This window comes from Mytilus galloprovincialis, chromosome 3 (genome assembly GCF_965363235.1).
Source record: "Mytilus galloprovincialis chromosome 3, xbMytGall1.hap1.1, whole genome shotgun sequence".
NCBI lineage: Eukaryota > Metazoa > Mollusca > Bivalvia > Mytilida > Mytilidae > Mytilus > Mytilus galloprovincialis.
In genome coordinates, this window is record NC_134840.1 from 11,391,203 (window position 1) to 11,463,291 (window position 72,089).

At 31.9% G+C, this 72,089-nt stretch overlaps 1 protein-coding gene and 2 long non-coding RNA genes across 4 annotated transcripts in view; 2 read left to right on the forward strand and 1 right to left on the reverse strand.

The window, feature by feature from the left end:
• Window positions 1–16,205: 16,205 nt before the first annotated feature.
• Window positions 16,206–23,274, reverse strand: LOC143067179 (uncharacterized). Of its 2 annotated transcripts, none has more exons than XR_012975871.1 (4): window positions 23,080–23,274; window positions 21,103–21,463; window positions 17,999–18,172; window positions 16,206–17,256 (listed from the first exon to the last, which is right to left on the reverse strand). It is a non-coding gene; the product is annotated as an uncharacterized LOC143067179 (long non-coding RNA). The 2 variants fall into 2 exon arrangements; XR_012975870.1 differs by having other exon boundaries at window positions 23,084–23,272.
• Window positions 23,275–36,978: 13,704 nt separating this feature from the next.
• On the forward strand, window positions 36,979–39,878 carry LOC143066314 (uncharacterized). The gene is made up of 2 exons (XR_012975546.1): window positions 36,979–37,588; window positions 39,323–39,878. It is a non-coding gene; the product is annotated as an uncharacterized LOC143066314 (long non-coding RNA).
• A 16,476-nt stretch (window positions 39,879–56,354) lies between these two features.
• The window catches only part of LOC143069871 (atrial natriuretic peptide receptor 3-like), a 22,928-nt gene continuing 7,193 nt past the window's right edge, over window positions 56,355–72,089 (forward strand). The window contains exons 1-3 of the mRNA XM_076244676.1: window positions 56,355–56,683; window positions 60,043–60,399; window positions 62,363–62,526. Coding sequence (XP_076100791.1) covers window positions 56,395–56,683; window positions 60,043–60,399; window positions 62,363–62,526 — 810 coding nt within the window. The 5' untranslated portion in view covers window positions 56,355–56,394. The remainder of the gene's footprint in view (window positions 56,684–60,042; window positions 60,400–62,362; window positions 62,527–72,089) is intronic.

Below are 72,089 nucleotides of genomic sequence, written 5' to 3' on the forward strand. Positions count from 1 at the left end.
GTCAAATTTGTACGTCTGAATTCTATCAAAACTATTCAGCATTTGACATTTGACTGTTAACTTTGACTGACTTCTTTACTTATTTGAGTAAAATTAAAATATAATGGTCCATTGATTGATTGATTGTTGGTGTAAAACATCACTTTCAGATCTATTTTCTCAGAAAAGAGTAACACGTTAATATACGCAATGTTTTATCTTTAAACATATTCAGATGTTACGGCAACGCTGCATGATATCTTATGCTAACATACTTCAATATTTCTACATATGATTAATTTGTATACGTCTACCCTAAAATTTAAAGACAAAATATTCGTTCTACTATTGCCAAAGAGCCTCAATTATTTCATCTTCTGTTTAAAGTGTATAGGTCCATTACAAATTGATAATCATTGCAATTCTTGTTTAAGTTTTTGTCATATTCATATTAATATGCGTATTCTAATTTTTGAAGACAAATCATATTCGTTGCCTCAGGCAAATAAGATGATATTAATGTTCTTGCGAAGAACTATATCGGGCTTGAAACGTACAATTTTTGTAAACTGTCCATTATTTTGTTCTTTTCATACACCATTAAAAATCACTCTCGTTACAAACAACTAAAAGATCGCCATTTGGTGAAAGCGTGAAGAATTAACTGAGCAATGGTTTGGGTTAACCGCTAATATTCTGATGATCAAAGAAATGACAAATATATTCATATTGACATCGGGTTAGCTGAATGCATTTACCCATTTGGTGTGAAAAAATAACATCTTTTCCGTTTTAACGTCAATGCGACTGATTTACGGCAGATATCGTGCAGCGTTAGAAATTGACATGGCAATGAGCAAGTATCAGTTACATCGTTTTTATTTTCTATGAGTGTAATATTTGTAAAATAATTATATGGGATTTAATTATTTGACAAATTGGGAATTTTCGGTTCTTTTAAGAAACATATCATATTCTACTGGAAAGCTGAAAACACAGTTTTGAATAAAATAAAGCAATGTTTGTCGCATACAAACGACAACTGTTATATTTTACGAATAAGAAAAAAATGAGTTAAGAATTAAAACAATTACATGTTAAAGACAAATCAATGTGATGTTAAGAATACACTACAAACTCTTCAAGACTTTGTACAAAGAAGAAATAGGTTTTTATAAATTGTTTTGAAACATCTGGAATTAAACAAAAAACTTTAAACCACGAAAGATAATTTATAGTTATTTTTTTAATTGTGGTCTTTCCTTCCCTGGAATAGACCTTTTTAATACTTCAGACTACGAACTAAATTCGAGAGAAATACGTCAACTATTAGAAGAAAACAACGGAACAAAAGCAACACTGATCTAAAACGAAATCAAACGCCAATACACATGCAATGCACAGTAATTTCCATATAAGAAACAAATGTCGGGTTTAGCCAGAATTTATTGTTAGGCAAACCTCCCGCTTATATGACAATGTTAATAAATAAAATTGTAACAATGAAAATACTGCAAAATGTTCATTCTAATTATTGAATTATAAGGAATATATGTCTTTATCAATTATGATTAATATAAAAATAAAGAGATGTTGTACGATAACCAATTAGACTAAAAAACACAAATGGGAAATATTTCGGTATTAGTATGACCTTTATTAACAACATTGAGAAAATATATATCACAATATTATCTCTACGTAATGCACACATAATTATAATCATTATAATGTCATTTTATGATGGGTATCTTTTCCCTCTTTTTTCTTATTTCAATTCTACTACATGTATGTTAAGAAGATTCCCTGTGTTTTAATACCTTTCATGAATGAATTAGACAGCAACATTTAATTAATGGTAATTTTATCGGAGAACGGCATGTCGGATGTTCAACAATAAAACGCAGAAACATTATTAATGATGGAGAATTTAACGTGTCCATTTGATTAACTGACTCTTTTAACTAGCAATAACCTTTTGTACCGATCAAGTATTGTTTGGCAATGTTTCGAAAAACATCCCGCTATGAAATTTTGTCAGTTTATTTTGTTTGTCTAAATTGTTTAATCTGCTCAGGAACAAGCAAAATGCTCCCTACTGGGACTAATCGACTCAAAGAGGATTTCTTTACTCTTGAAACAGAAAAGGTTTTATGTTGTTGAGTTGAAAGGTCAGCTTAACATCGCTACTATCCATCTGCGGTTTTATATTGGTATGATTCTTTATTTGAATACAATTTATTGGTTTATTTAAATTCATCTAAGTGTGTCCAGTATTCTGAAAGGTTCAAGAAAGAAAACTCCAACACATGAATTAAATCAAATCCAATCAATTTCAAATCAAATTTAACGCAAGGTATTAAAAAAAAATTAAAATAACATTAAACGTTAGTTAAAGGTGTAGTTGTGTTTTACTTACTTTTAATTGAAAACACAAAGTTTGCTCCAATTACAATAACCAGACAATGATTTAATTAAAATTATTAAATAAATGTAAATATTTTTACATTTCGCATGTTTATGTTTTTGAAAAAAGTAAAGCTCTAACTCGCCTGGAAGATGTTGATACTCCAGAGTCACTGACCGTACAGAAGAATATTAAAAACCCACAAGTCGAAGAGTACTGGCAATGCTATTTGATCTCTGATGAAGTTGACTCGTTTGTAATAATACTGCATCTTCATGTTACTTATTTTTCATAAATTGTTAATTTAATTTTAAAACAGCACATTTGTAATACTTAATTTTCACTTTCAGACAGCATATTATGCTTTAATTTCTATTTAAGGATATACATTTGGTACCTTCGTTTTAATTTAAAGCAGCAAAATCATTATTCTTTATTTAAACGTATGGCTTACTTATACGCAGCATTCTAATTTAAGGCAGTATATTCATTATGATTTATTCTAACCTAAATCAACACATTCGATATTGATTCTAATTTAAAGCAGCACATTTAGTATGTGCTTAATTTAACAGCACATACACTAGTCATTTAAAAAAAATTGAATCAATTTGATTTTAGACAGCAAATTCGGTATGCTTTATTTTCAATATTCTAAATTTCTAATTTAATGCAGTTTATTCGGTATACTTCACTATAATTCAATGTTAAAAAATCAGAACGCTTTTTTTTAAATGCGACATTATAATCTAAGATCTAACATTCGATAGGCTTCACTTTGCTATCGAGTAGCACTTTCGTTATTATATATTTCAATTTATTTAAGTCAGCACATTTGGTATACCTAACTTTCATGTCAAACACCAGATTAGGTGTTTATGCAATATTTTTATTGAATGCAGCGCATCCGATGTGACTCATTATGAATTAAGCCAGCAAATTCAGTATGCTTCATTTTAATTTAAGGCAGGACATTCGGTGTACTTCATGTTTATCTATATCAGCACCTTCAGTATAGTGATTTTTAAATTATGGCAACATTTCGATATGTTTCATTTTCATTTAATACAGCACAGTTGATAGCTTCATCTTTATTTAAGATGGCACAAGTTGTATGCTTCACTTTAATTTATGGTAGCAAATTCGGGAAGTTTCATCTTTATTTAAGGCATTACAATTGGTATGCTGCATCTTAATTCATGGCAGCATATTTGGAATGCTCTATTTAAATTTCATATCCATAGTTTTTCTCATTTGTTATAATTTGTCTGATATTTATATATTGGGCTTGTTACTCCAGTTCTTTATTTTTTAATTGACATAAAATTTATCAAATCAATTTTAGAATAACAATAATTATAAATAATTTGTTTATCCTGAATTTACTTCCATCTGCATGCACATCAACTCTAATATACTTATTTGTCTGTTTGTCTTATTCTTTTTTTATCCATGGTGTTGTCAGTTTATTTTCGATCTATGAGTTTGACTGTCCCTTTGGTATCTTTTGCCCCTCTTATACACCAATCTGACTTTAACTATTAACAATATATCTTATTCAATATATACTTATTTGTCTGTTTGTCTTATCCTTTTTTAGCCATGGTGTTGTCAGTTTATTTTCGATCTATGAGTTTGACTGTCCCTCTGGTATCTTTAGCCCCTCTTATACACCAATCTGACTTTAACTATTAACAATATATCTTATTCAATATATATTATAACTCACTCTGTTGAACACACAGTGTTAATTCGAGGTTTTTCTGCTATTTCTATTGAGGGAGTTACATGTATATTTAACCTTTAAACACAACAGCTCATAAAAATTAGAGGATAATTTCACTGTCAAAATAGAATGATGTCATTTTAGATGACCACAATTGACTATGTCAACATCCTCATAAATACTGTTTCAATCCACAAACATATTTCTTAAAATAATAATACAACAACTAATACCAATTTGAATTTTGATGAGTTTCTCGAAGTTTGAAGAAAGTAATACATCTGAAATATGATTGGTTTGTTTTTATCTTACTCCAGAGATTCTGGAAGTGTCAGTCAGTTGTTTTATATTCATTGCTTTTCACGTGACTTGTAAAAATAAAGCACATCCTTAACCCCAAATCGCGCTTTGGACATCTGTTATATGTGAAAATATTGGAATCATATCATTGGTCGATGTTTAAATGAAGCTATTCAAGACGTGATTACAAAAAAGTAAAACTTACATATTTGTTGAGGACAGTTGGTTTCAAAGCAACTGTACATGAGTTTGCAAGTGACTTTTTTGTCATTAAGTATTCTGAAGATTTACCCAGAAAAGCGCGTCAAAACAACAAATTCAACAGTTGAAGCATTCTTTCAATGTTACGGGTATATATCACACTGATCTTCTCTTTATGAATTAGTCAGATAATTCATTTTTTTGTCAAACAAAAACCTTTCAAGTAATGAAGTAGGTCCGGTAAGGGCCGATTTTGCCTCAAATTTCAGGTTTATCTGACGAAAGATTTTGGATGCTTTTTAAACACTTAAAAAGTGTCTATTTCAGTTGGTTCTATTAGTTTATGTGAAATATTTTAACTGATTTACTTATTAAAAACGCTCTTATTCAAGCTTAAATATGAAAAATCTATCAAATATGCCAAAAAAATTTCACTTTTCAGATGGTTTTTGTCATAAATGAAAGTGGCCGCATCCGTGTTCATCGTCAACCTTTATATATGTTATGTATTATCATCAAATACAACTTATATTTCAATATTAAGAATGAACACAAATGTGGCCACATTCGATTAAGACGGAAACCGTCTACAATTTAACTAAAATGCTAAAATTGTGAAGATTTTAGTAATTTAGCATGACCTAATGATGCTAGTACCCTATATATGTGCATTGTATTGTTAAAAACAGCCCATATCTATGTAGCAGAAGCATTCTACTTTCCAATTAATAACTAAAAGTTTACATTTTAACAATTTTGTAAAACTGCTGTATTTTGGGGCCATAAAAGGGTCTTACTGGACCTACTCCTTTAAACATAAAAACAAAAAGTCCATAAAATTCAGATCAGCAATCATGTATACGTTGCAATGCTTAAAAAAAGAATAATTTTTAAATAGTGCATGTTTGATTTGTTTCAAATATGGTTTTCACAAGAAGGTAACCAACAAAAATTAACGAAACTGTATGAAAATAATAATAGCAAAAATACCGAACTCAAAGGAAAATTCAAAACTCAAAGTCTTTTAACAAATGACAGAATCCAAATCCGAAACACATTAAACACCTTTATTGTCAGTTATCTCCCGTGTAGTCATCTTTCTGATAAGTTTGATTTGTTTCATTATCAACGATGTAGACATATCATTGATCAGTTTATTTGGTAACATTATCAACGATGTAGACATATCATTGATCAGTTTATTTGGTAACATTATCAACGAGGTAGACATATCATTGATCAGTTTATTTGGTAACATTATCAACGATGTAGACATATCATTGATCAGTTTATTTGGTAACATTATCAACGATGTAGACATATCATTGATCAGTTTATTTGGTAACATTATCAACGAGGTAGACATATCATTGATCAGTTTATTTGGTAACATTATCAACGATGTAGACATATCATTGATCAGTTTATTTGGTAACATTATCAACGAGGTAGTAGTCAACACTTCGGTGTTGACATGAGTATCAATAATGTGGTCATTTTTATAAATTTCCTGTTTCCCAAACTTTAAAATTTTGAAAAAACTAAGGATTTTCTTATTCCAGGCATAGATTACCTTAGCCGTATTTGGCACAACTTTTTGGAATTTTGGATCCTCAATGCTCTTCAACTTTGTACTTGTTTGGCTTTATAAATATTTTGATATGAGCGTCACTGATGAGTCTTATGTAGACGAAACGCGCGTCTGGCGTACAAAATTATAATCCTGGTACCTTTGATAACTATAGACATATCTATGATCAGTTTAGTTTGTAACAGTATCAACGAGGTAGACATATATATGATCAGTTTAGTTTGTAACAGTATCTCCGGTGTTGACATCGTTCTGATCCCGTTAGTTTGTAATAATATCTTCTTTGTAAAATTATGTATGTAAAGTTTGGTTTCTCACAGTATCTAAAGTGTAGACATACGTTTAATTTGTGACAGTATTTCCGGTGTAAAGATATTCATTATAAGTTGGTTTGTTACGGTATTCGATGTAGACATCCCTATTTTATGTTAGGTTTATCATCCCTCTGGTCAGTTAGATTTGTTATGTTATGTACGTTGTAGAACTATCTCTGGTCAGTTAGATTTGTTATTTTATGTACGTTGTAGAACTATCTCTGGTCAGTTAGATTTGTTACTGTTACTACAGTGTAGACATTTCTCTGTTCAGTTTAGTTTGTTACATAATCTACGGTGATAACATATATCTTATTCGATGGATTTCTACAACATCAACGGTTTGTATTATATCTGCTCAGTTTCGTTTGTTACAGTACCTCCGGCATCTCTATGATCACTTCTAATGTATAACAGTATCGACGATGTAGACTTATCTGACCTGTTTGGATTGATCAATTATCTTCTGTGAAGACATTTTACTGACCAATTTGTTTTTTTTCAGTATCTGCTGCGTAGACATATCTCAGAAAAACAAACACTGTCATACCATATTTAAAACAAACACTGTCATACCATATTTTGTGTGATATATCAATCTGTGTAAGTTATTCTGCTGTTATTCCGTATCAACTTCACAAATAATACAGGATGGTCTTGATGTATAGATTCTGCGTACTGACGTTGTTTATCATCTTAACAACATTTCATTTGTCTTTGTTCTATTATCAATATTACTTTTACTGTTGGGCTGTTTTCTGTGATATCCATTTAACGTGTCTTGGTACTTATACATCCCGTCAATGTTTTTGTATTATCTTTCATTTTTGCTGGTGTGTTTTGAATATGCGACTTTGTGTGTTTCGTTGGTTCTTATAACTTAAATCTGTACTTTAAAAAATCCTGTCAGTATGTTTTTGTTCTATTACATGTCATTATGTTATATTTCTATCATAAATTAGAAAAAAACGTGGAACCACAAACGTCAAAATTACTTTTGGACAATTTTAAATCAAAGTCTATTTCTAAAATTAATTCTTACATACTTTTGATTTTTTAACCCTGTATGCTAACATTGCCCATGTGAAATTTTAGAGTTGTTTGCACAAACATTGAACGACAAAAATATGAGACGTATAAATTTTCTGACGTTAGACACACGAAATTGTTCCTTTTAAAATTGTAAGACGATGACTGCTGTACCCATATTTTGACTATTTTATTTCTTATGTCTGTTTAGTTCACGCATCATTGTAAATATAACAGAATTAGATGAGACTGTCGTACAAAGTGAGAGGTTTAGCGCTTTAAAACCAGGTTTTAACCAACCATTTTCTACATTTGAAAATGCCTGTACCAAGTCAGGAATATGACAGTTGTTGTCCATTCGTTTTTGATGTGTTTTATCATTTGTTTTTGCCATGTGATTAGGGACTTTCAGATTTGATTTTCCTCTGAGTTAAGTATTTTTGTGATTTTACTTTTTACACTGCTGTAAATGTTAGTTAAGGTGCGTGTTTGACACCTCCGCCTTTTGTATGCGGCCGTTGTAAGTCAGGGGTATGTAATTCAGTGAATGTCGCTTGATGCTGTATATAATATTTTGATTGGTTTATTGTTTTGTACAAATACCATGCCGTTATTTTTCTCGTTATGATTGTTTTAAATGCCGGGTTGTGATTAGATTGCTGATGGGTTTTGCTCATTGTTGAAAGTTGTACAGTGATTTAAATTTATAGCTTTACGTCGTTTGTTGACTGAACGGAGGTTGTCTGATTTGCTATCATATTAAATTCTTTTACCATGTTTATACCTCTTGTTAAGTTATGTGTTGCATTCCTTGGCGTTTATCCCCATTTGTTGGCATTCATCCTGCATTTGTATTATTTTGTAGTCGTAACATTTCAACTTCTAACAGTCTTGAATTGAACTACACTGATGAGTCGTATGCAGACTAAACGCTCGTATGGTGTACCTCAATTATTAGCCTTGTACCGTTGATGAGTTTTGTTTTCTTTAAAACAAAAACAGAGTTCCTTCGTAAGTATATGCAAAGTTGGTAAACGTGACGAAACATCATTTCGATTTTTGAAAAATAACTCGAAAAGGGTAAGACTGCATCTAAATGTTTACGTCAATGCTGTTATAATATAAACACGGTGAACCCTCTTCTAAAGAGTAAAAAGCAAATGGTTTTAAATATCTTAAGTAAAATTCGAGGTTTCAAGTTTGAAGTAAATTTGTATTCAATGAATTCAATTGCTTTTTAATGTAATATGTAAAATATACCAAAACTAAATTTCTAATACGAAACATCTCGCCTTTGATGTAGACCGGAATACAATAGGGAGAGTAATTTGATATTTTGTAATCATGTGTTATCCGTTCTGATAAATCACGATTGACGAACTTGTATCCGTGCATCCGAAGACTTTTGACCTATCAAAATGATACCCTTATTGAAATTTAGGATATCATGAACAAATTTTATGGATGTTTAAATTCCCAGATGTGAATTTGTGAACATTGAAAAACACAGGTTTTGTTTTGCAATGAAAATAAATTAAAGGAATGCAAATTTATCCTACCATAACACAGGTGCAAACTCTTCTAATAAATTATTTTGCGATATCATTGTATGTATATGTAACACATATCGTAAAGGTTTTATAGAAATTGAAAAGTTTAGCATGCTATGAAATACTAATTAATGATTCAAATTCAGCGAGGAACTTTTTTTTCAGACTTGTTTGGACTAACATTTATATATATCTTTAATCATGTTGCGTATCATTTTTTACCGTAGGGTCCTTCATACAATAGGTCTCTGTGATTTATTTCATTAAGATGACAAAAAGATTCTCAAACTAACACAATTAAATCAGAGAAAAGATATGTTAAAAGCGCTAAGATGTAGCGATATAAAAAAAAAAGTACATTGGGTTTATTTTTATATTATATATATTCACTGATAAAGGATATCAGTTATCCGAAATATTTAATATTTGTTCATGATTTAACTATTATTCGGTGATTTTCTTTTTAGTGATGGTGTAACCTTTTACACTTGCTTAGTATTCATCATATTTTGTAGTGTACTGTATATATTTATATGAGCCATCGCCTCGTATGAAGAATATAGAGTTGTAACGCAGTTCATGATATATTTTAAAGATGACAGAATACATTGCAGATTAGCTAAATTACCTGTTTTCAAGATTCTAAGATACAGTCATATAAATTTAGCTAATCTGCGATCAATTCCATCTTCATGCCTTTTTAAAAGAGGGGCGAAAGATACCAGAGGGATAGTCAAACTTATTAAGGTAGATTCATTGTATACCGCAATCTTGGATTGTTCAATCACAGTACAAAATCGATCTAGTTATTTGACCAAATCTGCAAATTTGGAGACAGATTTGCAATTTAATAGTTAGACTGTTTATCTATATAAAAAACTTGGTGATTTATTGTTATATACAAAATATTTAAACAAATATTTTTTTTTTGTGTTTTTAGAATATTTTTTTCAAATGAGCCACTTAAGGGGAGATAACTCTTTTAGTTATACTGGACTAATAAGGAAATATTGTATTTTTACTTGTAGCAGGAAAACAAGTTCGGTGACACCATTTTTTCTTTTTATTTTCTTAATACATACAATTAAACCTATGTTGTCACAATTTGTTTCAAAATTCTATCTCATATATTTTTTTTTATGCACACACATGTGTTTTTTCATGAACAATCTAACCAAATTTAGGCCATTTATTTACGACTTATTGCTTGAAAAAAGCACGGTGACCCATACTTTTTATTATGTTTTGGAAAAAGCATAGTAAAATCTTCATTTCGGCAAATTATAAGAAAATTCTGTCTCAAAAAGTTTATACTTGTGATCTACCTTAAATCATGTACTGTGTTACAACTCTAGATCGACTGATAACAAAACTTTTGCGACAGAAGAGATAATTTCAGCTCCCCATCCTGCATACGGTGTATATATCTCCCAATTGACACGGTATTCTCGTGTTTGCGTTTCCTATCATGATTTTCTTGATAGAGGGTTGTCGCTCACAAGGAAGCTATTAAATCAAGAGTTCCAAATTGTGAAGTTGAAATCATCTCTTTGTAAATTTTACGGACGCCATCACGAGTTGGTTGGATCTGCTTACCCTTCCGGGTCACATGCGATCCCCTCTAGTTTTTGATGGGTTTCGTGTTGTTTATTCTTTAGTTTTCTATGTTGTGTCATGTGTACTATTGTTTGTCTGTTTGTCCTTTTCATGTTTAGCCATGGCGTTGTCAGTTTAATTTCGATATATGAGTTTATCTGGTATCTTTCGTCCCTATTTTATCACAATTTCCTTGGTAGAGGGTTACTGCTTACAAAAAACTATCAAACTAAGAGTTCTGAGACGGAAAATTGATTCATCGTTTCGAAAATTTTACGGACGCCAACACCAGTTGGTTGACTGCTATGGAATAACTTTTTCACATGTTTCAATTGTCGTTACAACTATCAAGCCCCCTTTAATTCGAAAATGACCCATCGAATTAGAATTATCACCGATTTTATACTTACAAGATCAACAGGACAGGTGTCAGATATGGAGAAGGATTTGCTTACCCTTCTTGAGCACATGAGATCTACCCAGTTTTCAGTTGTTATTCAGTCATTATTTTTCTATTGTATTGTTAACTTTTGTTAGTCTTTTTGTCGTTTTATTTCATGGAATTGTCAGTTTTCTATGTCTGAATATTCATGTAGTATCTTTGGCTTCTCTGTTATAGCATTATAAAGAACAGAACCAATTGAAAAAATTAAAACCTTAAATGGTAACAACTCAAAACAATCCAGTATTTGTCATCAAAAGACGAAATGAAGCTCCAACTAATACGCAACTTATATAGAAATTCATTTAAAATTTGGCGTATAAATATTTGCGTACATCAATAATCGGTAACTTGGTTTTCATACTTATGTATCAATCGATTTCGCGCCTTTTCTAGATCTCTTGTCGAGAAAAACTCACTTATCAGATCGACACGTATTTTTTGCATTCATGAAATGTAATTAAATTGAGCTATCTTTTTTTCTGATAGAACATTTTGTATTCGTAGATTGCCTACCATATACTCGGAGATTAGGAGACCACAATATACAGAATGGTCACAATTTATTATTTAACTGATGAGTGCAATTTCTTATCCCACATTGCTTTTTGTTTTATTTTTGCAATATTAAGACAATCTTTATTTTCGTATAAGCATAGCGGATGAGAACATTACGAATGTTATGTTCTCTGAAATTATTAATTGGTATTCAACTTCATTTTTAATATATATATAGTCGAGTTTCTTTTTCTTTTGAATGAAAATTCTTAGACAGTACATTTTTTTCAAAATTATATTTTGATATGTTTTGTAGCAATTGATTTTTTTAATGATTTTTTTTGAAATTGGACGCATTTCATATCAATCATATAATACTTATACTGTATATACCTAAGGTAAGATTTACTCCCTCGCTTTGATAATCGTGTTAATATAAAAAAAAATCCGGTTATCTACGATGAATTTAAATACTACCCGTTAACCTAACCGTACATTTCACAATGAAAGGGACGTAATTCATATTGTGAAAGGCGAAAACGATCTAAAATAAATTGAGTTACGCATCTTGAATTTGAAGACAGACCATAAAAACTTTTCTAACAAAGCTACTGAAATATTGCAAACTGCAGATGAAAGGAAAAACATTTATATAATCTATTCTTTAAGATCAGTTTTCTTTGGAAATTACCTGATTATTAAGTTTCAAGATTGTTGTTATAACTTACAAAAATTCAGGCATTTTCTGTAGCCTTTTTTCATTATTCTTCAATGGCCGATGTATAAGTTGTGCAACCATCGTCATTATAACCCATTTTTCTTATCGAGAAAGTATCGCCGTCTACTGTTTACGTCCACCATCTGGTATTATCCTCGAATATATGGAGAAGATGCAGCTGTGGTATCCTTTAGTTAAAGTTCAATGGGATAAAAGCGACTAACAGAGTCACCAAATTTTGAACTATTTAGGGAAAAAACATCATCTTTATGGTGGCACATGAATATCTAAGTTAATAATAGCTGCTTTTTCTTGGTAAGTTTTTTGTTGTCTCAAACCATTTTAAAAGGAATAAGTTGGTTGCCAGTAAATGCTTATTACCAAAAAGTTAAATCACAAAAATACTGAACTCCGAGGAAATTTCAAAATGGAAAGTCCCTAATCAAATTGCAAAATCAAAATATTAAAACACATCAAACAAATGGACAACAACTATCATATTCCTGACTTGGTACAGGCATTTTCAAAGGTAGAAAATGGTGGATTGAACCTGGGTTTATAGCGATACACCTCTCACTTGTGTAACAGTTGTATCAAATGTCAAAAATATGTTGACAATAATAAAGCATCTTGATAGTATTAGCTAAGAGAGACGAACGTTTTGTTTGATTTAACATAATAAACGTCTCTTCCTCAAACAACCTAGTTGTACCAGTGTTGTAATTCTTTGTTATGATGGAGTAACTCCTTTAGTCTGTTTAGAAAGAAGAATATGAGCGTTTAAGATAGAAAGTCAATGATTGTACTTTTCAACGAGGAGAGGATATTGGATTGCATGTAAAGAAGAGATCTATAGAAATTGTATAATTCACGGCTGATTTAAACCTCTTTGAGAGTTGGCAGTATATTCAAATATGATCATAACGACTCTAGGGGGATTGTTTCAGTTACCTTAAAGTCTGGTTTGGATTGATGATTTTTAAAATATCAGTTAATTATTTAGAATAGATTTTTCTGAGCATTTTGCTGATCAGCAATATAATGTTCTAGTAGTTGTATGTTCATTTATGTAATTTGGATTTGTAAAATGAAAAAACAACCATCCAGTTATTCCAAAATGAACACAAAGCAAACCTTTAATTTTTCAAATTTCCTCTGCAATGAGTGTTGCAGTATTTGTTGAATTTACATGTGAATTGAGCATCAGTTGTTTCTTTTACATAGTTGTCTTGATAAAAACGTCAAAACAAATATTTTAGAATGCTACTTATCGTTGCAGTGTTGAATTTCCAATTGAATTTTAAATAAGTTGTTTCTTTTACATATTTTGATAAATACGTCGAAAAAAATATTTTAGACTGCTATATATATACCGTCACGTCATACGTCGTACAATGTTTACACCTAGAGATGTCTATTATTTTATTCTTGAATTTTAGCTTAAATTCAACCCTGTGCTAGACGATGGGCGCTTCTGATTTCAACAAAACACGTTATGCATTTAACAATGTTTTATTATTTAATGTTTTTCAAGCTTGTTCATTAGCCTTTTCTCGCATGCACCGCCTGATAAACATTTCAGACAGAGTTTACAATGTAATTACGACAAGATTTCCAATTGATTCTAGATAGGAGACTATATAAAGTTAGACATTTCTCCAGGTATATGTTATCCACCATTTTCTACATAAGAAAACGGCTGTACCAAGTCACGAATATGACCATTGTTATCCATTCGTTTGATGTGTTTGAGCTTTTGATTTTGCCATTTGATAAGAAACTTTCCGTTTTCGATTTTCCTCGGTGTTCAGTATTTTTGTGATTTTACTTTTTTTTACTTTTTTTTGTTTTATAAAAGATGGTTTTAAAAGTGAATCATATATAATACATTAAGTTGTCTTTCTTTGTCCAGAAAGCTCTTTAACACATAAAGATTGTAGCGTCAAAATGGATGAACAGATTTACCCTATATCACTAGTTAATTGTATAAAGAACCGTTTGTTTCCTTTCAGTAAGTACTACTTTTTTTATGATTAGGTTTTGCTCAAATCAGGAATGAGAAAGTTGTTTTCCATTCGTTTGATTTGTTTGAGTATTTGATTTTTTCATTTGATAAGGGACTTTCCAATTTGTATTTTCCTTTCAGTTCGGTATGTTTATTATTTTACCTTTACTTGTGCATTTGGTTTTTGTCGTCTAAAAGGATAACATAATAGAGGTAATTGATTTCTTGGAAGTGTTTGTCATATAATTTTTTTTAACTAATTAGTAACTTTGAATGAAAAAAATAAATTCGTTAATAAATTCGATGTTGAACTTGCAGCAAATATTTTGTATTCTTCCAAGATAAAAGACCTTCTTTATTTGCTAATTTGAACCTGATAGAAGAATAAAACCTATTATCTATACAAGGCGTTCAATGCACTTTTCCTATTGGCAGATTCCAATTCTTTCAGACTTGTAACAATCAAACAATGAGCTATGTGTAATCTGCTAACATATAGCACAAGTGATTCAGACGACTTTCTCATTAAGACGATTTAACTTGGCAATTCATACTCTTAACTCTTGACTCAAAACAACTGTAGCAGTGTTAACAAGTAGAAATTCTGAATTTTACAATGATGACAAATGTTTGATATCTAAAGTGTTTAAGGGCATACGATACAGTTTTGATCCCGTATTTACATTTTGATAAAAATTTCCATATAGACTATTTTTTTACCTAATTAAATCAAATATGTATTAAAAAATATACCTTCATGTGCTACTTTTTGAGTAAAATGAGGTCGACATTTTGTATATTTGCTCAAAATTCGGATTTGTGGCCGTATTTTCCTTTTCGAAAGAAAGACATAACTTTTTTGTTTTAAAAGATAAACACAAATTGTTTTTTTGTTAAATAATCTGTAATTTCTGTATTTTATAAGTATCCTAAAAGTTTATACATTTTTATTCAGAAATAACTCATATTTATCAAATGGTCATGAATGTAGAAAAGAACATTTAATTTATTTTTTGTTGTATATTTATCAAATTAAAATAAATTGCACTATTTACGTGTTCATGAAAATTGGCACACATAATCTTCTAACGTAATCAAACCAAATGGCATTTTAAAAAAGACGGGTCCATGAACTCGTTTTCAATTTAAATAAGTTTGAATGATAAAAATCAGTCGAAAACTGAATCTTTTCCCGATAGGTCATAGTTTGACGTCGCGAAAATAACAATTTACGTTAGCAACGTCATTACCTCCACTGTAACTGTATCGTATGCCCTTAAATATGCATCTTGAATTCCAGCTACATTTGCATATTATTGAATTCAAAAGTCGTTTATGTTACCTGTCAAGAATTTTCTGTTATACGGTTGCTTGATACGTCAAATTTCGGAACCAAATGTTCTTAATACTAAAAAGTAAAATAACATAAACACCAAACTACGAAGAATATTCAAAACGTAAAGTCCCATATCGAATGTCCAAATTGAAACCTCAAACATATCAAACGAATGGATAACCACCAATCCTGACTTGGAATATTCATTTTCCTAGGTAGAAAATAATGGATAAAATCTTGTTTTATAGCTAGCTGAACCTCTTACTTGTATGATAGACGCATAAAATTCTATTATTTTCACATGATATGTGAACAAAAACAAACAGACATAAAAGGAAAAAAAAAATACATGTCCTATCTTCATCATATGGAGTGTACGGTTGTTCATAAGTCATAAATCGATTTAGAGAAAACTAATCCGGGTTACAAACTAAAACCGAGGGAAACACATCAACTATAATTGGAAAACAACGGAACAACAGAAACACTGAATTGCAAAAACAAACACCAACATGCACACAAAAGGACTATTTAATAACACACACAATATTCCTTACTTGGTACAGGACATTTAAAAGAAAAAGGGTGGGTTGGACCTGGTTTAATGGGTGGCCAAACCTCCCGCTTATATGGCAATATTAAAAAAACAACAGCGCTAAAATGATAACACTGCGTGACAGTACAGTACTAACAAATACAAGAACACTCAACACAGAGAAATACATACATGAATAATATAATATTACATTACTAAATGTTCTCGCAGAATAACAACAAACATATTCCATGCATTAACAACAGCACAAACTTCGCGTCACACGAATGAATCAACGCCACACAAAGTGACGTATATATTACCACAGGTTATCTTGAAATTCATACAATTATATGGAACGGATTCCACCAATTCACAATTATTTTCACAATACTAGTCCAAATAATTATGATGAATATTACGATCTTGAAAGGCTATTCTAAACTAATGCTATGACGACGTCATAATCATTTGGACTAACACATTACTTACAAGTGTTAAAATAATATAGCTCACAATCTCCTGTTATAAACATTTAAGATCAAAAGCAGACTTTACATGCAAGATGCATCTATTCATATATTGATTCTATCTCGTTGTTTACATGCTATATCTTTGCATGTCAGTGAAAAGCTAAGAGACATTTCACAAATTTTAATTAACCGTTATAGCTCTCAGCACTTTGAATTATGCTGGAGAATTCATTGCACGCTTGTTCACAAACATCACATCTGTTTTCTGTATTCCTTGATTAACATATTGATGAATAGCAACATAACCTCTTTTATCCATGTAGCTAAATATGCTCTGCAATTCAGGTAATATATCTATGGCAAACTCCACAGTTATTACCCGTATAAAAAACTTTTCATGTGCGACCGATCTTAAAATGTCCATCTCCTTGCCGCTTACATCAATATTCAGAAGATCTATTTCATTTTTGTTTAATGCATATAAAATAGTGTCCATCCAAAAACAAGGTATCTTCTTATTTTTTGAAAACCACATTTCTGATTCGTTTTTATTTGTCTGAAATTAAAAAAAAATAAATATTATAACTTGCTTTCTGGATTATGCAAAAGTCTTTTGTCATACATTTTTGGTTGCTATGAGATTATCTCGAGACAGATTTTGGAACACTGTTTGCAATAATCTATGCATTATAATTTCTTATATCAAAATATTTTAAAATCAAAACATAACTAAATAATGTTTTGCTATATAAAAACTTCATCATCCTGTCGATACTGTTGACTTATTTAGCATTACACATTATGTTTTCAGACTGTATATAACGTCTTTACACTGAATCCGTTGGATATGTACTGATTGCTACTTTAGTCTGGGAGACAATGATTTAGTTTTTGTTGTTGTAATTGGCTTTGAAAAATGGAATCAGGCTTGAAGAGGTAGGGATTGGCATATTGTGCAGACACTTGTCTGTAGTTGAAGACCTCTAAATATATTTTTGTTGTTGATTATGTAGCAAGGCAGGTCATCGTTGATACATGTCAAACATTTCCATATAACCATAATGATCCTAGGTCTGGTTTTAAAAGAACATTCATCGTGAAGCCAACCTGAAAAAGTCATCTTTGACCGAAACTGACCTTTTATCAATGCAATACAAAAAATCAAATCACTTAACAATATATGTGAGACTTGAAAATTTCGTAACTGGAAGCTACTTAAGGTGAAAAAATATTTAACATTTTTAAATTTGAATAAAAAAGTACAGCACAGTATTTAATTATAACAAATAAAAACATACCTTTACACATGCATTCATTGCTAATGATTGCCTGTGTTTCTGTTTAATTGTGTCATATTTGGAAGGATTAGGTTCAACTAATAAACCTGTCCAGTTCCGCCATCTTTCAAAGAAAAGAGTTACGGAATCTTGTTCCCCGTCATTTGCTCCAATATCTATATATGTACCGTTGGTCTGCAAGTTAAAAAAATAATTGTTTGGTGGCCGTACAATATATCTGTAATTTTTTGGGACAATCTGTTCACGTGTATATGTTCCGGACCATATGAGTATTTGGACCATACGCGTATGGTCATGACCATATGCGTATACTCATATGGTCCGACCATACGCGTATGGTCCGACCGTACGCGTATGGTCGGACCATATGAGTATAATACTCGTTTGGTTATTAACGGGTCGGACCATATGAGTATTTGGACCATATAGGTATTTTTTTCAAATTACATTATACACGTTTCAATAATACAAAAACTTTTTCTAAAAACAACAGCGATGATTACATGACAATATATTAATTTTATAATACAAATAATACGTAAAAATTAAATATTGATGCCATAGTTAGTTTTCATCGCTAGTTACATTCTTGCATGTTGGCTTAGGTGACATTCACTTCCACACGGCATCATAGCTTTTTTGCATTTGCAAGAATTTTGTGCACGATCCTTTTAATTTACACCTTTTGCTTGCGAGTGAAAAGCTACCCTTTTTGCAGCTGCGTACAGTTATACTGAGGTCTACTTTTTTCAAGGAGCTCTAGATCTCAAATATCGTAAAATGACTACAATACACCATATTTACAAGACAACTTAAATAAACTGTGTTACTTTTCAGTGACTTCTTGTGTAACAGTTCATAAAGAAATTTTTGAAATTTATTTTTTTTAGTCGACATATTGCCATTTACTCGTAATAACAAATCGGTAATGACCATCGGTAATGACCATTGGTATAAAATGTGTTTACTATAAATTTGACAATTAAGTAAAATTAAGTATGTGAAACTTCTTATTTTTATTTAGATTATCTTTTTATTATAATATAATAATAAAATTACCTATATGATAGCGTCTTTTTAATGAACGGTCATACCATATATATGAAGAGTTTAGAAGTATTAAAAGTAAACTGTAACAGTGTTAACTACCCCGACCATACGCGTACGGTCGGACCATACGCGTATGGTCGGACCATATGAGTATATACCCATATGGTCATGACCATACGCGTATGGTCCAAATACTCATATGGTCCGGAACATATATATGTATTGCTCTTATTCTATGGACATTTATCCCTTTCCGAACCCATTGTATAAAAAAAATTAATCAACGTGTGGTTACCGGTGATCACAAAAGATCATTGGATGATTTTAAGGGTCATGACCTTTTTAGCCAACTCGATGAATCAAAATATGCTATAACAGGGTTAAGTTCAATATCGTAGTAGCTACGTAGCTGCTATCAATATTTATGTAACAACTAGTATATAGCTACACGTTCAATAGTGAAAATCTACGTAGCACTACGTAGCTGCTACGATATTGAACGCAGCCCAGGTGTTAATGAGGGGGGTCGTTAATGAAATTGACAACTTCGTGCAATGTGAAAGGCACTCGAAGGGGATTTTCGGTTAACAAAAACAAGAAAATATATTTTTTAATCATTAGAGAAACATATTCTTACATAGTTACTCGTTGATTATCGGATTTATCCAATAGTTAAATTATAAATTTTAAAGTCCTCGCCGAGGCTCGGACTTTAAAATTGATAATTTAACTATCTCGATTGGAAAAATCCGAAAATCAACTCGTATCAATGTAAGAATCTATATGTATTCTTATGATCCTAAAAATAACACGTCTATACTACGATGTGTACTTTACACGGAACATAATCACAAGTGTTGAATGTGTTTGGATTTAAAGTAAAACAAAATAAATACAAGTGAAAGTGCGAGCTACTGCTCACTGATGATACCCCCGCCGCAAGTGGATAATTTTAATAGTGTAAAAATATGCAAGTGTTCGGTAAACAGAAAAACATAAAAATGTGACGAAAATTTTCAACTTGGCTATCATTTGTGAAAAAATCATACCAGTGTTCGGTAAACAGGAAGTTGTCGAGTGATGAATCTGAAAACGCATCACACGGTGTAGCAGATCTATATAAACCCTGAAACTAAATTTCAGAAATCCTTGTATTTTAGTTCCTGAGAAAAATGTGACGAAAATTTTCAACTTGGCTATCATGTGTAAAATCATACAAGTATTCGGTAAACAGGAAGTTGTCGAGTGATGAATCTGAAAACGCATCACACGGTATAGCAGACTTATATAAACCCGGAAACCAAATTTCAGAAATCCTTGTATTGTAGTTCCTGAGAAAATTGTGACGAAAAATATTCATTGGACGGACGGACTGACGGACGGACGGACGGACTGATGGATGGGATGGACAGACAGAAGTAAAACAGTATACCCCCTTTTTTTAAAGCGGGGGTAAATAAGAAAATAAGTGTGACTTAATATATTTTACAGTTTATCATTCTTAGTTTTCCAGTTTATATTTGAGGTTGTTTCACACAAAACAGAAACAACAACATATATAACAGCTGTCAGTATGTCCTACCCTTAAAGACTATAATAGAGCCTTTGGAGTTTCATTTTATGTAGGGTATACTTTCTCTTTGAAAAAAGTAAAATTATAAAAATATCTAACTCTTGGGAAAATTCAAAATGGAAAGTCCGTTTTCAAATGGCAAAATCAAAAGATCAAACACATCAAACGAATGGATAAATTGAAAGGGGCGAAAGATACCGGAGGAACAGTAAAACTCATAAAAATAAACTGACAACGCCATGGCTACAAATGAAAAAGACAAACAGACAAATAATAGTACACAAGAAACAACTCAGAAAACTAAAGACTGAGCAACACGAACCCCACCAAAAACTGCATGATATCTCAGATGCGCCGGAGGGGTGAGTTTCTGTGTCTGTTGTTCTATTTTCCGATCGAAATACCTAGCAAGCTGGATAAGTATTCATTTAACAATCTCAAACAAGTACATAGTAAAGTATTTTCAAATTATTTACATTACCTTTTGGTGCAAAAAATGATCAATTTGTTTACTTTGTTCCCGTGTTGGATGTTCTTTCCATGGTGTGGTCAAGTTGTAAGGATCATTTTTAAAATGATCAATGAAGTTTTTACGGACATAATTTATAAGCTCTTGATCCGTTGCATCTCTGTAGTAAAGGTGCGACCTGAAACCATCTTGTCTCTGGAGAAAACTGTTATGAGTATCTGTCATAATGGTCGCTTGATATGACATTAGTACTGTTGGTCGCATAGCAACAAATAATTGTGATAGGAATAAAACCACCAATACCAAACAAATCCATCTACCATACGGTCCTCGTTTCTGTAGACAAAGTATTGCCATTCTATGTTGATATCCGCTTTAATATACACATTATGGTAATAAATTCAGTAAAGAATAATACGCAATTTATAAACATTTTATATCTTTTATTCGTTGAAGTTACAATTCATTATTTTCAAATTTAGCTTGAGGGGCGTACTTCTGTTTAATACCGTTCTAATATATTTATAATGGTCATTATTCTGTGTACTATACCTTCACTACTTCAAGCTTGTAATAGATATAGGTGTCTATAACGTTACACACAGAAACACAATAACTACATGTATGGTGAGTCAACAGCACTGACAGTACCGGGCTAGTATTAGCCTGGATAGGTATTGAAATATATTCTTTCTGAAGTGATATAATTCATGATATTCGTCTGTTCACATATTTCTATGTAAACCTCATGTTTCACCATTGTTGTGACAGAGGGTGACTTTGTCGCGTTTGTCTTTTTTTCTGTATACCATTGTAATCACAAAGGTTATCGGAATAACTTGTAAGCTTGTTCTTCGCTAAACGTGTACTACGGGAGACAATGAGCTCGAAAGTGTCTCATAACTGTTTTGTTTTTGACAAATGTTACATCTCTTTAAAAACATGCGTAGAGTAATTCAACTTCTTAGAGATTGGAAAATCAACAGAAATGTATTTAGAAAACTGAACTAAAAGAAAAATTACAAATGTAACGGCATTTTAATATAATTCAAGAAAAATAAATGCACGACCTCCTGGTGCAAAATGTGTTCTGTAATATTTGGTATGACAAATATACAAACAGTTAAAGGCTTTTCTTTCTATTGTCTTCTAAACAAGGTAAATGTCATGGTATTTTATTGTGAGATTAAACCATATTATACAGCAATGATATTTCCTTAAAACAAGATTATAAATTTAGGAATTGGTTAAAACAAATATAAATTTGGACTTCTTCAAGTACAGATTCTAGAATGTGCTCGACATTAGTGACTCAGCACGAGTTCTTTTCAGTTTGGAATTTCAAGGTTGTTTATGACGTTTTGTATGCATACAAAAAACGCTAGTACACCATAAAAAACAAATGTGTAATCTGTTTGAAATTTCATAACAAAAATATTAAAGTCTGTAGATTTTCTACAAAAATCTTGGTTTTATATGCCACAAATCCCCTTGTTTTAAACAATAAATAATATATAATAAAGCTTTGCACGAAGTTTCACCATGGATATGTACAAGATGGCCCATCTCTATTATTCATCTTATTTGGTTTTTTGGATACTTTTGCAGTTTGAAAATTTCGTATTTCACACGACTACAGAAGGAGTCATAAACCTCAACCAATGACCAACATCAATAGAGAAACCAGAACGAAGGGAAGCAGGTAGGCCGGTTTGAAAATTGTCCAAATTTTGACAGAGTTTGCAAGATATTTCTCTCCCCTGTCTTAACCCAAAGTATAGTATCCTGGTCTAATGAATAGCCTATATTTATACATTTAAATTGATAAGTTGTCGTCTCGTAACATGCTTAGGTTGCATATTGTTATACACAATAGCCAAAACGTGCAGTATAATAAGCCATTCATCTGTTTACATGTACAAGTATTCATTTCTATGTATCATTATGCTAGTGAAATATGGATATAAGAAATATATAATAAGTACGTACTTACATTTGAATGTGTCTTCACAGCTTTAAATTTGAATGAACTGTATTTATAAACCCGTGAAATGTCATCTTATTCAGTTCAATTCATACTGGGATAGATTATGATCTGTTCCTATCATCCGTGTAAAGAAATCTCGCTCTGCTTATTGCGTGTTAAATATCTGTACTTTATTATATTCTTTTCTTATTCATCTTTTTAAATAGTCGCGTCAAACAGGAAGAAGTTAAATACATTTTCTCAATTATAATCACTATTCACACGTAACACATCTTTTGTGATCATTTAAATTCGTAATTATTTGGTTCGCGCGCAATTGCAATTAACGTCTGAATGTTTAGTCTATTTACTTATTATGAAAATTTCGATATTTTAAATTTCTTTTTTGTTCTCAGTCAGGATTCTACTTCGTCAAAATTATCTCCACATTACGCCAGTTCATTTTCACAATCGTAGAAATGGAAGCCATTGTAGGGATGACGCGCTGCCAATTTTGCTCTTGAAAACCGATAAATTTATCCACATAGCATCATGACGATCCTCAGTGGCGGATTCAGAACTTTTCCTTAAGGGGGGGAGGCACTGACTGACCTAAGGGGGGGCCCGCTCCAGTCATGCTTCAATGATTCCCTATATAATCAACCAAATTTTTCCCACGAAAGGAGGGGCCCGGGCCCCCCAGGGCTCCCCCCTGATTTCAGTTGTATTTTAAAAGACAAATGTATATACTAGCTAATAAGCATCAGTTAATGATCTTGTCTGCATTGATTCAACTTAAAACTATTGTCTGATCGGTTGTCAGGTGGAATTTTCGAAAATTCTTAAACATTTAAAAAATTCTAATTAAATATTTCGTGGGAGGGCAGACTAAACATTTTCAGTGGTTGAAGATAAAAAAAACTAGGTATCAAACACAAAAATTTTATTTTTTTCTCGAAGATATGCATTTTCATCATCCAACTTAAAAGACTGTCGTCAAGTACTTTTAGTATTAAAAATAGCTATTCGAACACACCTACTCTTTTTTTGTGATTCATTAGATAGGTATTTCACTTGACCCATATATTTCATCTTTTCGTACTGTGATTCTTTTATGTTATTAAGTCAACCTGTAGCTTTGATATATAAAAATGATAGAATCTGAAGCGAGATGATATATCAAATACTCTTGCTTTGTACGTTTTAAAGGCAAAATACACACTTCAAACACGCCCTAACATAATGAGGTGCACACCATTTTCTTTTTTCGATACAATTGTTACCTTTTTTTTGGAATTCTTTCTTGAGTCACAAAATGGAAGGAGCGGGGCAGACACGAAAATTACTGAACTAATAGATTGATATGTTCTCCGTCCGTGGTAATTTAAAAAAAAAATCGGAGGTTATGCATTTTCTACATCCAACTTGATAGATACCCATGTCGTCGACTTGATATCTAATTGTTCTGCATTACTATGTTATAGATAAATTGAAAACTTAATGCACATGGTGTTTTTAAAATAAAACACTTCATAATTGAGAAGAAAATTGCCATTTTATTTGTTTCTATTAACTTTTAAAATTTGTGTTACTATAGTAAACATTACAGTAAGCATTTATCGCCTTCTCTAACAAAGAGCTTTGATTCTTTTGTTCTATTTCAACTGGGTTTCTGCCTGTTCTATGCAAATACATGTATATAATCATAGTTGTTCTATGGTTATTGCTGTGTTTTTCTACATTGGCTAGAAGTAAAGGGGAGGGTTGAGATATCACTAAACATGTTTAATCCCGCCGCATATTTGCGCCTATCCGAAGCTAGGAGCCTGTGGTCTTTGTATGTTTTCATTTTAGTTCATTTATATGTGTTAGAGTTTTAATAGTATTACGTTCATTTTTACTGAATTAGAACACATTTTTGTTTAGGGGCCAGCTGAGGACCGCCTCCAGGTGCGTGATTTTCTCGCTGCATTGAAGACATAAATGTATTGGTGGCCTTCTGCTCTTTGGTCTGATTGTTTTCTCTTTGACACATTCCCCATTTCCATTGTCAATTTTATCATTAAAAAATTTCAGAATCTGATGATTTTGACTATGGTGTCGTAACGTATTATCGGAGTTAAAGGTCATGTGAACGATTAAAAAAATACCATGTGACGTTGTATTGGTTTGCTTTCTCTGGTTTGAAATTTATACTGGGCGGCATTTGCGCCAATTTTTGATTTTTATTTGCGCCAATTTTATTTGAACAGGTAAGATATGATACATTTTAACAATAAAAAAGCCAAACAACGGCCCTGAATCGTTTCACTTGCACTACAATGAATTGTTTTACTTACAATATCCGAATATTTAAAGTATTGATGTCATAAACGAAACCCCGTTATCAACTTTTGTTGTTAAATTTATATATCTCGACATGTCAGCAGCAGCCGGAAGAAAACATGAAAAGGGAAAAATGAACTTTGTTAATGAAGAGTAGAGATACTATCAAAAGGTCGTAGTTCATCAAATTAATCAGTGCAAATACTCAGACTTGTAAATATGCAAATGTGCTTTCGACGACAAACTGCTATTATTTTATTTTAATCAAAGAGCTGAAGAGCTCTGAGGTGAAAGACGACCATTGTTTAAAAAAAAATTGGGGGAGGGGGAGGGGGGGGAACTTTTGATAGTCTACATGCAAAAATGAACAAAAGAACAGGTAGAACATGTAGAAAGTTTGACAATATTGCAATCAATTGTTGTTTAATGTAATTTCATTTCCTTAGTTAAGAATTCACCATGGAGTCAATTTGGACAAATGGAAGAGATCTGCACCTTCTCAATCAAAACATTTGATTAAAGTTGAAATCTAAAATTCAACTGAATTCTATCATTTAACAACTACTACAACATTTTGTTGAAATTTTAGTTGTGTACCACTGAACTGCAGGCTAGGGTCATTCTCCATTTTTTGTGACAGTACTCTAAGATTTGAATTTTTTTCTTAAGAAAGTGAGGACTAAAAAATCTATTCAGTTTTAAATTTTCAGGATAAATGTACTTATAAAAACCAATATGATTGATATAAGCTGTGTGAAGGGGTTTCTAAGGGAGATTTAACCATAGCTTAATATAATGTATTAATTCAATACACCATTGTTAGTGATATAAAAAAAGTTGTAGGATTTTTCTATAGCTTTGAATAGGAAGGAGGCCCGGATGTGTTGTGAGAAGGCTGTACGGAAATTTGCTCTCGTTAAAAATCCAAGTCTTACATGTATGAAGGAGAGTATCATATGAAAAAACTATGTAAATTTAACCAGCATTTCATTCTGAGTTAAAAGGTAAGACTGGTTCAGTCAAACACCGCACCAAAGCCATAATTTTTATAATATTCATTCAGCCTAGACTGTTGGAAAAAACAACACAACGAATAACGTCGTCATAAAGGGGAACTCGATTGTTCCACTTAGTAACGCTATTGTTCAACAAAATGGTAGCCTAACTACGGCCAACTTTTTTTCTTTTTTTCTTATTTCCTAAATTGGAAACAAAATAATGAATTCCGATAGCTCAAATGAAGAAGCTTCAATTGCAGAACCTACCGTTCTTGTAGAAATATTAAAGACACTTACAAAAATGGAGGAAAGAATGGGTAAAATTGAGAGGAAATTTGACCAAATAGAACGAATTACCTTCAAGCTAGAAGAAATAGAGAACGCGGTCAAAACTATAAATGAAAGAAACGAACAGACTGAGAACAGTTTTGTAGGTTTAAGCACAGTGGTGGATGACGTTATCAACCAATGTACCGGGAATAAACAGGAAATTCAAGAGCTGAAATTGGAAATGGAAAAAATAGGATCGGAAGTGAAAAAATCAAACACCGCAAAAGTCACTGATCAATCTAACGTTATTCAAAAAATGGAAGAAAGTTTGATAGATTTAAAGTGTCGCTCTATGAAAAATAATCTGATATTTTCTGGTCTACAATACCAGAAGGATGAGCATGTTGAAGAAAAACTTAGAAATTTCTTACAAAACGAACTTAAAATAAACCATCGAATAGAGTTCGGAAATGCCCATCGGTTTGGAAAACAGGGCTTTAATGGAACGAGGCCAATAGTTGCAAGGTTTTTGTTCAGAAAAGATTTAGAGATGGTGCTTACTAGTGCTTACCACCTTAGAGGAAAACCTTTTGGGATTAAAGAGCAGTTTCCGTTTGAAATTGAACAAGCGCGGAAAAAGCTTTATCCTATCTTAAAGAAAGCCAAACAGGACGGCAAAATGGCAAGCCTGGTACGGGATAAACTATTTATAAACGGGAAATTATACATGGAAGAGAAAATAAAGACACATTCTCAAACACCGGCAAAAATGACACAACAGAAAATTGAGGCAACCAACCAGAGCCCGCCAATCCCACCGAGATCAAAACGAGCTAGGACTGAGTCAGATAACAGCCCTATAAGAAGAAATATCAGAAACAGTGATTCCATACCTTCTCCATCAACACATGCGAACAACACACAACCAAACCAATATTAGAGTGGCCACGGAGAACAACCAGCTAGACAACATACAAAAACGAATATTGAAAATGATTTTAAAAGCAGTAATATATTCTCACTCCCGAATTCAGACATTTATAATGCTTCGACTTCAACCAGTAGCGATACATGTAACAGTCCTAGAAAAATATTTCAGCTGGTAGTGATCTAAACATTTTATGCCTGAACTGCTGTGGAATAAAGTCTCGCGTGAATTATCCAGAATTTAAAGACATTATAGATAATCATGATGAACATATAAATTCGCCTTTTTCAAAAGATGAAATTCTCCAGTCTATTAAAAAACTGAAGAATGACAAAGCTTGTGGTGAAGACGAAATTATAAACGAATACATAAAATCCACATCAAACCAGTTTTTATGCATTTATGAGAAACTTTTTAATATTATATTTGATAAAGGTCTTATTCCACATAGGTGGCTTATAGGTACAATTAAACCAATTTATAAAAACAAAGGAAACTCCAAAGATCCAAAGAATTATAGACCAATTACTATCGTTAGCTGTCTGGGAAAACTATTTACAGCAGTTTTGAATAAAAGACTTAATGATTTTTCAGAAGAGTTTACCTTAATACAAGAAAATCAAAGTGGTTTTCGGCAAAAATATTCTACTACAGATAATATTTTTACCTTGTATTCTTTTTTTGAATTATAGAAATGTAGGAAAAAGAAATTATATTGTGCCTTTATAGATTTTGAGAAGGCTTTTGACACTGTATGGCGAGATGGTTTGTTTTATAAAATGTTGTTAAATAATATAAATGGTAAGATGTATAAGGTTATATCTAATATGTACTGTGATACTAAATCTCGTATATCATACAATAATTGTAATTCAGAATACTTTGCTTGTGACAACGGCGTACGACAAGGAGAAAACTTATCACCTTTCCTATTTTCTTTATTTTTAAACGATTTAGAAGATTTCTTGGTTAGTAAAAATATTACAGGACTTAAAACCTTATCAGAAGATCTTGAAAGAGAATTAAAAATACATCTAAAACTTTTTATCATATCATATCATACGCAGATGACACGGTGCTGTTGGCCGAAACAGCACAGGATCTGCAGACGCAACTCAATGCCTTTCATGACTATTGTAAGGTTTGGAAACTGAAAGTAAATGTTGACAAAACTAAAACCCTAGTATTTGGTTTGGGACGTTTGCCAAAAAATCTCCAATTTACTTATAATGGCATAAGCATTGAGTTAGTAAAGCAGTTTAACTATTTGGGTATTGTTTTTACTAAAACAGGAAACTTTAATATGACTAAAAAATATTTATCCGATAAGGCCTTAAAAGCCATGTACGAAGTTCTGAAAATAGGAAGGATGTATCAGCTTTCTGTTAAATGTCAGCTTGACCTTTTTGACAAAATGATCAAGCCCATTCTATTGTATGGGTGCGAAATATAGGGCTTTGGTAATAATGATATCCTGGAAAAGATTCATTTAAAATTTTGTAAAATTCTTTTAAACTTGAAATCCTCAACGCCAAATTATATGGTTTACGGGGAACTAGGTCGTCATCCGATCGAAATAGATATTAAAGTTCGAACAGTACTATTCTGGGCAAATTTGATATCCGGTAAACAAGCAAAGTTTTCCTTCATATTATATCAACTTTCTCGTCATATGAACGAGCACCATAATGTCCAGATAAAATGGATCCTGTTTATACAAAAAATATTTCAAGATTGTGGTTTCTCATACATATGGGAGTCACAAAATTTTGTTAATAAAGAATGGTTAAAAACTGTTATAAAGCAGAGATTGCTAGATCAATATATTCAGAACTGGAATTCCCTCATTCAAAATTCACCAAAAGGTATTAACTACAAAATTTTTAAGAAAAACTTGGAATTCGAAGAATATTTTAATATTTTGGACTTCAAAGACGCTATTGTTTTTTGTCGATTTAGAACGACTAATACTAAGCTGCCGATTGAAACAGGAAGATGGCAAAACGTGATCAGAGAAAACCGCTTTTGCTGTCTATGTAACAATCGACAAATAGGTGACGAATATCATTTTATATTTGAATGCAATTTTTTCCATCAAAAACGCAAAGATTTTTTAACTGAATATTTTACAAAACGGCAAAATACAGTTAAATTCTCTGAACTTATGTCAAGTACAAGAAAACCAGTTCTGAAAAAGCTTTGTTCTTTTATAAAAAATATAAATACTAGTGTTTGTACTCCTGGCTTGTAACTTTTGTAACCTCTCTCGCTTGTTTTGTACATATTGTAAATATTTATTGTTGTATCTGTTATCTCTGTACCGATGTAATGCATTGGCTTTATGAGAATAAAGATATATATAATACTATTTAAAGAATTCACTTGTAAAAACTATTGCTAAATTATAAGCGGGCGTCTTACTCTCTCCTCAGAACAAACGATATCATATATCCAAGATTATAATTATCAATCAGTACACATCCAGTGGACGCAGCGTAAAGACGTCATAAAAAGTCAGAGATACACATGATCTTGTGCAACGCCAAAACATAAGTAAAGACATCAAAATATAGATGTAGGACCTTAAATATTATACCTGTATAGCAATACAAAATACACAGTGTTTTTTTTTAATTCGAAAGCCTCTGCGAACATAATTTTAATAATACCAAAAGTAAGAACTGAATAATTGCATTTATATTTAAAAAAAAGTACCTAATTTTTATACAGTCACACTATCACGTTTCAGCTATCCCGTTTTGATACGTTTACAAAACTTAGCGAAACGGCAATATATACGTAGCGAATCGTGTCGATCCGTACTTAAAACGGCTTTATACGTAGCTATGCGTAGATTGATGCGTGATCGGTCCCGTTTGTTGTGGTCTGCTCAATACAAACGTGAACTAGAGGCTCTTTAAGAGGCTCTAAAGAGCCTGTGCCGCTCACCTTGGTCTATGTGCATATTAAACAAAGGACACAGATGGATTCATGACAAAATTGTGTTTTGGTGTTGGTGATGTGTTCGTAGATCTTACTTTATTGAACAATCTTGCTGCTTACAATGATCTCTATCTATAATAAAGTTGGCCCAGAAGTGACAGTGGAAAATAAATTTATAAAAATTTCCAAAATTTTTTGAAAATTGTAAAAAGTTGACTATAAAGGACAATAACTCATTAAGGGGTCAGTAGACCACTTTGGTCAAGATGACTTACTTGTAGCTCTTACTTTGCTGTACATTATTGCCATTTATAGTTTATCTCTATCTATAATAATATTCAAGATAACGACCAAAATGCCTGAAATTTTCTTAAAATTACCAATTCAGGGGCAGCAGCCCAACAACAAGTTGCCCGATTGGTCTGAATTTCAGGTCAGATATATGTACATGTACTTGTGTTTAAGAACAATTATATATTTATTTTATAATTTTTTAACACTCTCTTTGTCTAAAATATAATAAACTGACTGCATGCAAAATGCATTATTCGTGAACCAATGTCCAGAAAAGAAAATGTTAATAAAACGTGAATATTTTGTTATGGTATTGACTAATTAATCTCTTGAAACCATGAATACATGAGTACCTATCCTATTAAAATAGTTAACAAGCATGGGTAATGCTAAAATAACTAAGTTAAGCCCCAGTCCCACTAGACCACGATCGCATCATGCTTTCCGCGATCTAAAACAAATTTACATCGTGGTGAGGTCGCGGTATGAGCGGCATGAAAATGTAAATTTTCTTTGCTTTCACGATGCTTCTCACCGCGCTTATTCTGCGACCTTACTACGCTTATCAAGATCTTTCTACGCTCTTCACGTTCTTACTACGACCATACCACGAGTTATCCGATTGCAACACGATCTTACTGCGATTAAAACACGTTCTTACCACGATTATACTACGTCCATACCGCGATCTTACTACGTTTTCAGCAATAACGTCAACATTGTGTTCCATATCAATATAGTTCAATTCCTTCTATTTCTGATTAATACGTACTACACGGGGGTAGGGGTTGATGTAGAAAAGAGGGAGCAAATTAACGAATCCTGATCAAGCAGAGATGTCGGACCGACCAATCCAACCTAAATTACAACCTATTGCTGGTCCATAAAGCTCAAATGACGATATTTTAGTGAACGATAGCAGAGATGACACAGATAGTACTAAGATGTGTCAATAGATATAGGAAGATGTGGTATGTGTGCCAATGAGACAAATCTCCATCCAAGTTAAAATTTATAAAAGTAAACCATTATAGGCCAAGGTACGGCCTTCAACACGGATTCTTGGCTCACACCGAACAACACGCTATAAAGGGCCCAACTAGTGTAAAACCATTTAAACGGGAAAACCAACGGTCTAATCTACATAAAAATGAGAAGCATGGTTGAGCCGTTAGAGCAAATGGATAATTACATTCAGACAAACAAAATCTAGGGAGCTTTTTTATATACTTTATGTGAAAATGACAATGAGAATGATGGTCGTGGTGTAAACGTAGTCAGGTAGTGAGAAGAGCGTGATGAGGACGGCAAGGGCGTGCTAGAATCGTACTACGGTCGTGAACAGCGTGGTATAGTCGTAGTGGAAGCGTAGTGGAAGCGTAGTTTGGTCGCGGGGAGAACGTGATGGTCGTAGTGAGGTCGTGGTAACGCCGTTGTTAGATCGTAGCGCAATCTCTCTGAACAGAATTACGCTCTCGCTACGATTATACAACGACCTTTGCGATCTTACTACGATCATAGTGCGCTCTCACTACGCTTCTACTACGACCTGATTTCGCCACGACCGCACCACGATTGGTTTGAACATGTTCAAAGTTGGCCACGCTTTTCACGATCTTGAAGACCTCACCAGGACCGTGATACGACCTTACTGCGATCTACACGCTCGTACTACGATCTTCAAAATTTGCATTTTTTTCACAGATCGTAGTGCGATCGTGGCCTAGTGGGACTGCGGTATTAGACCAAAGGATTAAACGAATCTCTTATTTGATAATGTTATACCGCAGTCCCACTAGGCCACGATCGCAATATCGTAATATTTCATGCAGATTAATGACAAAGAGAATAACTTTCAAACAATAATTTTGATGCTGCATGCCTTGTCGTTGAAAACGAATTTTTAAAAGTCCAATAAAAATACATATAAACAAAACCAGGACAAGAGAGAAAGAGAGAGAGACGACACAAAAAAAAAACCAACACCCAAAACAGCATTATTCCATATATAAAAATAGTTTCCATAGATTTTTTATTCATAGTAGGCAACCTTCTTTGCTGGTTGGTTGTAGCATATTGATCTCACCGACTTTTTAATTTTAAAAGAGACCACTAAAATCGATTTACTAAATAGCATATCCTTGTTGATAATCTTATACTAGTAATATTATCCATTCTTTTCTGTTTGAATATCAGATATTTATTTGAAATAACCCAATATATATCATATGGTTTATAGAATAGAAAATAATGACCCCCCCCCTAAAAAAAAAGTACCAAAAAAATTGACAATCAAAAAAAAGAATAGAAAATAACGGATTCTTCTGAATAATACATGTATTTTAATTATTCAGCAATGATAACATTTCATACCACTGATAAAACAATTCGTGACAGAGGTCAGACCAAGATAACTATTGACTTCAAAAAGCTCTGTTACAGTAATAGTGAGATAAAAAGATAAAAGAGCCAAGTAATACATTTCATGCGTCTGAAGCGCTAATTTGGAATTATTTTCACCAATTACGTTCAGCGCAGAATATTTATGTACTCGCGAGTACAACCTAGTTCTAGTGATCGAATTTTTATTCTATCGGATATCATATTTTTTTTTATGTCGTCTAACCAACAGCACTGTCTCTGTTATAAAACTGAACGTTCAGCTTCTCAGTACTAGTACCTCATATCACAAATCAAATATGATAAAATATACATTATGCCATCTTAACTTCTGTTCCTTATCCGAGATATTTAAATTAAAAAGAAGAAACTAAAATAGTTTTCCCCCTTTAATTTTTTTCAGATGCTATCAAAATTGACAAATAGTATCCTTTATGCAGTTCAAAAATTGTTTCATGGTGTCTTCTTATGTCGCCTGAATTACAAGTTATGTAATTTTGCTGTAATCTATATATATATATTTGCCGTTCGTAATAATTAACTTATATATGTTTATTCCGTATGCCATACTCGATAAAATTGCGGACGTGATAGAAAGCACTTTTTACCAAAACGTCAACGGAGATTACATTCTACGGAGGTTACATTTGTTCATTTATCTAACATAACTAAAGATAGAAGTGGTACTAAAATTAAATGCTGAGATTTTTTGGCTGTGGAATTTATTTTACAAAATTGTGTTTGTTTAGAATAGACCATTCAACGGAGATTTCAACTTATCTAGGACTTGCATGAATATTATTCTTTTACTTAAATTAGAAACAATTTGAGTAAGTCTACCTTTTTGGAGGAACAATTATTAATATGGCTTTCTTGGATTAAAACTCTTACTCTCCGTCGTATACAAGCATATTTTTCTCCAACGATAGAGAGTGCGAAATCCTGGGATTCCCGTTCTAAAAATAAATAGCGACTATATATAGCGATCGATAAATCTAACGATTCGTCAACGTATGCTTTATGAAACGCACGTAAACGTAGTCGTTATATATATAGTCACTAGTTACACGCTAAAATCTACGTTAGTCGTTATTAGCAATTGCTTTATGAAACGGCAGCCAGCGGATGTTTAGGTTAATAATTAAAAAATTCAGAAACGCCACTTTGAACGCATGAATTTGAAAGTTTAAACCATTGTGGTGACGTCAGCCTATTCATTTACCGTGGATTCTTTTTCTAGAATCAACGCTTCCTAAATCTGTCACTGAAATGGACTCACCATATTAGATTCTTTTGTTTCCTTTGTGTGCCTTATTTCATTAAGTTTGAATTGACTAATTAACTGATTTCTGTTCACTAATGGAATTGTTTTAAAAACTTACCTTTCATTTTTGTGATTTCTATATGCTTTCACTGGGATTCGAACCCGTCCATGAATTCTGATACGTGATACTGACATCAACATATCGACGAAACCTCTGGGCTAACAATAGGTGTCTATTTTATATATATAAATGAATGTATGATATACATCGGTACAACAGTCACACAGGGCTTCTACCTTTATATATACACTAGAACACACCCGCGAAATAGCGGGCATATATGTAGCTTGTGGACTGTTGGTGGATCTTGTAGGATGATTTTTTGTAAAAGATATTATGTATGGAGAATTTCATAAAAGGTATCAAAAGCCCTCTCCCTTTTTCCAAAGTCCGATATTTGTTTCCTTTCTATTAAATTCAATTATTTTCGTGTGTATGGCCTTAGACCACAATTATTCTTCTCCTTTGCTACAATGCTTCTTTTGGTAAAAGTCAAATCAAATTAACAATTTGCACTGTTTCAAATATTAAATAAATGTAACTGCTTATATATAGACTATTATTAGTCTAGTAAAATATGCTTCTAGGACAATCCATCAGTGTTTTTTCTTTTCTTTTGATAGCCTTATTAACATGCCAATGGTAGGATCTGAATCATGTATAAATGACTAAGGCTAGTTTGAGGGGTGGTCGGAGGGGTCCTGATTCCGAAATCCGGGGCTTAAAACCATGAAATCCCGACGCCCCGAAAAAGGTCCTGCCTACTTCTAATCTCTACCTTACTTTAATTTTTGCCAAATCACTATTTTACCTTTCAACAATAAATTATTGTTATGCCCCATTTATGGGCATTATGTTTTCTAGTCTGTACATCTGTTCGTTCGTTCGTTCGTCCGTCCGTATCTGTCCCGCTTCAGGTTAAAGTTTTTGGTCGAGGTAGTTTTAGATGAAGTTGAGCATGTTTTACTTATTTTAATATATATGCAAGTGGTATGACCCCTTAAATAGTAAAAATTTCAAAGAAAACAGTAGACAGAATCAAGGCCGACTTTCTATACTAACATACTAACATAGAAAGTCCCTGACAGAATACAGACAGTCTCTATATATTAAAGTAGTATAATCGTAGTTTACATGTAGATAAACGCGAAACATAATTGTCTTCTCTAAGGAGGTATAATAGTTGTGGTTCTTGCGATCTAAACACCATGATATGAAACGCGAAAAATAATTGTCCTCTCTAAGGAGGTATAACAGTTGTGATTCTTGCGATCTTGAGAACGCTCTGAATGGCTTATTTTTTTCCATTTTTGTTATCCATCATACGATTAGTTGTACTTATGTCAAATGTTTTACTTATTTTGAATATAAATGCAACTGGTATGACCCCTTAAATAGTAAACATTTCAAAGAAAACAGTAGACAGAATACAGAGAGTCTCTATATATTAAAGTAGTATAATCGTAGTTTACATGTAGATAAATGCGAAAAATAATTGTCCCCTATAAGGAGGTATAATAGTTGTGGTTCTTGCGATCTAAACACCATGATATGGAGATTGGCTTATTTATTTTTTATTTTTGTTATCTATCATACGATTGGTTGTATTTGTGCATCTTTAAAACAGGAAATCTTATCTATGACTAAAAGTCAGTCCGATGACGGAATCATATCCGGACTCTTTTTTGTCGTTTTTCTCCCAAAATAACTCAATCTGAATAATCATAAAAATGGATGACAAATGCGACTATGCATGCTGCCTATAGGACACAGAGGCATGATGATTGATTTATTGTGGAAGGAAGAGAAGCGACACACAAAATGAGGTCTTCTCGTTTAATAGTATAGATAATTATAGACAAACGAATAGTATGAATAGGTAGCCACGAGGTTTCATGGTAAGATAAATGAGTTTAAGGTACGGACTTGTATTTTTAGGTTCGAATCCCTGAATTATCTTTGTTGTCCCTATTCTCTACTTTTCAAGTTTTTGTTCTTGTTTTGTATGTTATTGTGGATAATTTGTGTAATAAAAGCGAGTTTGGTCGTTTATTTTTGGATTATTGTTGGCTATTCCACATATTTGAAACAAAACTGATTACATTCTCATGATTTGTCCACTTTTGTTTTATAAATTAAAATAATATGATTTCATCTGTTTTACTACATAATTTTACAACTAATAATTCGTAAATTCTTATGCTAGAAAATCGTGATGTTTCTAGAATTAGAATGTTCTTTGTCGGGTTGTATTCCCTTTGACACATTCTCCATTTCCATTTTCAATTTTAATAGAAATAAGTTCGAATATATCTTATTTTGTAAAGAACTGGCAATATTCAGATTCCTAATAGTATGAAGATCTTTAAGGACAGACGTGTTGTGTTATAATATATTTTTATTTTTGTTTTAGCCATTTAATTGTGATATTCAATTTATTGTAATGAATTGTTTGACACGATAACATGGTTATTTAAACTCACTTACAATACCTTCTAATTAAGAATAGGCGTTAATTTTTAAAAGACATTAACACAATTGTTTAAGTTATAGATACAATGGATAAGCGTTGATTCATGAAAAACAAACCATTCGCCCTCCGGGCTCATGTTTTTTTTCTCTCTCAAGAATCAACGCTTATCCATTGTACCTATATCACTGAATACATGACCCCACATAATATTCTTAATTTTCTTCCAAACGTGAAAAACTAGATTGTGTAACACCTGTAATGTCAACGTATAGTCCTCTTTGATAAGCCTATGAAAGACGGATTACAAAATTAATTAAAATGAACACAATGAACGGTCGCGTTTCAACAGAGGTTTGAAGAAGTAATCCTTTAAGTTAATCTTCTTAATCCGACTGGTGGTGTATGACAAACAACAACAACTTATACATTCTTTCTCCAGACAAACGCAAAACATTTATATATACTAGTACGTAGAGGTTATTATTCATGATTACCAGGGACACTGGTTTACATATTCTGTACGTGGAGGTTATAATTAATGATAACCCGGAACACTAAAATCATTTGAACTTTAAGGTAAGAGCTTTTCACTATTTTTGATGAGAGCTTATCTTCCGTATTTAACATGTTCTCCTGTCCAGAATATGTTACACATTATTTATCCGAGTCTAGCCAATATAACCTTAGCAACACAATAGTACTACCAATTGTCACCGAGAAAATACTTTGTCCTGCAATCAGATTTTCCAAATAACGTACTCAAATATTTTTTTTGGATTATTTGTACGTGTATTTGTACTTGTACAAAAAATGACTCCCGTTACTCTGCTTATATAGTGATCAAAAAGTATTGTGAGTATTTCGTTTTATGTTGCCGTTCATTTTGAGGTTCTATGTTCAGTACAGTTTCTTGTATGTTCCTCCATTAATTGTGAAGCACTACATGTAGGGTATAATTGCAGCAACTATTATACACCTTAAAACAAAAGGGTATATATAAACATATGAGCAAATAGCTGATTTAAGGCAATATTATTTTCCATTCATAGGATATTCATTATAGTTTTAAACCATACAATTAAATAATTGTAATGTACTTAGGTGTAATGAAAAGTTAGGTAGGAACTGAATAATATATATACAAGTAAAATTTTAAATTCAATTTTTATTACGGCACCAGATTCGCAATTAATGTCTCTTCAGTGATGCCAGAGGCCAAATATTTGAAAATCCAAAGCTTCTTAAAAACAAAGAATCATATCTTTGCATGAGGGAGATACATTCCTTTATTTTAAATAATTTAAAAAAAATTATAACACAACATTCGTATTTTCATTCCAGTATTTAATCAGTTTTCATTTTAAATTATATTTGTTAGTTGGAGGTGCTATAGAAGTCATGATGAAAAAATTTATTTAAAAGGGTGTTATGTACATTGGTTCAGGTTTAGAACAATTCAACAAAATACATAAGTTTTCCTTTACAATTTAAAACTACCTAATTTTATAGATATTGTTATTAGTCTTTAAATGTACTTAATATATATTATCTTGAAAACTTTTGTTTTTGAATCTTCAATTTTCATAAAATAGTCAAATGCATGGTAAAAATAAGGAACTATTTCAAATTATCACTTATTATACTGAACTTGTGATCAATCTCTTATCTTTTTTGTGTGCGGCATTTCAGCTCATAGCACATTTTTCTAGCCAGAGTTTCAATGTGTTCATACACAGCCAACGAGCATGCTTTTCGTCCCGTTTCTAAAGCTCATACCATTATTTTTTTGCGAGCATTATAACGGGAATACCCGGATTTTTACTGACAAAAGAAGCATTTGAGAAATCAATTAATTTCACATTTAATATTTAAGAATCTTTTATGTCAATAGACGTGTAATTCAAACATTAACATAACAGATATTTGCTTTAGATCTGTAACAGTTAGTTTTCTGTGACCAATGACTTTTTATTCAAGTATAGTCGAGAGTGATACCTGAAAACGATCAGCCATTTATTTATTTAATTTGAGTCTTTTCGTCCATAATAGTCCTGTAATAGCAATAATTTACTTCAGTGATGATACAGATAATAGACCCATATCAGTTTAGCATACGATCCTGGAAAAATTTGGAAAGGAACTCCACTTTTATCAACCTTATCAGAAAATAAACCGCCATTGTAGTGTGTAATAATGTGTATATATGATAATCACTTACTCAGAGTTCTCTGGACTATATTGGTGTCTCAGGTTGATATGTTTGTCATATAGAAAAAAAAGATGATATAATATTGTCCTTTAATTTTTCAGAAGCTAGATATGGGTACAACTGAAGCTAAACCAGTTTGCCAGCATTCCTGTAGCAGTGCAGTGACTGTATACACAGATATTGAACAGGAAGACTGGATACGTAATGACACAACTGGGAAAAACACAAAAAACAACAAATCAAATACGGATCACCAAGTTAGCTCTTCCGAACGCAATGAACAATGCAGTATCGTTAGTAATAAACAAATCAACAGATCAAACAAAACAATATCACCAAGTACCAGCAATATTACAAACGTTTTTGAATTAGAGGAATATGATTGATTTACTCGTCATCTTACAAAACAAGAACTATACATCGCCATCAAAAACAAAGATGCAAGGCTGGACGTTTTTTGGTGACAGCATTTAATATATATATGGGATAAGCGGAAATGTACTATCTGCTATCATTGATAACCAATTATGAAATGAAGGGACAATTAATATTATATATAAACAATATAAGTATAAAATTTATAGTTAAGCTATTTTGTTTGTACTTGGTTTTCGTTAGTTATCTACAACATAACAATAAAAGGTAGAATGATAAATACCGTCTAGTATTAATTATTTACGAAAATCATTATATTTTAAGCATTTATAGTATCATGATGGGGCAACATTTAAGAATGCCACTTTGTGACTTTGATACCTCGCAATTTTATGAAATGAAAGTGTGAGTAAAGAGAATTGTGGTGGATATAACGGAAGTACAATGAACCCATAACCTGATAATTTTATCCTTCTTTACTCTGCAAATTTCTCTATTTCTGTAGATTTTTTTTAACAGATCTATAATTTAAAGTGGTCAATCATACGGTTGAAATGTCAGGTTTTTTTTGTTGTATATTTTTAATCACTATTATTGATTTTTTTCAATGGTGTCAGCACTGAAATTGAAAAAGTAAGGCTTCAGAGATGCCTTTCATTTTCCAAAGAAAAAAGATAGAAGCCGGATAAGATTAATTTCCGGTATGAAGCAGCTCCAGGAGAAAATACATAATTAAATGAAAAAAAAAAAAAATCAGAAAAGTAGTACAGATTTAATAAGGCTAAATTATGAATAAAGTTTTGTATTCTATTTTTTATCGAAGAGAATTTCTTCTTTTATTAGAAAAGCTTAGTTGGTTGGTCCATTGTATTGCCTGAAATAGAGTGTATAGGTTTTTGAAATCTATTCCATTGTTCAGTTGTTTCAAGATCGAGTAAGGGAGCTACAGTAATTATTTGATTTGTTTTTTTTATAGGGATAAAAAAGGGGGTGGGGCTAGGAATCGTAATCTCTATCCTGCCCTTTTATTTTTCACTCTATTCTTTTTGTATATGATGACACAGTAATTAACAACTATTATAGGTCAACGTGTGGCCTTGAACAATGAGCAAAGCCCATACCGCATAGCCAGCTATAAATGGCCCCAAAATATGCATGTTTTATGCCTGTTAAATTTTAAACTGTATAAAATGATATTGAAACCTTACAAATAAATAACCGATTATAATTAATAAAGCAGTACTGAATTGACACCATTGACGCATCAGTGAATAGACATATCCATAAAAACAATTAGCAAGGCCGGTGATATACTGTAAATAAGCATACGTAAACGAGTCGTGCATAATTCAAAGTCATTAGAAAAAGATATACATATGACAGATATTAACAAGAGAGTAAATTGGCGCACGCACCAAATTTTGGGGCTGGAAGTAATGAGGATTGTGGTGTACAAAAAAGTGCAAAATGCTCATAGATAGAATCTTTATATAAATCAAATCAAATCAAATCAAATATTTTATTGTCATATAAACTTTACAGTTTGTGACCAACATATATTAACACAATAAACACAATAAACATACATATTAAACATACACAATAACAACAGCATCAATTTTTTTTTAACAACAAACAAGTTGTTAAGAGTCCCCTGCCCTCAGTTCTAATGACTTTTTCAAGAAGGATCCTAACTTATTTGTTTGTAAAGGCGATGATGGATTTAGTAAATATTGAATTTTTTCTTCTTCATTTAAATTATTAAAGTTATTATTTTCAGTACATATGTGATGAAAAAAATCATTTCTTAGAGTTTTATCATACTCACAATAGAGTGAAAAATGTTTCTCATCCTCTAGTATTTTACATTTATGGCAAAGTCGTTCCTCTCTTTATAGTTATGATAATGCTATAAGCTATTACTAAATTGTGCAGTTGATGAAATCAAATATCATTTAATTAAGTGCAGTTGATGGAATGGCATATCATTTGATTCATTTTCAAGTCTTGAATTTGAAACTCGGGACTATCAAAGTTGGATCTACTGACAAAATATCTGTATTACTTATCTTAGATGAACTTTAACGCAGTCTTTCATCTCATTTACTCATCCATGAATTTTATGTCAAGAAGACTTATTTTTTAGGACCCTCCTGACTATAAAAGACGCATCTACTGACAAAATATGTTTCTCCACGAGTTGTATCTCAGATAAAGAATCTAAAGCAAACTTTTTATCAGCCACTCATATAAGATGTAGGTCAAGATGACCTTATTTTTACATTTTGTAGGACCCCATGGTTATTCAAGACGCATCTGTGAAAAAAATCTCATGTACTTTGACTTATATACTTCCACAGATAGATAGATTTAGCTTTGTGACGGACAAATGAAACACTATATCTCTTCCCGAACTTCGTTTGAATAAAGATATCAAAATCTAAAACCAAATAAATGTCAAATTATTTTTCTCAGTGAAGGTTGAGAAATCCTCGAAAAATGTTTTCATTTCTAATCGGTTTTGGTGAAATTTTCAAGTATTAAAGGGGCACTAGCTACGAGATATATAAAAAAATCTAAAGTTTGATTTTTTCTGTTCAATCAATAATGAAAGTGAAATAGTGAAATAACAATTCGCTTTTTGCAGCCAAAAAGGTTCAATTTTGTCAAATTACGCTAAGAAATAATTCACTTGCAAGTGAATGAGTCGACCTCTTTAAATCCGTATTCATGTGAACTTCAATTTAACCCCTAGCTAGAGATTGACAACGCATGCATTGTACGTGTACTGGTTATTTAAAGAAAAAGAATGCCAACAATGAAAGTGAAACTACGATAAATCATTTGATTACTAATTCGATGCACATAAAATCATTCTTATACGGTTAAAAACAACGAGAAACATCTATTTTTAATCTATAAAATCAAATCAAACAGACCTATAAAAATCCAATTGCACGTGTTGGTTTAATCTATTCATATCTTTATTTATGTTTACATCGCTTATATATTTTCATGCACACCTTATATTTATATATATTATATATCTCTTGTAAAATTCTTATATTGGTGTAAAATTGTGTATATGTATCCTATAAGCTGTATTGCTTTCGGAATAAAGTATTATTATTATTATATCATTATGGTCATCTAAGGTCAAATCGATAGGTAATTAGATGGCGTCTGGACTAAAATACACACGAAACGAACCTATATATTATCTACCCCATGCTCTGTAAACTGTTTATTTTAGACTTTTGATAGTTTGGATAAATGTTTTACATTGTTATAAATCAAATATGAAAATTTGAGTCAAATCGGTGACCATGAATTTGACAGCTAGTGCCCCTTTAATTAACAAAGAGACATAAACATATGGATGTACCTTTGTATGATTTTAACAATGAATTCTGCTCAAATCGATGATAGGGGTCTACTTGAACTTACTATCAGTTATGAGGAATATTGCTTATTGTTGAATGCCTCATGGTGTCTTGAAGACAACAATAAAACGTTTTCGGGTTTTACCATGTATTGATATTAATATTGTTTCATGTTTATTTACTCTTTATCACTTCATGTGTTCAATGGGTATACGACAGACTAAAAAACTGCTTACATACTACAACTAAAAATCAGAAAGCTTCAGGCAGTTTAGCAAATTATTCTCTTCGTAACAGCTGAGAAATTCTTGTCAAAACGTTTTTAGTTCTGTTGGGTTGCAGTAAAATTGCAAAGTATTAACAAACACAAAGTGGATATTTGAGAGGCTTGAAAATCACTCAGTTTCTGAAGATACACATCATTTTTGATGCGCCATTTGTAGGTTGTCCACATATTGAATAAAGTTGCATTTTTACATTTGAAATTTGTCCTTTCTTTGTCTTTGTGAAAAACCCGCGTAACATGGAAACATTTATTTGTTACGTAAAAAAACGAGATCGTTTACGTTGAAAGTAAAGATATCTTATAATGATTATTTTTCTTAGGGATGAACACTGTATATATAATTAAACCCGGTTGGGGAATTTACGAAAATATGAAAGAGGGGCGAAATATACCAGAGGGATAGTCAAACTCATAGATCAAAAATAAACTGACAACGCCATGGCTAAAATGAAAAGACAAACAGACAAAAAAGTGCACATGACACAACATGGAAAACTAATGACTAAGCAACACGAATCCCACCAAAAACTGGGGGTGATCTCACGCATTCTGTTCATAAAAAAACAATGATCATTGTTATAAATATATCTAAGGCTTTTTTTGGCATCTTCGTCTTTTATAAAAATTAATAACAATATATTTATTTCAATTTAAAATTATTTCAAATATTTAATTTTGCAAACGGTATATTCAGAAAATAATATAGATCCGCAGATAATCATGTAACAATCTCAAAGCCATATCATATAATGACACGACTCAGTGCCGGTTCATAATAATAATTGTTTCAATTAAGATTATCAGTTCTCATCCTTATCTTAAAGGGGCACAAGCTACGAGACATATACAAAATCTAAAATATAATATTTTTTTTCAATCATTGATGAAAGTGAAATAATGAAATAATAATTCGCTTTTAGCAGCCAGTATAGGTTTATTTTGTCAAAATAAGCGAAGAACTATTGATAATTTATTATTCACTTGCAAGTAATAATTCGACCTCATTAAATCCGTATTCATGTGAACTTCAATTGAACCCCTTAGCTTGTGATTGATAACACGTAAATTGTTTGCTCATAGTTATTTAAAAGAAATGAATGTCCACATTTAAAGTGAAACATAGGTAAATCATTCAATTCACTTGTTCGATCAACAGACACTCGTTCTTATACAAATAAATACGATGTTTAACTTATATTTTCAATATATAATATAAAATTAAACAGACATAGAAAAATCCAATTACACGCTCTATTAATTTATATCTTTATTTATGTTTATATCACTTATATGGTCATCGGAAGTATTAGGAGGCCAACTAGATAATTAATTAGATGGCGTCTAGACTAAACTACACACGAAACGAAGCTGCATATTCTCGACCCTATGCCATGCAAATAGCTTATTTTAGACTTTTTATGATTTGGATAAATGTTTTACATTGTTGTTATTCAAATATTAGAATTTGAATCAAATCGGTGACCATGAATTTGACAGCTAGTGCCCCTTTAAAGTTTAAAGAGAATATGGCGCAAGTATTTAAATTGTTTACTAGAATCTAATTTTGAATACCATACTGTAATGTTTCCATATATTATCTCTTAATCTGTCCGTGACATGTTCAACATTCTACGTATCATTGTAGCCACTATAATATTAGCCATACCATAATGCCACCAATGAGAACCGATATTAGTAATAATTTAATTATTGCGTGCTTAATTAACTCCCGTCTGGATGATATCCGCTGATGAGGAGGTGTTCCATAACTGGAAGGATTTACGAATAGAAGAAGAAGAAGAAGCATATCCTATAAACGCATAGCTTTGCAAGATGATGCGAAGCAATGCGAATCGCAATGTTGGGTCAAATTGTCTTACTTATTGATAATATTCTCAGTATGCGATAACCTTCAATTTTTAAACAGGGGTAATGACCAGGCCAATCTGACTGTATATTTACTGATCTTAACAAAACTAACCATGTACAGTGGTAAAAAACACTAGCACTAAAAAACCTGGATGACAGCAACTGCATCCGGAATAAAAAATGAAAACAACAATGTATAAATTTCATGCGTCGGATTCTTCACAAATAATATATGATGGTCTTGATGGTCTTGATGTATATATTATGCGTACTGACGTTGTTTATCATCTTAACAACGTGTTATATTGTTCTTTCAATTGTCTTTGTTCTATTATTAATATTACTTTTACTGTTTGGTCTGTTTTCTGTGATATCCATTTGACGTGACTCGGTACTTATACATCCCGTCAATGTGTTTGTATTATCTTTCATTTTTGCTGGTGTGTTTTGTATGTGCGACTTTTTGTGTTTCATTTGACGCGACTCTGTACTTTTAAAGATCCCACTAATGTGTTATTGTTCTATTATATGTCATTATGGTATTGTTCTATTATAAAGTGGAAAATACTTTGAACGACAAAATTATTTTACTCGCGTAGGGGTATTAACCATATGTGGATTCTCCAAATGCTAAAGAACTTCTGGATAATTTTAAATCTCGTTCTATTTCTGAAATAACATAATTTTGTTTGTTTTACCCTGTATACCACCATTCCCCATGTGAAATAATGATGTTTTTGAAAAAACATTGAACGGCAAAATTATTTTATATTTCTTTCTATGTGACGTTTTTACATTTTATGACGTCAAACACGCGAAGCAATGTCTGTGGTTTTTAAATTTGATAGATGCTTTTTTTTGCTTTTTTGATAATTATTTGTTTGTTTTGAGATTGTGACACAGAGATGACTGATGTACCCATATTTTGACTAGTTTACCTATTATGTTTTTTTGTTCACGCATCGTTGTAATTATAATGGAATTTGATGCGACTGTCATACAAGTGAGAGGTTTTGCGCTATTAAACCAGGTTCAATCCACCATTTTCTACATTTGAAAATGCTTGTACCAGGTCAGGAATATGACAGATGTTGTCAATTCGTTTGTTGTGTTTTATCCTTTGATTTTGTCATTTGATTAGGGACTTTCCGTTATGAATTTTCTTCGGAGTTCAGTATTTTTTTGATTTTTTTTTAAAACACTTTTCTTGATTGATCTTCATTTGGAAAGCTTAGAGCCGAATATTTGATTCAGCTTTATACATTCATATTATTGATACCTAAAGGTATAAAATGTATTATTGGCAACAATGAATGCAAATGTATAACTAACTAATAAAACACAATCTACTTTTATAAATAATAATCTTACATCTGTAGATTTTAAATTAGCTAATAAAAGTATGTTTGTGTAAAGCTGAATTAAGAGATTCATCAAAAAGAATAAGCATCTTGCACCATACAACATAGAATTATATAATAATCTTTTCCGGAATCTGAATATCGAACATCCACTATTCTATTGATCTTTTTGTTTCTCTCAAATAAAAGATTTGTGTTTTCGATGTCGTTTTATCTTTTGTAATGACCTGTGTGTTTGAGATGTTGGTCTTGTTGGGACCATTTAAGGACAGATTCGTATACCATTATTTTCTCTATACAGACGGTGCAAAATGTACGCTCATTCACAGCAGCAGTCATATATATTTTGTGCTTATTTATTTTTGCTCTGACTTATAAGTAGATTTGCATTTCAAATAAATGCCAACATTTTCAGTCATCAAAATGAGTACTTGTTAATAGATATCAAGATTTGCGTGTAACGTCTATATTGGTCAATTTCTGACCGATTATATTAACGTTGACTTCCTATTGTATTTATAAAGTAAACTACAATGTTATACAGTGAGGACTGAAAAGGCATTCATTATCATGACTGTACCTTTGATAACTATTATAGGTGAGATGGGTTAAACTGTTGATAAAGAAAACAATGTATTATAAATTAATTTATGACGCAATGGGAAAAACGAAAACGGAAAATACAAAAAAAAAACAGCTGTCCAATTTTGACATGTTTACCTATTATATCTGTCCACTCGCCGCGATATAGCCTTTTTGTGCTAATGCGGCGTAAAGCAACCAACAATCAATCAACCTATTATATCTGTTTGTTTTTCACACACATTTGTTTAATATAATGATATCTATACAACTGTCATGTAAGTCAAGAGAAAGTTAAAGCTAGCTTTACAACTATAGGTTTAATCCATCATGTCCTATACAAGTAAATGCCTGTACCAAGTCAGTAATATGACAGTTGTTTTCCACTCGTTTGACGTGTTTGAGCTTTTTAATTTTGTCATTTGAAAAGGGACTTTCCGTTTTGAATTTTCCTTGGCGTTCGGTATTATTTTTGTAATTTGACTTTAACAAGACATACCGTGGTGAATTAACTATTGAATCCCAGCAACAGCTGAGTGATCCGAGAATACTGTATAGCCTACTTCGAATTTGGTATCTGTCGTCTTTGGTATCTGTCGTCTTTGCTGATGCAAGATCATATTCGATATCAATGCGAATACGGTAATGTTTCAATCGTTGAAAAGATTAATGGACGTTTTTAACATAACCATAGTTATCCCGTGACCCAGTAATGTCTGAAGTGATTGTCTATAAATAGTATGGATATTGTGTTATTTAAAGAGAGGCAAAAGGTATTCAAATAAAGGCAACAGTAGTATACCGCTGTTCAAAATTCATAAATCAATAGAGAAAAAACAAATCCGGGTTACAAACTTAAACTGAGGGAAACGTATCAAATATAAGAGAACTACGACACAACAGAGACACTACACCGAAATGTAACACACACAGAAATGAACTATAATGTAACAATGGCCATTTTCCTAACTTGGTACAGGGCATTTTATGAAAACATGGTGGGTTGAACCTGGTGTTGTGGCATGCCAAACCTCCCGCTTTAATGGCAGTGTTAATTATAACATTAAAATGACAACATTACACGACAGGGTTACAATAAATAAACAGATAAATGGGAGAAAATATAGGACAGAGAAACAAACGAATAATATCGTCCAAAAGGTAACAGGTTAAAAAATATTTTTATACGCCAGACGTGCGCTTCGTCCACACAAAACTATGCTCAAATGTAAAAGGGTTGAAAGCCATAACAACTACAAAGTTGAAGATCATAAGATCATAACAGTACACAAAACACAACATCGACAAATAAAGGCCTAGCAACATCGATTCTACAAAAATAAATTGGTGAGATATCAGGTGCCCTGGAAGGATAATGAGATCCTGCTATCCATATGGCACTCGTGTTGGTCATAACATCTTGCTAATGTAAGAGTACTTTTTGAATCAATCAGTGGGATTTTTTCATAAAAATGGATTAATCAATCCCCAGGACAAGATACTTGAATCTACGTTGGTCATTATCTTTTTTTTTTATTACAGCAGCACCAACACTTTTAATTTGTATGTTAGTTTTGAATGGGTAAGACTAGTGTAAAGCATACACAAATTCATAGGTTATAATGCTATTAGAAGATGAAAAAGTCGTAGAGTGTATGAAATCTAAAAGATCTTTGGAATTTTTAGTATCCACATCTGTATGCCACCTGTAAAATATTAAGTTTCACAATACCCTTGAAGCCAGACATTGATTGCTGATAAAATGCTGGTAAAATCTTCACCTCTTCATTTCATTTAATTCTGGATCATATTTTGACCTGTTTTAATTCACATTAATTAATAAGTTTTCTTTTTACGATATTGATTTGATCTTTGAAAAAGAAAGAACAGGTAGCATGCATTTCTTTTTTTTCTTTTGTGTTCGAAAAGTATGTATCTTTATCAATATTGTGTTTATTCCTTTTACAGAGTTCTGTAATATAATCTCGTAATCAAGTTTCGTAGAAATCCCTTTACCCATCACCTAAGTAATAATTTACATTATTGTAAAATTAATAATCTGATTACCTTAAAGGTAAATTTGCATTTAGATGATTAACTATTCATCAGGTATATATCGGATATTATGATATTATGCACTAATTACTATATTTCTAACCAATTTATAAATTAAGATTTTAATTTGTCTGAATCTAAGCAATAATTTTTGTCAATAGTTGTTCTATGTCGTATGTAAATAGTTTCCTTATTTCAGTAACCAGATAGAAAAGATTGAGTTTATGCAACACGTAGTGCGAGTCAATAATATTTTAATTCAAAATATTTTCAGATCTACACATTTTTTTTTCTGGAACTTCAACACTACATGTAGCTCTGTTCAAATGAGCTCCTCCGCCAAAAATATTAATACCTTCCAGTAAGTTTGCAGATACATTTTCCTTGTGAACAACAAAACCTGCGTTTGTCGACTTATTCAATAAATGTATTTAATCTTAAATTAATTTCCCTTTATCGGAACTATTCACTGAAGCCTTTTAAAATTTACACAAATTTGCCCTATTGAAAATTAATTATTACATTTGGCTTCAAATAACCCGGTTGTTATAACCCGGTTGTTACTTTCCGTAAACACAATTAGAAAGATTTCTACCATGACATTGTTACTACAAATTGAATTGGGGGTATTTTTAAAACCAGATTATGTCAGATATATACGATGTAACATATAATTCGCTAATCCAAAATTATGTATGCATTCGCACATTTCATTTGAATACATTTATATTTATATTACCCAAATATGATAAATATCAAACTTCATTAATTGACGAACCAACATGAGGACGACTGAGGTTAATAAGGTTTAGTGAAGGTCGCTGGATGTTGGACCTTTAGGATGAACTATCAATCTAGAAACGGACAGTGCAGCTTATACTTGAAATATAAACTTTATCTGCTAGGTGGTTACACAATAAGGAGTAATCCCTGATTTGATGTCAAAAGTTTTTTAATGTATGACTTTGTAGCATTTTTGAAACATAAGGCGTTTTTCCAATAACGGTAAGCAACTTGTTAGCATCCTTAGCGGTGTCAGCCAAAACGATGTACAGTATACTCCAGAAAAGTGACCTACCTGTGACGGTTAGCAATTGTAATGAGTTTCTTGCTGTGTCACCCTATGAGCACATGATTGATGATAAAATCGGACTTAATTGAAAGCAAAACAGAATTTATTATGTGTAGAATTGTAAATCAATTGTTAAAAACATTTTGTTTCAATAGTTAATTCTATTCTGTAAGTACAAAGTTCTTTTTCTGGTTAGCCAAAAATGATTGTTTACGTAAATGATAGTTAGAGGTTGTAAGGTTTAGATATGGAATAAATTATCCAAAAGAGAAAACCGAGCAACAGTACATAGATATGCATTTTTGTTACAAAAAAGATTACTCAATGGATCTTGAATAAAATTGTTAGAGGTTAGAATTAAACACAAAGGCAAAGAGTACTGAGATCAAAAGTAGTATTAACCTTTTTACTAATTATTCACAGTTTATTTTGTAATTAATTTGATTCCTTTATTTTAATTCTTTTCTTACTTACTTGTCTGTTTGTTTTGATCACAAATCGTTGTCTATAAAATGGAATTGTAGGCAACTGTTGTACAAGCGAGAGTTAAACGAGCCATACAACCAGATCTAATCCTTCATTATCTACATAAGAAACTGCCTGTACCAAGTCAGGAATACGACAGTTGTTGTCCATTCGTTTGATGTGTTTGAGATTTTGATTTTGCCATTTGAATAGGGACTGTCCGTTTTTGAATGTTCCTTTCTTTTTACTTAGTCCTTGCTATATTTTATGGCACATATGACAAGGACAATATTACATTGCTAGTTATTTATTACAAATTTATACACTATGTACATTTAATTAAGTCTTAAACACTCTATTTGTTCTAAACATTATCTGAAAAGTCTGCATTTAGTATTATTAAGTCATCTGCAGTTCTTCAGACAATTTTCAGACTCATGAACTGTGGTTATTCCGTACTGATTTTTGTAGTCAATTCAATACTGTTTCAGACAATCCAATTTGATGTTGATCAACACAATGAAATAACAGATTTTGAAAGGTGTATTTTCATATGATAATTCACTTCTAGCGAGTTGTCTAAACGTTATTGAATAAACCGCCGGGAATAAGTTTGTTAGTTTACTAGTATCTACACATAACTATTGAGATTAGATCTTAAAAAAAAGGATTGAGTAAACATTAAAAAGATATTAATTGAACTTATATTAAACTTTGACCTAAAATAACCTGTTTCCTGTTATGTGCCAACAGAAGCTGCTGTCGATGCTCATTTGATACATGTCATTGTTTGCAGATTATAAATTGTCAAATGTTTTATTTGGATTAATCGTATTGTGATAAAGATATTTTATTATTCATCGTTGTTAAGTGATCAAATATTTCTTTAAAATGACCATTACATGCAATTAATTGACTGCATAGAATACCCCAAATGTTGATAAATAATTCAAGACCTTGTATTTCATTTGTAAAACATGTAAATACACATTTGAGCACAATACTTTTAGCTGAAACATGATATTATGAAAGAAATGCCAGCTATACTGATCCTACTAATTTAGGATCATATCGTTATTGATTTACAGTATTTAACCTAACATGACAAGTATGAAGAAAGGAATAATCAGTCGTTGCCTTTAAAACACGAACAGATAGTTCACCCTTCACATGAATTTGAAATAACGTTAAATGTAGCTTGGGTTCTTTGGTTCATATATGTGATTAATTTATACAGTTTCAACATATTTCATTCCATTTAACATGTATATTAAATTTTTGTGTATAGAATTTACTTCGGACACTATTCTGGATCTTATTTTGTAATGATAATGAATGTTGTTGTACGAAATTTATTTCAACGATTCATTTGGCGGTTCAGGGAGACAATAAACGGACTTGGAACTGTCCCCCTCTGGCACATATCTCTACCCTATCGGCTCTTTAGTTAAGGGTATCACATAATTTGTTCATCAAGACGAATCCCCTCCACTTCTGGTATCAGAAGGGAGGTGTCATCTCCGCAGTACACGTACCTCAGGTTGTTTGCATTTAAAAAACTACGGAGAGATTGTTGTTTTCAGAGGTCTGTGTAAACAGTTAGGGGGGGGGGGGTCTCCGTCCAGTCCACTCTTGCACGTAGGAGGGATGTTTTGACACTTATGTTATCATAGGGTCACTTATATGCTCTTTTAAATCCTTTGGCTATCGGTTTGTTTGTCTCCCTGGAACTAGTTAAACATTTTATCTGCGGCCTATCAAATATTCACACATACATATTTTGTACATATACTTGTTGTATTATTAGAATTAAATATTCTATATTCTTTCTACAATTTGTATTGTCTGTTTTTCAGCGCCAGTGTAGTCCCTTTATTAATTGATGACAGGATGGAATCCCTGATTTGATGTCAAGGGTTTCTACTGTATGGCTTTGCAGAATGTTTATAACGTATGCATTTTTTGCAATAACGGTACTCAACTTGTCAACATTCTAAATGTTGTCAGCCAGAGCGATGAACAGTTAGTAGTTATAAGTTTCATGCGGTGTCAGTCTTTTTAAGCTCATGGTTGATAATAAAATAGGTTCTTTTTGAATAAACAAAATTGTGTCAGCAGAAAGTGAAATCACAAAAATGCTGAACTCAGAGGAAAATTCAAAACGGAAAGTCCCTAAACAAATGGCAAAATCAAAAGCTCGAAAGCAATAAACGAATGGATTACAACTGTTATATTCCTAACTTGGTACAGACATTTTCTTATGTCGAAAACGGTGGATTAAACCTGGTTTTATAGCTAGCAAAACATGTCATTTTTAAGACAGTCTCATACAACTCCATTATGGTTACAACGATGTGTAAACAAAACAAACATACACAATAGATAACAATGTAAAATATTGGGGTTCAGCAATTAACATTGTGGTATATTTTTAATTGCTATAAAAAAAACCAACCAAATATGAAACATAGAAACACAAAAAAGTGATATAGACAAAGCACATTACCAAAAAATGAAAATTACAAAAGTTTACTATAGCACATGGTAAAATTTATTATGTGTAAAATTGTGTACAAACTGTTAAACATATTGAACAAATTATTAATTTTATTCTGTAGGTACAAAATTCTGTTTCTGATTAGCTAAAAATGATTGTGTACGTAAAAGGGATTAACAGTTTTGAAGGGTTAAATATCGAATGAATTATTTAAATCCAAGCAAAAGTACACAAAACACAAACCGACACCAACTTTCAGTTTTCAGAGCATCCATTGGTGTTATAGGAACCGACATCATGATGTTGATAATCTCTTTTAAATGATTAATTTGTAGTTATGCTTGGGCCTTTGATATCTCAATAAACCGTATTAGTTTCATGGTTAACCAAAGTTTGGTTTCATTCTAATCTTCACATAGTATTTTTATCTGTGTCGTCTAATTTCCATACCAATTTATAAGTATTCTTTTTTCTTCTTTATCAGATATTATTTATTATGCTTTGGTTTAAGTTTTAGCTGATCTAGGTTAAGTCTTATTTTGCGAAAATACTATTGTTTATAATGAACACAAAGAGTTGTCTCATTGGCTATTATACCACATCTACTCTTGTATATAGCCAAATATAGTAACAGATAGAAACAAATAACTTCCAATTGTTTATGGTCAAAATTGTCTCTGTATAAACTCAAGCAATATATAATTCATTACGTTAGATATGCATTTTTGTTACAAATAAGATTAATGAAAGGCACTGGAATAAAAAGAGTAGGTATAATTATTCACAAAGATAAAGGGAACTGATTGATGGAAGTAGAAATGTTTTACTGTATCGGATAATCCTAAGTATTATTAACATAAAATGTACACAACATGGTCTATTCACTAATGAATTTTATAACAATTGCATTAAGATATTGTACTTGTACTTGAACTTCATATTTGCAAAAATATCACCTCGTCCAAACATCTAAATATAGTCTTATAGAATATGGCTGTTGTTTAAATTTTAATATTATATGTTTGTAAATATTGTCATGTTTGTCTTGAAACAATCCAATATTGATATCAATAATTGGATTTTACAACAATAAAATGATTTGATTTGACTAATAATTCACAGCTTATTTTGTAATTTATTTGATACTTATATTTTAATTGTAATATTGTTTTGCTATTTATCTATTAATACTTTTTACAAATATACACACACGTAAATTCATTTCAGTCTTAAACACTCAATTTGTTCTAAACATTATCTGAAAAAATCAACAAGTAACAATTGAGATTAGAACTTAAAAAAAAGATTGAATAAACATTAAAAGATATTAATTGAACTGTTATTAAACTTTGACCTTAGATTACTTGTTTCCTATTATGTTCCAACAAAAGCTGCTATCGATAGTTATTTGATACATGAGTCATTAGAGAATTGTTTGCATATTATAAATTGTCAATTGTTTTATTTGGATTAATCTTGTTGTCATAAAGACATTTCATTATTCGTCGTTGTTAAGTGATCAAATGTTTCCTGAAAATTACCATTACATGCTATAAATTGACTGCGTAGAATATCCTAAATGTTTATTAAATACTTAACACCATTTTTTCATTTGTCATACATGAATAAACATACTTTTCAGCTGGAACATGTCACTAGGTATGTGCATTTTGAAGAAATGCCAGCTATGCTGAAACTACGAATTTATGATCATATCGTTACTGATAGACAATATTAACCTAACATGACAAATATGAAGAAAGGGAATATCAGTCGTTGTTTTTAAAACGCAGCAGATAGTTCACTCTTCACATGAATTTGAAATGACGTTGAATGTAGTTTGCTGTTTACAATTGAATTCTGTGGTTCATATATATTGTTAATATATACAGTTTCAACATATTTTATTCCTCTTAACATATATATTAAAGTTTTGTGTATTAAATTTACTGCGGACACTATTCTGGATCTTATTGTGTAACGATAATGTAAGGCTGTCGTAAGAAAATTATTTCAACGAAGTTTAACTGCCATTATTCAAGTTAACACAGTTTACAGGGTTTCTGTACCGGCAAACATTAACCATCTCTGTGCTTTTCGATATATGTAGCCCTTTTCACAAACAATCTTAAGTGTAAAATTTATCGTTAGTCTATAATATTCCTTAACAATTCAACTAAATATTTTTATCGTAAGACTAATTTAACACTTAAGATTTTTTGCGAAAAGGGCTACTGAGTTTTCTGAATATTCTGAAATTTAGTATCGATGGCAGATACTTCGAATTCACTTTTGAATTTGTGATATTTGGAGTGACTTAGGGCTTAGCATTGCTTCTTATTTGAAGACACACGCCTATGTTTAAAAATACAGTGATAATAGCTTTAGTTGGCATAACACATACGTCTTTTAAATTTTTATTCCATCTATAACTTGTCAAATATCTGAATCGAAATCCGAATAATATATGGTGTACAAGAAAAGCTATCCACCCCTTGTTTAAGGAATTTCCACAATCATGTGTCAATAATAATTCAAAATGTCTGTTGTGGAATCCTTATATTAAGATTCTGACGATAATTGTTATGTTGAGAAAATGTAATTTGTTCGAAAATTTTTGATAGACTTTATCAGTTTGGATAGCCCGAGAGAAAACAAAACAATGCATTTAAAGAAGTAAATAATTTCTTTTGTGCCTGTGGAAGTACCTTTTCTGTTTGATCATTAAACCTCCAGAAGGTATAATATATTTGAAATCAGAGAGATAACAATAATTATAAAAAAAATATTGATCAGGAAATGGGCTTACATTTGAAAAATGCCACCGGCAATTAAAACAGATTTGCCAAAAAAAATGTATGGCTTTGGCCAACAGATCCTCATTCGTATATGACGCTTAAAAGCAAGGTGCATTTGAGATCCATCAATTTAATTTAAACCTTTTGTACATTTGAATTCGATGATTTTAAAGGAAGCTTACTCTGGGGAACGGTACATGAAGTTATTAATCAAGGCATGATTACGTTCGATCTTAAATTGATAGCCGTCAGCAGTTTTACGTGTTCGTAAAATAAGTTGTATGTGATATGTTATTGATTTACCTGAAAATTATCATGAAATGAAGATATTATCAACATAAGAAATTTTACAGTCATTTCAAATATTACTCCTTTTACAAAAGCGACGGAAAACTTGCTACATAGTTTGTACATTTAATAACTTTACAATATGATTGTTTATGTATTGGTGAACATTGTCTTGTATTTGTGTACTGTACGTGGAAGGAATGTAACAATATGTACGATAATGGTGAACGGAGGAACTCTACCTTATGAATATAGAAAGAGTGGTCCTGCAGTTGACATTGCAATAGAAAATATTAAATCTATGTATTCCGAAGTATTCGATGTGAATTATATCTACATGGATGCTGGCTTGAAATGTTCAGAAAATGGATTTGGTGCCATTGCAGCTGATGTTTATTACAACGACAATATTGATGTGTTTATTGGCCCAGGTTTGTAAACCTTTTTAGAAATACCGTTGATACTTTTCATGTTCGGAAACAACCGGCAAAACACACAAACAATATAACTCAATATTACACAGACTCAGGAAATACAAAAATAATTATAACAAAAATATAATATCTAGGGCGAAGAACTTAAAGACAATTTTATTTTACTTTTGATAATCTAGGTGGTGTCGGAATTTAGTTTTTGAGAAAATCGTTCATCAGAGTTAAAAAAAATAAGCTTTTCAAATTTATTGACGAATTGATCCTTAATATTAAGAAAGCATTGCATTTTATTTGCAAATTATTATGCAACTTCTTAAATAATACATGATTGTCTTGAATTGTTTTTATAGTGATTAAGATTATAACACAATGTCAACTGATGTGAATCATATCAGGAATAGAACAATTGTTTTCTATTCGTTTGATGTGCTTAAGGTATTGCTATTTTATAAAGGTCTTTCCGTTTTGGACTTTTATTTGAGTTCGATATTTCTTACGTTTTTTACTGATGATGTAATTGTTAGATATTACGTCTTTAGATTAAGCGCGTTCGCCAGAGTTTTCTGTCTTATAGAGGCATTATTCCTCTTCTTATTTACAAATAGTAAAAAATAAATGTTTGAAACGACAAAAAAAAAAAAAAAACATTATGAGATTGTTAAAGGTAATTCTTAAAACTTTAAAAAGACGAAAACAATTTGTTTATTTTTGTTATATTTTTTTTAGCATTTTAATTGTTAATTTATATAGTTGAACATCATTTACCAAAGTAAATCCATACAAAACAAAAAAGCAACATGAAATCACCTGTTTCAAGTTTCTCGAACAAAATTGATACCGTTTAAATAAAAAAAAAAGCGCCATATCATATTGATAATAATTAGCACCGAAGAAGACCATGACTTCCATTTTTAATAGACGTACATAAAATGGTAGTTATAAACATTTTATCGCATATAGACCCTTCCTTTGTATATTCAAGGAGAAGATTACAATGCCGACAGAAGCTTGAGATTTTCACTTATGTAGTTAGTTTTAATATTGTATCAACCAAATTTGCTGCTCCTTCCACAGAAACTACACATAATTGATATTTGAGAGCAAACAATGCGTTGATGGTAGAATAAATATTGGATCATTTCAACCTAACGATTGTTTATTAACTTTAATCTGTTACTGATTGGGAATAATATGCTTAAAGTTGAACATAATAATTAAGATTTGTTCTTAATGTTTGGTTTCAACGAATAACACAAGAGATCTGATGGATATAAGAATAAGACGATATGGTATGATTGCTTACGACAAAACTCTCAACAAGAGACCAATGACACATTAACATCAAAAGATCACCGTATGACTTTCATCAATAAGTGAAACTAACCCATATGGGCATCTCTAAAAGGCTGTTATCATATATATTTTCATATGCAAAACAATTCAAAAGAGAAAACCAACGGTCTGATTTTTATACAAAATAATAGAACCAAACAATTACAATTTCATCCAATTTTTATGGCCATTGTTATATTATTGGTCGTTTCTGTGTGTGTTACATTTTAACGTTGCGTCGTTTGTTTTCTCTTATTTTTGAGTGTAATTTCATATTGCGATAAGATGTTTCACGGTACATGTCTATCCCAAATTCATGTATTTGGTTTTGATGTTATATTTGTTATTCTCGTGGGATTTTGTCTGATGCTTGGTCCGTTTCTGTGTGTGTTATATTTTAGTGTTGTGTCGTTGTTGTCCTCTTATATTTAATGCGTTTCCCTCGGTTTTAGTTTGTTACCCCGATTTTGTTTTTTGTCCATGGATTTATGAGTTTTGAACAGCGGTATACTACTGTTGCCTTTATTCTTCCAAATTCTGGGTAAAATTTTGTCAACTTCTTTAATTGTAATTTACAAACCACAGACGAAAAATCTAAATATAAAGATTACAAATTTGTGCAAATTTTGCTGCAAGTTCAAACAACAAAATAAGTTTCAATTCAGAAATATTGTAATTTGTAGTTATAAATATTAAAATTGAGAATGGAAAAAGGGAATGTGTCAAAGAGACAACCTACTAAAGAGCAGAAAGCAGCCACCAATGGGTTTTCAACAAAGCGAGAAAACCCCGGACCCGGAGACGTGCTTCAGCTGTCATTGTCTTGTCTTATTGTCTTGTCATCTCTTGTCCAATTGCCTTGTCTTGTATTGAAGAGGTATTGATAAGGTTTTTTTGAAACAATGAGTTTTGGATTATTGAAACACCAATCAGTGGAAAATAGTTCTTATGAGAGCATAATTTGTCACAAGAGATATCAAATGATGTTTCCTCAATACGATGGCTTTACTATTAATTAGTATAGTTATCACAGATACACAACAAGAAATATTCCTCGTTTTAAGTTATTATGTTTCTATGCCCCATTTATGGGCATAATGTTTTCTGGTATGTGCGTCCGTCCGTCTGTCCGTCTTTCCCGCTTCAGGTTAAAGGTTTTGATGAAGGTGAAGTCCAATCAACATGAAACTTAGTAAACATGTTCCCTATGATATGATCTTTCTTATTTTAATGCCAAATTAGATATTTTATCCCATTTTCACGGTCCACTTAACATAGAAAATAATAGTGCTGATGGGGCATTCGTGTACTTGGGACACGTTCTTGTTTAATATATAAAGACATAACTTGTCAGAACATGTTGGTAAATATGAATCACGAAAAAGGCATGGACTAACGATTATTTCTAGAAATTAAAGGCGTAGAATATAAAAAATACTAGATGATGACGTTGAAATTCCATTCAAAAATTTAAAAAGGCGATGTCTACCTGGAGAATAAAATATTCAATATATCCCCAAAAAAGTATTTTCCAAAATGGACATGTCAATGATATTTTATGTCAAAACTAATTGCTAATTTTCAACATTTTTATTATGATTTGGAATACTTATTTCCATTAAAGAATACAAAAACTCAATTGCTATAAATACTATATTTGATTAATAAATACATGGGAACATACAACTTAAAGTCTTATCTTATTTAAAAAAACAAACGTTTCTCTAAACTTTTAATTTTGGAAAAACTAAGGATTTTGTTATCCTAGGAGTAGCCGTATATGGCACAACTTTTGGGAATTTTCGGTCCTCAATTCTCTTCAACTTTATACTTGTTTGGCTTTTGACGTGTTTTGATCTGAGCGTCACTGATGAGTCTTATGCAGACGAAACGCGCGTCTGGCGTCTAAAATTATAATCCTGGTTCCTTTGATAACTATATTCTCTAACGCATTATCTGCACAGCTATATATACCGATATTTCTTTATTTCATTCAAGTATGAAATTTCGTTTATGTTTTGCAGGTTGTAGTTTTGGGGTTGACGTCATTGGTAGACTTTCAGCGTCCTGGAATCTTCCAGTCATAACACCTGTCGGAACAAATGCTGTTCTGGAAGATAAAAATAACTTTCCAACACTAACGCGGCTTTCATATAATATGAATACAATCTCACAAATGTACTTGAGTATATTTAGTTTGTATGATTGGACAGACGTGACAATTATATCGGACGTTACAAAGTCATTTTTTAGAATTGTTAAAGACAGTTTAATGGAAGCTTTCCAATTTGCTGGGATCAATGTAGAACGAATGTTATTTAATACTTCTAAAACCTATGACATTGGATATCATCTAAAGCAGGCAAGGCTTAGATCAAGAGGTAAATGTGTTTATGTAAATGTTTTAGACCTCTTACCCTCAGTTGAAATGATAATGTCATGGAACAGGTGAACATATTTCCAACTTCCTCTATTGACAATCAATAATACTGATGACATACATCATATAATAAAAAAGTCGCATTGCAAACCTATAAAGTATTACCTTACAAACTACGAAAACCATGTAGGTAAATGCTTGGAAAGAAAAAAATAACACTTCATGCACTTAGACCCTTTTTGATAAATATTCCGTAACTTCACAAATAATACACGATGGTCTTGAACTATAAATTCTGGTTACTGACGTTGTTTATCATTTTTATAACGTGTTATATCAATCTATTATTTGTCTTCATAAATAAAGCTGTTACTGTTTAGTCTGTTTTTGGTGATATTCATTCGACGTTGCTCTGTACTTGTCTTTCATTTTTGATAATGTGCTTTGTCTATATGTTTTGTGTTAAACATTTGCTTATTTTATAGGACTAAATATTATATATCACAATGTTGATTGCTGTACACCTATTTTTGACATTTTAACCCATAATTTCTATTTGTTTTGTCTTCACATCATTGTCAATGTAATGGAACTTTTTGAGACTATCATGCAAGTGAGAGGTTAAGCTAGCTATCAAACCAGGTTTAATAATAAAATAAATACATATGAAAATGGCTGTACCAAGTGGGGAATATGGCAGTTGTTATTCATTTGTTTGAAATGTTTGGTCTTTTGATTTTGCCTTGGTTTTCGGACTTTCCATTTTGAGTTTTCCTCCGAATTTCGGTATTTTTTTTAGACGAGTAAATTGAAAATAAAACCACCATAATATATTTTGACACTGAGTTCTTTTGTTTTAAGGTTTTGGTCAGCAATATATATATGTTCCGGACCATATGAGCATTTGGACCGTACGCATATGGTCGGGGTTATCAACAAATGTACTCTTAATACTTAACTCTTCATACGGTATGACCCTTCTGGTTGTCACGTCATTAAAAAGATGATTTCAAAGGTTATTTTTATTATATCATAAAAATAAAAAGATTAACTAAATAAAAATAAGCAGTTTCACACGGTTCAGATTACCCACTAGTCACAACTATAGTAAACATTTTTTATACCTATGGTCATTACCGATTTGTTATTACAAGTAAATGGCAATATGCTGACTTGAGAAGATAACTTATTAAATTATCTTAATGATACACAAGAAGTCAACTGTTTACCTAACTGACGAAAAGGTCGACAGAATAAAGTTTAATAATTGACACTCGAGAAGGACAGAAAACTAATACACCTAGATTTAGACAATATGTTCAACATATAATTCATGTTTTACGATATTGGAGATCTAGAGCTTCTTAAAAACACAGTGAACACATTGGAATGGTCCAAGACCTCGGAATCACTGCACGCAGCTGCTAAAAAGACTACAATTTCATTTGCATGCAAAAGGTGTAACTGCAAAAGGATCGTGCACAACCAATACTTCCAAATGCTAAAAGGCTATGGTATCATGTGGAAGGAAAATTAATGCAACCCTAGCCATACGTACAAGAGTACAATAAAAGATAAAAACTAACTGTTGCATCAATATTTATAGTTTATTTAGCCTTTGAATTAAAAGAATAATACCTTTTTTGTCTTTTGATAAAGTTTATTGTATTATTGAAACGTTTCTTGTGCATATTACAAAAAAATCTATATGGTTCAAGTACTCATAGGGTCTGGTCAGTTAATAACCCAACGATTATATACTCATATGGTCCGACCATACGCGAACGGTCGGACCATACGCTTATGGTCAAAATAATCATATGGTCCGGAACATAAACATATATATCAATAGATTTGAAGTCATGGTCGGAAAACAATAAATTTTGATCTTATAACTTATCTTAGTTACATTCTTATTTGAAATAAGTTCGATATTTCTAATACTCTAAAACATATTTTTTTAGTAATTGTAGTCAGTTGTAGTGGCGACACTTTCCGAGAATTTATGTTAATAGCCCACCAACTTGGAATGACCACTGGAGAATATGTCTTCATCATTATCAGTTTATTTGATGGGGATACTTATTTAGGAGATTTTGGATGGAAGAGAAATGACTCTTACGACAAGGTAGGTAATACAGTTCCTTAAGAGATTTTAGTTTGATTAGACATTTAACTTTCGACTGGGTTGGTATTGCATTTTGAAGATTTTGATTGGAGATATTCTGCCTCACATTTTTACTGTCCTACGATTAAAACCGCAGTATGTGAGGTGAATGAATTACACTACAGCAGCAACGGCATACACATTTTTTATAAAATTTTATAGTTAAAAAGAATGTAGAACCAACACCATGAAATGGATCCTTTACGTCACGAAGTTTCTGTCATCTGTATGACCATTTTCCTTGATCATATTTCCATGATTCAATATTTGGTCTAAGGAATCCTTGTAAGGTATACATATTAGTCTGATAGGGGTCATACTGTAAGCAATCAGTCAACTAAGTATTATATGTGGTATATGATTTGATTGTGATTTGTAGTTGTCTGTCTGGAATGTGCCATCTAACTTTTACTTAAAGTTCATGATAAATTGGTTAATGTCCACCGTTGTGATAAGGTTTTTTTCTAGAAGCATTTTGTTATATATATTTTGATGTATTTGTAAATGCATTGTGAACATGTTTGTCTGGCAGGGTTCATTTGACCTTGATATGATTTTCATCGAAAATAGATAATGCTAAATTATGTTTTTAGTTAAAAAAAACCAATCTTTTATATACTTAAAATCAATTTTAATGAGTAAAGCAGTCGAGAACTTTTACTGCGTTGACTCCTGAAGTTGTTTATGAATTTCCGGTTGTGTTGGCGTCTTTTGAAAGAATTTTCAAAAAATTATTTAACGTCTCGATGTAGATACATTCATGCAAACCAATAATGAGTGATTTACGTGTACATATTATTATTTTTTATTTTATCATGTGTTGACAGTTTGTGATTTGCATTTTTTTCTATGAATTTTCAAACCTCCATTGAATTTCAGAAATACTGTGACTGACTTTTTAAAAATTTTCAATTGTATTTGATTTTATCACCCTTTACATCAATACTAAGTTGTTTAGGAAAAAAATCTATCTGTAGAAACCGTGCTATACAGAGGTCAAAATGACAGCATTGCAAGATGTAGCAAATGCATGGAATTGGGGCATCGAGCTTCGCAATGCCAAAATGATTGGAAATGTCGAAATTGTGGTGAATCAAGACACAAACAGATAGATTGCACCAAAATTGATTCAGCTGAAGGCGAAAGCATACCGCACAACAACGCAGAATATAATGAAGATGATACTAGTTATCATCCATCGCATCAGTCAAACTCAGAGTCAGATAACAATGACGACATGAACGACGGTGAGACGCAACATCCATTAGGTGATGTACAACCAGATGACTTGTTTAACTGCACTATTGACCAATCACAGTCAATTCTCACAAATACCACTGCAGACAAAACAAAAGCAGCGTCACAAAAAATTGATCCACCAGCAGCCAGACCTAAAGTTTTTCCTGCACGTAAATCAGGCCCAACAAACAAACACGCTTATCCTGATCATGTCAAACAAAGCAGGAATACAGGTCAATCTCAAATGACACAATTTATGCAAGTCACAAATCAGGAATCCTGTTCAACAAAAAAAAAATGAAAATAAACAAGTCAATACGCCAGGAAAATCAACATCGGGACGTGGCATCGAAAAGTCACCAGTGACACCTACTGAGCAATTACACGATGGAACCCGTAATAATGCAAACAAAAGATCAAAAACCGCTTCCTAGACGTCATGCCAGAGATAAAGACCAGAATACTATACAGACTTATTTTTTTTTAATATAAAATCTAAAAAAAAACTATAAAAACAACCTCATGAATATGTACATATCTATTTTTCGTTTTTTCATAAGTTTATATGTAAATTTCGATATCATCTTTTCATACTGTTTGTTATCTTCCATAAAGATAAATACTCAAAGTCATTCAACTCCTTGTCACTGGAATGGTCACACCATTCATCATCAAATAATATCAAACCTAAAAAAGAGAGAAACATTCTATTTCAAACAAAGCTTAAAAGCAAAACAGATTCAGTCAGATTTTGTTCATAATATTCATGACATGTACAGAATTTACTGTCTTCTTGTCATTTACTGTCAGATCATTATTACAATAAATTGGAAAACAACAATTATTCACTATATTGTCATATACTACAGAATTTATTTTCAATTAAACAGCTAACATATGTTATTGTATATACCTGTATATTTATTTTACACAACTTCTCGTCTTTGTACATATCTATCTTTTTAAACTGTTATTATTGTAAATTTTATTTTTCAAACTCTCAATGTAAGTGCACATTGTATTGCATGTCGAAGTTTGTAAACAAAGTCACCATGATGACCCATATATTGACACATGAAATAATGTGCATAATTTTTTGTACCATTAGAGAACTATTGAATTGTTTAATTGCTCTTTATTAAATGAACTGTTTAAATGTCTTTTAAACGAATGCTTAAATAGCGAACTAATCTGTAAAAGGCCTACCACTTTTGTAAACATAAACAAAAATATTTCCGACATCCACGTTGTAGACTATACACATATATACCACGTGATCGATTTCGATCTAGGTCAGAAACAGGTCTATAAAAATAGAATGGAAACTCCCCAACTTTCCGAAAATAATATAAAACAAACTTACCTATCGTATAAAAACTTGGAATAATCTTATAATCCTGGTACCTTTGATAACTTCACATTTGTTCTATTAACTGCAAAGGACTACAAAAAGCTGAAAAAAGAAAAAGATTAATAGGATGGTCAAAACAACAAAAATGTGATATCATATTAATGCAAGAAACTCACTTTGTAAATAGTATGTCAACCCAATAAAAAAATGAATTTGAGGGACTATTATATTAAGTAACGGAACAAGCAATTCACGAGGTGTTGCAATTTGGATAAAAAAAACCCACTAAATTTAAAATTAATTGATAGTTTAGAAGATGAAGAAGGTAGATTCCTACTTGTAAATATAGAAGTAAATGACAACATATTAACTATAGTTAACTTATGTGCACCTAATAACCCACACACTAGAAATAACTTTTTTAAAAACATTAAATTATTAGTGGATAAACATAGCATAGGACAAATAATCATGGGAGGTGATTTTAATGAAATATTAGCTCAAATAGATTCAAAAAATAAATTTAAACAAACAAAAAATAAAAAACCAGTCTGTAATCTCAACAAATTAATCAAATTATTAAAAGTTATAGATGTTTGGGAGAAAAACAAACAAAAACCAGTTCACTTGGTGTAGAAAAGATAGATCTGAAGCAACAAGAATTGACTATTTTTTAATAGGACCTGAAGTTAACAAAAACTCCACTACATGCGACATAAGACCTATTGTTTTGCAACACACTGATCATAATTGTGTTTCATTAAAAATAGATATAAATAGAGGTCATAAAGGTAGGGGATACTGGAAATTGAATAGCAGTATATTAGATAATAAGGACTATGTGAAAACAATTTCTAATTTGATAACTAATTATAAAAATAAAAGTATAAATTATCCCGATCTCGACCTACTATGGGATAACTTTAAAACTGAGGTAAGAGATATTTCAATTAATTATTGCAAATCTAAAGCTAAGGAAAAAAAGGGATAACATAAACATTTTAGAAAAAGACTTACAAAGACTTAATATCCTAGCTGATACGGAAAACAATAATAGAACTAAAACAAGTTTATTGCAAACAATAAAAAAAATAAAAGGTTACCAAATTAGAGCTAAAGCAAAATGGGTGGAAGAGGGTGAAAAAAATTCAGCTTATTTTTTAGGCCTTGAGAAATCTAGACAAAGCAAAAAAACAACAATACAACTATATGACGAAAAAGGGGAGATAACTAGGGATCATGAATAATATATTAAACCTTGAAGTAAAATATTATAAAGATTTATACACGTCAACAAATCCAAACTTGCAAGAAACACAAAATTATTTAAATGATATTAAAAAACATAAATTAAGTGAAACTGAAAGTGATGCTTGCGAAGGAGAAATAACTGAAGAAGAATGCACAGAAGCTATATTTAAAATGAAACTAAACCGTGCCCCAGGATTAGATGGACTAAATGTTGAATTTTACAGAAAGTTTTGGGTAGAATTAAAAACTTTAATTGTATCAACATTTAACTATTGCTATACTAAATGACAATTGTCCAACACACAAAAAATAGGCGTTATATCACTCATTTATAAAAAAATGACCCATTGTCCCTTGATAATTATCGACCTATAACACTTTTGAATTATGATGTTAAACTTCTGGCATATGCCTTAGCGCAAAGACTTGAACCACTACTTCATAAACTGGTACATTCAGATCAAAAAGGATACATAAAAAATAGGTACATTGGTTGCAACATTAGACAGATACAAGATGCTATTGACTATTCAGAAAATCTGAAGATAGATGGAGCTGTCTTATTGTTAGATTTTAGCAAAGCTTTTGACTCTCTAGAGTGGATCTTTATGTATGAAACACTCAAAAATTAGGTTTTAAAGAAAGTTTTTTAAAATGGATTCAACTAATGTATTCAGATATGAAGGGATGTATAACTAATAATGGCTGGGTTTCAAGTCGCTTTAAAGCATTCCGTGGTATTAAACAAGGCTGTCCGCTGTCTTCATTACTTTTTGTTCTTGCTGTAGAAATAATGGCTATAAAAATTAGAGAAAATAAAAATATTAAAGGATTAAAAATTAAGCTAGAAAGCAGCACTAATACCCTAAAAATATGTCAACTAGCAGATGATACTACTCTGTTCCTACATTCTAAATAGGACATTACAGCTGCATTAAATTTAATTGAAACATTTGGTGACTTCTCTGGCCTTAAACTTAATAGAACTAAAACTGAAGGAATATGGCTTGGCAAATTAAAGCACTGCAAAGAAAAATATCAAGATACCAATTGGAGTAATAAACCTATGAAAAGTTTGGGAATTTATTTTAGACACAATAAATCAGAATGTCAAAATCTTAATATTGAAAAACAAATATTGAAATGTGAAAACATAATAGCAAATTGGAAGAAAAGAAAACTAAGTATATTAGGGAGAATAGTAGTAACTAAATCTTTAATTCTACCAAACTTAACATATATAGCATCAAATAGTTATCAAAAGTACCAGGATTATAATTTTATACGCCAGACGCGCGTTTCGTCTACATAAGACTCATCAGTGACGCTCAGATCAAAATAGTTAAAAAAGCCAAATAAATACAAAGTTGAAGAGCATTGAGGACCCAAAATTCCAAAAAGTTGTGCCAAATACGGCTAAGGTAATCTACTCCTGGGGTAAGAAAATCCTTAGTTTTTCGAAAAATTCAAAGTTTTGTAAACAGAAAATTTATAAAAATGACCATATAATTGATATTCATGTCACCACCGAAGTGCTGACTACTGGGCTGGTGATACCCTCGGGGACGAAACGTCCACCAGCAGTGGCATCGACCCAGTGGTGTAAATAGTTATCAAAAGTACCAGGATTATAATTTTATACGCCAGACGCGCGTTTCGTCTACATAAGACTGATCAGTGACGCTCAGATCAAAATAGTTAAAAAAGCCAAATAAATACAAAGTTGAAGAGCATTGAGGACCCAAAATTCCAAAAAGTTGTGCCAAATACGGCTAAGGTAATCTACTCCTGGGGTAAGAAAATCCTTAGTTTTTCGAAAAATTCAAAGTTTTGTAAACAGAAAATTTATAAAAATGACCATATAATTGATATTCATGTCAACACCGAAGTGCTGACTACTGGGCTGGTGATACCCTCGGGGACGAAACGTCCACCAGCAGTGGCATCGACCCAGTGGTGTAAATAGTTATCAAAAGTACCAGGATTATAATTTTATACGCCAGACGCGCGTTTCGTCTACATAAGACTCATCAGTGACGCTCAGATCAAAATAGTTAAAAAAGCCAAATAAATACAAAGTTGAAGAGCATTGAGGACCCAAAATTCCAAAAAGTTGTGCCAAATACGGCTAAGGTAATCTACTCCTGGGGTAAGAAAATCCTTAGTTTTTCGAAAAATTCAAAGTTTTGTAAACAGAAAATTTATAAAAATGACCATATAATTGATATTCATGTCACCACCGAAGTGCTGACTACTGGGCTGGTGATACCCTCGGGGACGAAACGTCCACCAGCAGTGGCATCGACCCAGTGGTGTAAATAGTTATCAAAAGTACCAGGATTATAATTTTATACGCCAGACGCGCGTTTCGTCTACATAAGACTGATCAGTGACGCTCAGATCAAAATAGTTAAAAAAGCCAAATAAATACAAAGTTGAAGAGCATTGAGGACCCAAAATTCCAAAAAGTTGTGCCAAATACGGCTAAGGTAATCTACTCCTGGGGTAAGAAAATCCTTAGTTTTTCGAAAAATTCAAAGTTTTGTAAACAGAAAATTTATAAAAATGACCATATAATTGATATTCATGTCAACACCGAAGTGCTGACTACTGGGCTGGTGATACCCTCGGGGACGAAACGTCCACCAGCAGTGGCATCGACCCAGTGGTGTAAATAGTTATCAAAAGTACCAGGATTATAATTTTATACGCCAGACGCGCGTTTCGTCTACATAAGACTCATCAGTGACGCTCAGATCAAAATAGTTAAAAAAGCCAAATAAATACAAAGTTGAAGAGCATTGAGGACCCAAAATTCCAAAAGGTTGTGCCAAATACGGCTAAGGTAATCTACTCCTGGGGTAAGAAAATCCTTAGTTTTTCGAAAAATTCAAAGTTTTGTAAACAGAAAATTTATAAAAATGACCATATAATTGATATTCATGTCAACACCGAAGTGCTGACTACTGGGCTGGTGATACCCTCGGGGACGAAACGTCCACCAGCAGTGGCATCGACCCAGTGGTGTAAATAGTTATCAAAAGTACCAGGATTATAATTTTATACGCCAGACGCGCGTTTCGTCTACATCAGACTCATCAGTGACGCTCAGATCAAAATAGTTAAAAAAGCCAAATAAATACAAAGTTGAAGAGCATTGATGACCCAAAATTCCAAAAGGTTGTGCCAAATACGGCTAAGGTAATCTACTCCTGGGGTAAGAAAATCCTTAGTTTTTCAAAAAATTCAAAGTTCTGTAAACAGAAAATTTATAAAAATGACCATATAATTGATATTCATGTCAACACCGAAGTGCTGACTACTGGGCTGGTGATACCCTCGGGGACGAAACGTCCACCAGCAGTGGCATCGACCCAGTGGTGTAAATAGTTATCAAAAGTACCAGGATTATAATTTTATACGCCAGACGCGCGTTTCGTCTACATAAGACTCATCCGTGACGCTCAGATCAAAATAGTTAAATAAGCCAAATAAATACAAAGTTGAAGAGCATTGAGGACCCAAAATTCCAAAAAGTTGTGCCAAATACGGCTAAGGTAATCTACTCCTGGGGTAAGAAAATCCTTAGTTTTTCGAAAAATTCAAAGTTTTGTAAACAGAAAATTTATAAAAATGACCATATAATTGATATTCATGTCACCACCGAAGTGCTGACTACTGGGCTGGTGATACCCTCGGGGACGAAACGTCCACCAGCAGTGGCATCGACCCAGTGGTGTAAATAGTTATCAAAAGTACCAGGATTATAATTTTATACGCCAGACGCGCGTTTCGTCTACATAAGACTGATCAGTGACGCTCAGATCAAAATAGTTAAAAAAGCCAAATAAATACAAAGTTGAAGAGCATTGAGGACCCAAAATTCCAAAAAGTTGTGCCAAATACGGCTAAGGTAATCTACTCCTGGGGTAAGAAAATCCTTAGTTTTTCGAAAAATTCAAAGTTTTGTAAACAGAAAATTTATAAAAATGACCATATAATTGATATTCATGTCAACACCGAAGTGCTGACTACTGGGCTGGTGATACCCTCGGGGACGAAACGTCCACCAGCAGTGGCATCGACCCAGTGGTGTAAATAGTTATCAAAAGTACCAGGATTATAATTTTATACGCCAGACGCGCGTTTCGTCTACATAAGACTCATCAGTGACGCTCAGATCAAAATAGTTAAAAAAGCCAAATAAATACAAAGTTGAAGAGCATTGAGGACCCAAAATTCCAAAAGGTTGTGCCAAATACGGCTAAGGTAATCTACTCCTGGGGTAAGAAAATCCTTAGTTTTTCGAAAAATTCAAAGTTTTGTAAACAGAAAATTTATAAAAATGACCATATAATTGATATTCATGTCAACACCGAAGTGCTGACTACTGGGCTGGTGATACCCTCGGGGACGAAACGTCCACCAGCAGTGGCATCGACCCAGTGGTGTAAATAGTTATCAAAAGTACCAGGATTATAATTTTATACGCCAGACGCGCGTTTCGTCTACATAAGACTCATCCGTGACGCTCAGATCAAAATAGTTAAATAAGCCAAATAAATACAAAGTTGAAGAGCATTGAGGACCCAAAATTCCAAAAAGTTGTGCCAAATACGGCTAAGGTAATCTACTCCTGGGGTAAGAAAATCCTTAGTTTTTCGAAAAATTCAAAGTTTTGTAAACAGAAAATTTATAAAAATGACCATATAATTGATATTCATGTCACCACCGAAGTGCTGACTACTGGGCTGGTGATACCCTCGGGGACGAAACGTCCACCAGCAGTGGCATCGACCCAGTGGTGTAAATAGTTATCAAAAGTACCAGGATTATAATTTTATACGCCAGACGCGCGTTTCGTCTACATAAGACTCATCAGTGACGCTCAGATCAAAATAGTTAAAAAAGCCAAATAAATACAAAGTTGAAGAGCATTGACAAATGATTGAGGATCCAAAATTCCAAAAAGTTGTGCCAAATACGGCTAAGGTAATTTACTCCTGGGGTAAGAAAATCCTTAGTTTTTCGAAAAATTCAAAGTTTTGTAAACAGAAAATTTATAAAAATGACCATATAATGGCTATTCATGTCAACACCGAAGTGCTGACTACTGGGCTGGTGATACCCTCGGGGACGAAACGTCCACCAGCAGTGGCATCGACCCAGTGGTGTAAATAGTTATCAAAAGTACAAGGATTATAATTTTATACGCCAGACGCGCGTTTCGTCTACATAAGACTCATCAGTGACGCTCAGATCAAAATAGTTAAAAAAGCCAAATAAATACAAAGTTGAAGAGCATTGAGGACCCAAAATTCCAAAAAGTTGTGCCAAATACGGCTAAGGTAATCTACTCCTGGGGTAAGAAAATCCTTAGTTTTTCGAAAAATTCAAAGTTTTGTAAACAGAAAATTTATAAAAATGACCATATAATTGATATTCATGTCACCACCGAAGTGCTGACTACTGGGCTGGTGATACCCTCGGGGACGAAACGTCCACCAGCAGTGGCATCGACCCAGTGGTGTAAATAGTTATCAAAAGTACCAGGATTATAATTTTATACGCCAGACGCGCGTTTCGTCTACATAAGACTCATCAGTGACGCTCAGATCAAAATAGTTAAAAAAGCCAAATAAATACAAAGTTGAAGAGCATTGACAAATGATTGAGGATCCAA